Source organism: Henckelia pumila, chromosome 1 (genome assembly GCF_033568475.1).
Source record: "Henckelia pumila isolate YLH828 chromosome 1, ASM3356847v2, whole genome shotgun sequence".
In the NCBI taxonomy this organism is placed as follows: Eukaryota; Viridiplantae; Streptophyta; class Magnoliopsida; order Lamiales; family Gesneriaceae; genus Henckelia; species Henckelia pumila.
In genome coordinates this window covers 7,295,478-7,367,566 of record NC_133120.1, presented here as the reverse complement: position 1 = coordinate 7,367,566, position 72,089 = coordinate 7,295,478, and the positions used below count along the sequence as shown (strand labels likewise).

Genomic DNA, 72,089 nt, shown 5'->3' with positions numbered 1-72,089 from the left:
TTCTTTAAGTTGTATTCAGTTGCAAACTCTGTAAACGTTTGATTTGAATAAAGAATGTTTCTGATTTCTGTATTTGCATTCGGTACTTAAGATCTGATTTCGAGGACGAAATATCTTAAGTGGGGGAGAATGTAGTAGCCCGTGCCCTAATTGAGTAATTAAAGGATTAATGCTAATTAATTGAATTAGGCATCGGACGGATCGGAAGCTCCGAAGGCACGATCGGAAGCTCCGAACAGGATCGGAAGCTCCGATGAGCGATCGGAGGCACCGATGTTATTACGTCAGGCATGACGTGTGGTTGGATCGGAAGCTCCGATCACCCCTATCCGGAGTCATCAAGTGATATTTTGACACGTGGCAGATCAGGATCTTCGGAAGCTCCGATGGCAGGATCGGACGTTCCGATCGAGGTTCGGACGTTCCGATCAAGGATCGGAAGTTCCGATCGTTGTCTATAAATAGAAGGCCGAGACTTCACTTTCATTTGCCAATTCCGAGTTCTCCTTTCCTTTCTAGTCCTTTTGGAGCTGTTCTAGTCTTCTTAGGCTTGGTCCGGAGGTCGGAGAGGCGTTCGGTAGTCGTAGCGGAGTTGTGCCCAAGTTCTGGAGGCATCGACATCAAAGGGCTAACGACGGACGAAGGTATAGCTTTTGCTCCCTATAAATATTTAGGAGTATGCAATAGCTTAGTTAAGGCTTTTAGAGCACTTTAATGATAGTAGTATCATTTGGCAGTGTAGAGCAGACTTTAGGCGTGGACCTAGAGTTGGTAGAGCTTGCACTGTATTGAGGTACGAAAGTACTGTTCGAGATATCCTGACTGAGTATGCATGTATTATGTGACCGCATGATTTATATGCCATGATATTATGCTGCATTCATTTGCATCTTGCTGTATCTCCTTCGAGATGTCTGTAGTAGGGTTGTACCCTATCCTATTAGTGGATGGACTTCCATCGATTTGGGTCCGGCGTATCCACAGTTATCTCGGTATGGGAGCCACCTCCTGAAGCGACGGCACAACGTGATACATACCAGGGCCCGGTCTGTCTCTGTTATCTGATTCTTGACCTCGAGTCTATAGGGAGTTCACTTTGCATGCATGTATACTCATACTCTCGCACTGAGCGTTTTATGCTCACGTCTCGTACTCTGTATTTTCTGGACACCCTATTCCTTGGGGCAGGTTTGCGATTGGACGAGGAGGGTGGATCCAGGAGGGGCTAGTCAGTGGTTGGCCAGCTGGAGCTTCGTCTAGGCTTTATTACTGTTGTTTGGGTTTATACAGCTATTCGATTTGGTTGTATATTATTGGATAATTACAGATTCCTTTATTTGGGATTGTATAATGTTATTGGTTTCCGCAGCTTTATTCTGATATCTGTTTTATTAAGTTAATTGCATGCATAAGTTCTGTTTAGTAGGTGATCCGGGTAAGGGTCACTACAACATAAATTTCTCAAATTCAGCCACACACCAACACAACACAACTCCTAAGAACCAAACAACTAAAATAAAAACAAAACAAAAGCAAAAGAAACTAAACAAAAACAATAAAAGTCAGAACTGACACAACTCCCCCAAACTTAGTACATTCATTGTCCTCAAGGAATTAAAACAAGAAAGCGTGAAGGACATGTACCACAAACGACGACCGTCAGTGGTCGTCGCCATCAACAGCGGCATCATCATGGACGGACCTGAAGGGCCAAAAGTGGGCGGCCACTGTGGATATAGAGGAAATGGATGAGTCGAACTAGCAGCCTGTGGAAACTGATGTCTCAAAGCATATGTAAAATCCATCATGTAGTCCATAAAGACACCAGTAGTCCGCTGAAATGTCCGAAACTCTTGACGGTGCGCTCTCAATTCATCCTCCAGAAGAGCAACATGATCGGGCGCAACAGGGGGTGCTTGAGGTCGGGGTGCAGGGCCGCTTCGTGCAGCTGCTCGCTCATTAAAATCTCGCCTCTCAGCGCGAGTTCGGTGCTCAGAAGCCGGTATCAGACGAAAAGAAGTATGACAAGCAATAAGGGCAGTAGCTTTCATCAATTCTTTATTCTGGCCCCACTCAACTCCAGCCGCTTCACAAAGATCAGTGATAAGTGCAAGTAATGAAAACCCGCCAGTTGTCTTACCGGCCACCACACCCTGAATTGTTTCTTGAAAAATATGTCCCAAGTCGATTGCTTTGCTCTCCAAAATACAATAAACAAGAATCGCTCGTTCTCGTGTCACCTCATGCTCGTGGTCAGTCAGTTTAAGACGAGCACACACAAAGTTATACCACAGCTTAGCATCAGGAATTAGCTCGGTCTTCTTCAACTTAGAAGGCTAATGATCACGGCCCATGCGCCATTCCGCGCCCGGAACACAAATACGGCTCAGAATCGCCGCGTAATCCACTTCATTCGCTCGGTACTCCGCATACTCATCGTGAAACACTGGCGGAAGGTTGTTCAGGGTGTTAATAGTGTGAGCATCAAAAGGCACCAGCTGGCCTCGGACAAGCACTTTCAACTGCATGTGCTTTACTTTCAAGTTCGCATAAAATTCACGAACGACTAGGAAGACTGCATCCTAAGGTGGCTTAACAAAATTTAACCATTGACGCCCATTCACAGCCCTACCAATTGTATTCAAAAACTCATCGTTCCCAAATCCCGATGTCGTATCAAACCCACGCTCCGGTAATATCGTTTTGCCCAGACAATTTTGATAATGCTGTTCGACACTCTCATTCCAGAAACGCTGCGACTCAGGCTCCGGATTAGCATGAGAAGAGGATGCAAAAGATTTTTGTTTCTTATTTGGTGCCATGAATCAAACACTTAGTGTGCACCACAAGTCACGCAATAATTAACCAATTCACCACAATCACAACTTTCCCAAAATTAAATCTAATCCACAATCCACACACAACAACAACCGCTTCCGCAACAATCCAATAGAATTCACACTTCAAAGATCGATTAATCAATTAAAACTTCAAGACCCACAAATCGCACGAGCAGAATTTCGAAATACTCACCACCCAAAACACTTTTAGAAGTACCAAAAGAACGACTTACTCCAAATGAGTCCGAGAAGAGTAGATAATCAAAAGCTTCCCCAATGTACAATCCTCCAAAAATTAAATGAGGCGTGCCCTGGATAAAAGTGGTTCGACCGTCCCACGTCAAATAGATGATGAAAGAAATTAGATTGTGGGGGGTGGAGATGAATAGAAGAGGGGAAAAAATCGTGAGGAAAAAGGTGGACAAGAAATTAGGGAAAGGTGTTGTGAAAATTCCTCGCAAGTGTACGAGTGTCAAGTTTTAATATAGTGATAAAATCAAGTATCGATCCCTCAGGGAGTAAAATGAAAATAATAGTGCTTGTAATTAGAATAGTCCAAACTTTATCTAGAAAATCAATAATCAAGAATTTTGCAATTAAAATAAATAATCAGTTGATTTTAGATAGCACGCAAACAACTATCAGGAATAATCAATCAGAGAAAATGGTCTAGAGGTATAGATTTCACCTGGTTTCAACAACAATCAATCCTAATTAATTAATCTTCATGAATTTCAGTCAATTAATAGCCAAGAACACTTACGTGTATTATTCCCTCTCCCGAGTGCCGAATAAAATATATCAACTACAATTCAATTCCAATATCCCTATTAAGAATCTACTTGCAGTGATCAATTCAAAACTATGTTCTCTTTAAAAACTCTGTTAAAATTATAAGCTCTCCCGAGTCAGATAAACAGTTAACAGTGTATTTTCCAATGGTCCTATTCAAAATCTCCTCTCCCGAGTGCCAGATTTCAAATAAATATTAAAAATCAATTATTGATCAGATAATTGAAAAGACAATCAATTCTAGAAAAAAACAATTAATCTAGAAGAAATTCAATCCAATAAAATCAAGAATTCAAGAAAGTGTCTACACCAGGTTCCATCCGACCTCTAGACTCTAAAAATTAGTTCATAATAAAATTCTGAAAACAATAAATAATAAATCCAAACATGTTCAGAATTAAATAAAAGATAAAAACAAATCCGTCGTCGACGCCGTGTCCGGTCGATCAAACTTCGTCTTCTTTCTTCACGATGAAGCTTCCAAAATAAAATAAAAGTCACGATCAAATCTCTGATTCCTCAGTAATTGTTGTGGCGGCTCCCCCCTTAGTCTGATGAAAAAATGCCTTTTATATCGTCTCCCAAAGCCCACTCAAAAGCCCACAAAATATAGAAGTTTCCTTCCGAATAAAAATTTCCAAGTTCAGAATTTAGCGACGCGCGTCCGCTCCATAAATCATGCGCCCGCGCATAAGCCTCTGTTCTCAACCTTCTCACATTCCCAAGAACTTGAGCGATAGCTCTTCTTTGAGCGCTAATGGAAAGCGCTGATCTTTGGCCCAATAATATGGCCCAACACTATTCATCTTCTTTGTCTGTGCGTTTCTTTTCTTTTCTTTTCTTTTCTTCTTTCTCTTCTAAACTTCTTATTTTTCTCCTCAAAATTCCATAATTCACAAAATCTCCATAATTTCCTACAATCACAAAAACAACACAATACCCACATAAATCTGCTCGAAACAAATATTTAACAATTAAAATCATATATAAATTAAGTGTATAAAATACACTTATCAAATACCCCCAAACTTAGACTTTTGCTAGTCCCGAGCAAAACTATTAAATTCCAACAACTCATTCTATCAAACCCACAAAAATAGTCAAGAAATATTATGGAACAATGGCCTCAACAATGATTTCAAAAATATCAAATCCAATCATATCACACCCAACTAACACTTAAAAGTTTCAATCATAACAAAATAACCGCATAAACTCATAATCTCCGCAACTCAAGTTTAAAATACCATTCTCCAAATTCAATTCAAACATTCATAGATCATGAGGTCTTTTCAAGGTAGCAAGGGATCAAAAATAGGATAATTATCAAAAACGCTCACAATCAGGTAAATGCAACGAATAATAGTGTGTGCGTGTTTTGATCAAAATTCATAATCATTAAAAGCATCAATCAACAGTCCATATGCTAAATTCTCGCAACTCTTCTCCACTAGTATATTGGGCAACTGAGACTCGGTCAATAGGACTTATTCAGCTTATAGTGTAAGGCCTGGCTCACGGCTACAAATGAAAGATAAGAATTCAAAATAAGGAGTAATTTATCATTATCAAACTCAATTACGACTCCTTTTTTATTCACAATTTCACTTCTATTTCAATTCACTTCATTTCTCAACTTTTTCACAACTCTTCTTTTCAGAATTTTTTTTTTCATTCTTTCACAACTTTTTCAACCACATTTTTCAACTCTTTTTTTCTACTAACTTTTTTTTTTTCATCTTTTCAATTCATCCACCACACCAATCCTTTTTCTCACAAATAAAACTAGGAGCACAACATTTTAGCATTCAAATTACTCCCTTAAAGGTAGGAAATAGTGTATAGGCTATTCAGGTAGTCAATGTAGGACCTTGAAATAATGACGAATGGGGGTATAATCACACGTTTACACGCATGCCATTCGATTTTCAATAAAGCTCAAACAAGGTACTAGGGATAAAATAGTAATATGTAGCTTGAAAGGCTCAAACGAATTCAGAAAAATCGCCTAAATCATTCCTAATCTCAGTTTTGCCCGTATTTCGCCTCGAAGAGTGTTCGAACTAGTTCTAAACAAGTCTCAATCCACAATTAAATCATACAAATTCAATCAGTGCAGAAAAAGAATAATCATCAGCAGTTAAAGATGATTTTCACAACAAATTCAGAATTTTGTACCTCAATGTACTAATATACGTGTAGCTCAAATGGGCAACTAAGGATAAATTCAATGAAAATTAGGCCCAAAAATTTCAAACAATGCCTCAATCATATCTATGTCTGTATGTCTCAAAAATCAGATTCAAGCATTAATCACAGAGTATATAGGAAATTGTTCATCTAATTGGTTCCATTTTTTCAAAAAAATTTGTCAGATAGGTAGACAATCATGGATTTCAGTTATAGCACAAAAATATTTTCATCAGCCATGCATCCATTTCTTTCTCAAATCAATTCAACTCAACTCAACAAAAACAACAATTAAAAATTTTATCTATAAAGCACACAATAAAATTTAACTACTCAAATATCAACCAAACAACTAAATCACTAAATCAAAAACTAATTCTCCCCCCAAACTTAATGTAATCATTGTCCCTAATGATTAAAAACAATAAAAAGAACAAGGGACTCATACCTTCGACACCGAGCATCAGGACTCGGCGTCATCATCATCATCTCCATGGAACGAAGGTGCAGCAGCAGTAGTATCATCAGAAGACCACTGCGGAGGAGCTGGATAAGGCACAACAGTGGGCGGATAATTCTGGGCAAGAGCGGCAGTGAAGTCATGCATATATGTCATATGTGCTCGCATCATCTTCCACTGCTTCTTCATCTGAGAAAGCACGGCCGTAGAATCATCAAGAGTAGGATACTCAGTGGCCGGATGCGTCGGTAATGACATGGGTCCTTCCAAATGGGCAGGTGCTGGCTCAAAGTGTGGTAGTGGCTCCGAGGGTTGTGGTGGTTCAGCTGCATGTTCAGAAGTACTGGCTGCTTTCTTCTTCTTGTCTCGTCTCAATGCACCAGTAATTCTTATAGGACCTCGAATTGGAAGAATCTGCTCCGTATCATCCCACACAACACCGGCTAACCGGCAAAGTTAAGTAATCAAGGACGAGTGGGGTAAACTGATAGTCGAGGAACCCCTAACTGCAGCAATAATAGACTCCTGAATTACTCTCCCAGCATCAACGGATTTCCCTGTCACAATGCAGTACACCAGTCCAGCTCTAACCTTAGTCACATCGGATGTATGCCCAGATGGCAACATCCTGGCAGCCACAAACTCATGCCAATTATTCGCTTCTCGTCGAAGAAATATGGATGGAAATGTAACAACTTCATCCTTTGCATTCTTCTTCCATTCCGCCCCATCCTCACACAAGGTCTGAAGTACAATGTTATCTGGATATGACTGATTCTTGAATACCGCATACTCATCATCTGCAATGTCCAAATCTGGCATTTCATAAAGGCTGTTAATTGTACTCTTATCAAAAGGCACCAATTTCCCACGAACTCGAACTTTCAGATTCACTTCTTTGACCATCAAATTGGCATAAAACTCATGAATCAATGATATAACAGCATCTGGTGGACTCCTCACAAATGTCTCCCAACCTCTTCTCTTAGCTTCAATTAACGCCGGTGCACTATGCTCTCTCAAACTCATTCCTCTTTCTTTGTGCATCCCTCGCTCCATTACATCAAAACAATACTCCTCCGCTGTGGCATTCCAAAATCTATGTCTATCGTATGAAGCAGCAGAGGACGACGAAGAAATTGCTCCTTTTCCTTTGGTTTTCGGTGGCATTGTAACTCAATAATTCAACTCACTTCAAATCAAATGCCTCAAACAATGCAATAAACTCCCAACAATTCCAGCAACCAACGTTCAAATATAACCCAAACAATTCAACAAACACTTGGTAGGCACTAATACAATGATATAGAATTTCACTGCATCAAACGTACTCCACTCCACAGCTCAGACAACCCAATAGCCTCAAATCACAACATTTATCAAAAATCAAATGTAAGAGATAAAATTTCAGCTGTTGTACCGTTCACGAATACATTTTCCAAATTCTTCAATTTCCCCTTTCTCGACAAGCTGAGATGGAGCAAGACCAAGTCTGAGAATCTCTGCCTTGTAATTAAGATTACAATCCTTGAGGTGATGATATTTTGATTGAGATGATAATATTTTGTTGAGTAGAAGATTGATCGTGCAAGTGCGTGAGATTTAAAGGTGGACTCGAACGAGGAATCCTGATTTAAGTCTGGGAGGAAGACTCTGGAATGGGCTTTTAAACTCCTGAAGTAATGCGTGCGCGATAGCGCCTAAACATGCGCTATTTAATCGCGCGATAGCGCTTATGTGGCCGTGTAAAGTAGCGCGATAGCGCTTGATGATGGCGCTATAAAGGAGCGCGTTAGCGCCTGAATTGGAGGGGTGTAGGAGCGCGTTAGCGCTTGGTGAAGCGCGGTTGGAGAGCTTGGAGCGCGTTAGCGCTAAGTGAGGCGCTAATGGGTAGTGCGATGGCGCAAGGCGTAGCGATGTTCGTGTAGCTTCAGTGCGTAGAGTGGAGGCGGGCGCGCATAAGCCTCTGATTTCAACTCCCAAATCTTGAGCGGACGCCTCCAATCTTGGGCGAGCGCCCATAATGCGCTGCAAGAAGACCAAAATCCTGAAAAATAATTCAACAATTTTAAAATTAGGCCTCCAAAATTATCAACAATAATTCAAAAATCATAAAATTAACTAATGAGCAAAAAATAAAAAAAAAAAAAAATTAAAGCAGAAATTTAAATAAATAAAAAAATTAAAATAAATAAAAAAATAAAAAAAAAAATTTGGGTTGCCTCCCAAAAAGCGCTTGGTTTAGAGTCGCCAGCCCGACTCTCAAAGTAATAAGTCTTCCCTTTCTCTTTCACGCGCCAAATAAATTCCACGAACCGCCTTTTAAATTTTGCTTTTTTCGTGGCCTTCTTTGGTGGTTTTGGCGCTCTCTCATTCGATGAATCAACCGCAATGTCGGCTTTTGAACGACCCTCCAACTTCATAACCGGTTCAATTAAGCATAATTGTTCGATGGATGGATTAGGTGCTTTCGTAAATAAGTTGAAGATTACTCGTTCGCACTCCACACCCATTGACAACTCCCCTTTCATCACTTCAATTTTTTCATCCGCCGTGGCCAAGAATGGTCTTCCAAAAATGAGCGGAGCACCATGATCTGCTTCTATATCCAATACCACAAAATTCGCTGGGAAGATGAATTTATCCACCTTGACTAGAACATCTTCAACAATTCCTCGTGGATATTTAATGCTCCGATCCGCCAATTTCAATGAAATCTTAGTCGATTTCATGTCTCCCAACTCCAAGGCCTTGTACATAGATAATGGCATTAAATTAATACTGGCCCCTAAATCACAAAGTGCATTATTAAAATGAGAACCACCAATAGAACAAGAAATAGTAAAACTCCCTGGATCCTTAAGTTTCTGTGGCATCTTCTTTTGTAGCACCGCACTGCACTCTTCCGTCAGATTGACCACCTCGTTCTCTAGCAGCTTCTTCTTTTTTGACATCATCTCCTTGATGAACTTTGCATAATTTGGCATTTGCTCCAAAGCTTTAGCAAAGGGGATGTTGATGTGAATTTTCTTGAAAACCTCCAAGAATTTGGAGAACTGCTCGTCCGATGCTTTCTTTTTGAACCTCTGCGGGTAGGGAAGTGGAGGCTTATACATCGGTTTTGGCTCCTTCTCCTCAACTTTTTCCTCAAATTTCTTCTCTTCAACAGCAGGTTCTTGAATTCCAACTTCTTTTCCACTTCTCAACTATATGGAATTGCACTGCTCCTTGGGATTTACCTCAGTATTTCTAGGGAACTGGCCGCGGTTGTTGTCCTTTAGTGCGTTCGCCAACTGCCCTATGCTGGTTTCCATGGATTGCAACACAGCACCCATGTTGGTCATGTGCGTCTCCAAACTGTCAAGTCGAGACTCAGTTCTTGCCATCCTCTTACCTGATTCCTGCACAAAGGTACGAACCACATCCTCCAAAGACAACTTACCCTCACCCTTATTAGTATTGTTAGCATAAGAAAAATCTTCATGATTTCGAAAATTATGGTGAAAGGTATTGGAAATAGGATTACCTCTGTACGCTCCATAACCTCGGTAGCCATTTGGATTTATATAATTGACTTGCTCTATAGCCGGTGATCCTTCAACTCCATTTGAATCTGCAACATTAATTTTATTCAAAGAAGCTACCTGTGTAGTCAGTGCAGATATTTGAGCAGTGATGGACGTGAGAGGATCCACTGCATACACTCCAGCCGGCTTCTTTACTCCTATACGCTCAGATGACCATTGGAAACTATTGACCGTCATCTCCTCCAACATATCATAAGCCTGAACATGATCCTTTGCAAATATAGTACCTCCAGCCGCTGAGCCCACATTCATTCTCGTAGGCACATTCAGTCCATTGTAAAACCACTCAATCTGTTCCCAATATGCAAAATTGTGGTTAGGACAACGTCTTAATAATTCTTTATACCTTTCCCACGCCTCGTATAACTGTTCAGTGTCCATCTGCCGGAAGGTGCTGATCTCGATCTTCAGTTGGGTGGTTTTGGCAGGAGGAAAATATTTTGCAAGAAATTTTTCTGCCATCACCTCCCAAGTAGTGATGCTTCCAAGCGGCAGTGATTGCAACCAACTTCTGGCTTGATCCCTGAGAGAAAACGGAAACAAGCGTAAGCATATAGTATCCTCAGACACACCATTAATTTTTATTGTATCGGTTATCTCCAAAAAGGTGCATAGGTGTAGATAAGGATCGGCAGTGGCGCTCCCATTAAATTGGTTCTGTTGAACCATGTTGATCAATGCAGGCTTCAGCTCAAAATTGTTTGCATTGATAGTTCCTCGAGCGATTCCAGAATAGTGAGCCTGAATCGTCGGTCTGAAGTGATCTCTAATAGGCACTATGGGAGCTTGGTTTACTTCTTGTTCAGCCATTCTTTCAAGTTCTTCTTTTCTCTCTCTTCGCAAAGCACGTGCAGTGCGCTCGATTTCCGGATCAAAAAGTAAAGAATTAGAACTTTGAGATCGTCGCATAGACTGCAATTAAAAATAAGAAGAAATTAATTAGCAACTTAAAAAAATAAAAGAAAAAACTCTAAATTAAAATCTAGACTAATTGGCAACAAGACTAAAAAAATAATCAAATTTACTCCCCGGCAACGGCGCCAAAAACTTGTTGTGAAAATTCCTTGCAAGTGTACGAGTGTCAAGTTTTAATATAGTGATAAAATCAAGTATCGATCCCTCAGGGAGTAAAATGAAAATAATAGTGCTTGTAATTAGAATAGTCCAAACTTTATCTAGAAAATCAATAATCAAGAATTTTGCAATTAAAATAAATAATCAGTTGATTTTAGATAGCACGCAAACAACTTTCAGGAATAATCAATCAGAGAAAATGGTCTAGAGGTATAAATTTCACCTGGTTTCAACAACAATCAATCCTAATTAATTAATCTTCATGAATTTCAGTCAATTAATAGCCAAGAACACTTACGTGTATTATTCCCTCTCCCGAGTGCCGAATAAAATATATCAACTACAATTCAATTCCAATATCCCTATTAAGAATCTACTTGCAGTTATCAATTCAAAACTATGTTCTCTTTAAAAACTCTGTTAAAATTATAAGCTCTCCCGAGTCAGATAAACAGTTAACAGTGTATTTTCTAATGGTCCTATTCAAAATCTCCTCTCCCGAGTGCCAGATTTCAAATAAATATTACAAATCAATTATTGATCAGATAATTGAAAAGACAATCAATTCTAGAAAAAAAAATTAATCTAGAAGAAATTCAATCCAATAAAATCAAGAATTCAAGAAAGTGTCTACACCAGGTTCCATCCGACCTCTAGACTCTAAAAATTAGTTCATAATAAAATTCTGAAAACAATAAATAATAAATCCAAACATGTTCAGAATTAAATAAAAGATAAAAACAAATCCGTCGTCGACGCCGTGTCCGGTCGATCAAACTCCGTCTTCGTTCTTCACGATGAAGCTTCAAAAATAAAATAAAAGTCACGATCAAATCTCTGATTCCTCGGTAATTGTTGTGGCAGCTCCCCCCTTAGTCTGATGAAAAATTGCCTTTTATATCGTCTCCCAAAGACCACTCAAAAGCCCACAAAATATAGAAGTTTTCTTCCGAATAAAAATTTCCAAGTTCAGAATTTAGAGACGCGCGTCCGCTCCATAAATCATGCGCCCGCGCATAAGCCTCTGTTCTCAACCTTCTCACATTCCCAAGAACTTGAGCGATAGCTCTTCTTTGAGCGCTAATGGAAAGCGCTGATCTTTGGCCCAATAATATGGCCCAACACTATTCATCTTCTTTGTCTGTACGTTTCTTTTCTTTTCTTTTCTTTTCTTCTTTCTCTTCTAAACTTCTTATTTTTCTCCTCAAAATTCCATAATTCACAAAATCTCCATAATTTCCTACAATCACAAAAACAACACAATACCCACATAAATCTGCTCGAAACAAATATTTAACAATTAAAATCATATATAAATTAAGTGCATAAAATACACTTATCAAAAGGATTTGGGAGAAAGGAAAGAAAAGAGTAGGTTATATGGAAGAAATCAGTGTCGGGGCGGGTGCGCGTATGGTAAGGGCGGGCGCGCGAGTGGTAAGGGCGGGCGCGCCTTCATCTCGAAAAATTTGGCACAAATATGGTACAGGGAAGGCGCGGGCGCGCCGAAGGAGGGGCGGGTGCGCCTTGAGCTCGAAAAATTTCACTATTGTCATGCTAGAGCGGCGCGGGCGCGCTAATTAATAGAGCGGGCGCCCCTTCAGTTCGAGATTGGTATCCAAAATCCTGCAAAAATCATAGAAAAAACCAAATTATTTCCAAAACAACAAAATTAAAAGTAAAAACGAAAAAAAAAAAAAAATCAAAGACAAAAACTAAGAAATTTGGGTTGCCTCCCAAAAAACGCTTGGTTTAAAGTCATCAGCCCGACGTGCACCAGTCTTTAGTTGGGATCATCAAGCAATGCACTGGATGCGGGTATTACTTCGTTGCCAAAGTAGTGCTTGACTCTCTGCCCATTAACCTTGAAAGTTCTTCCATCTGTACACCGCAATTCAATGGCACCATGTGGATAAACTGTCTCTATGAGAAACGGCCCTGACCATCGCGATTTCAACTTCCCTGGAAATAATTTCAACCGAGAGTTAAATAGCAAAACTCTCTGAGCCTTTTCGAATTCCCTATCCACAATGATTTTATCATGCCACTTCTTTGTTTGCTCTTTGTAGATCTTGGCATTCTCATATCCTTCACTTCGGAATTCATCCAATTCATTCAACTGTAGTTTCCGCAACTATCCGGATGCTTCAAGATCCATGTTTAACTTCTTGATAGCCCAAAACGCCTTGTGCTCCAACGCCAACGGTAAATGACATGCCTTATCAAAAACCATCCTGTAGGGAGACATCCCAATGGGTGTTTTGAATGCAGTGCGGTAGGCCCAAATGGCGTCATCTAGCCTGATTGCCCAATCATTCCGATTTGTCTTAACCGTTTTCCCATGACTTGTTTTATTTCCCGGTTAGAGATCTCCGCCTGGCCATTGGTTTGAGGATGGTATGCACACGCGACCTTATGCCTGACACCATACTTAGTGAGCAAGGTATTAAAAATATTATTGCAGAAATGCGTACCTTCATCACTGATTATTGCTCGTGGAGTTCCAAACCGCGTGAAGATATTCTTTTGCAAAAATTTAACTACAACACGAGCGTCATTAGTCGAGGGGCAATGGCTTCCACCCATTTAGAAACGTAATCAACTGCTAATAAAATATAAGTGTACCCAAAAGAAGGGGAAAAGGGACCCATAAAATCAATACCCCACACATCAAATAATTCTACTTCTAAAATATTTGTGAGGGGTAATTCATGCCTTCTTGAAATATTTCTCGTTCTTTGACACTTATCACATGATTTCACCAAGGTATAACTATCTTTAAACAACGTAGGCCAATAAAAACCAGATTGTAGTACCTTAGCAGCAGTTCGGGTGGCTCCAAAATGTCCTCCATAGGGGGAGGAATGGCATTGTTCCAAAATTTCATTTGCCTCTTGCCCCGCCACAAATCTCCGAATCACTTGATCGGCACAACGTTTGAAAACATAGGGATCATCCCACAAGTAGAACTTAACATCATGGAAAAACTTCTTCTTTTGATGTCTATTCAACTCTGGAGGCATAGCACCACAAGACAAGAAATTCGCAATATCAGCAAACCATGGAATAAAGGAACTTACCTCAAAGATTTGTTCATCCGGAAACAATTCCTTTATGCTCTCCTCCTCCTTCACGTCTTCTAGCTCCAATCTTGACAAGTGATCAGCAACTTGATTTTTGCTACCCTTCTTGTCCTTGATTTCAAAATCAAACTCATGTAAAAGTAGAATCCACCTTATCAAGCGTGGCTTGGCATCCTTTTTGGCAAACAAGTAGCGAATTTCTGCATGGTCAGTATAAACAACTACTTTAGTACCAATTAAATATGGACAAAATTTATCAAAAGCAAAAACTACTGCAAGCATCTCTTTTTCGGTGGTAGTGTAGTTTTGCTGTGCGGCATCCATGGTGCGACTGGCGTAATATATAGCCCTGAAAATCTTATCTATCCTTTGGCCTAATACCGCGCCCAATGCATAGTCACTAGCATCGCACATAAGCTCAAAGGGCTCCTTCCAATCTGGTACAATCATGATGGGTGTTGTGGTCAATGCCGTCTTGATCTTTTCAAAGGCCTGCAAACAATCATCATCAAAAATGAATGTAGAATCTTTTTCAAGTAAATTATACAGGGGTTTTGTGATTTTAGAAAAATCCTTGATGAAACGCCGATAAAACCCTGCATGGCCTAAAAAACTTCTGATGCCCTTGATATTCTTCGGAGGAGGAAGCTTCTCAATTGCAACCACTTTGGCTCGATCCACCTCTAATCCATTGGATGACACTTTATGTCCAAGGACAATGCCCTCTTGAACCATAAAGTGACATTTTTCCCAATTAAGAACTAAATTCTTTTCTTGGAACCTCTGCAAAACAAGAGATAGATTATGCAAGCAATGATCAAAAGAGGAACCAGATACTGAAAAGTCATCCATAAACACTTCCATCACGTCCTCCACCATATCTGCAAAAATCGCCATCATACACCGCTGAAAAGTTGCAGGTGCATTACACAATCCAAACGACATCCTCCTGAAAGCAAACGTGCCATAGGGACACGTAAAAGTAGTCTTCTCCTGATCCTCCGGTGCTATGGCAATTTGATTATAAACTGAATACCCATCTAAGAAACAGTAATAGAAATAACCAGCAAGTCTATCAAGCATTTGATCAATGAAAGGAAGTGGAAAATGATCTTTACGAGTAGCTTTGTTCAACTTCCTATAATCTATACAAACTCTCCAGTCAGTTACTGTACGTGTGGAGATTAACTCATTATTCTCATTTTTAACCACAGTAATCCCACCTTTCTTAGGCACCACTTGAACAGGAGATACCCAACTACTGTCAGAAATAGCATAAATCACTCCCGCATTCAACAACTTTAAAACTTTTTTTTTAACTACCTCCTTCATAGCGGGATTTAATCGCCTCTGATGATCAACATAAGGGGTATAAGACTCTTCCATCAAAATTTTATGCATGCAAATTAGTGGACTAATACCCTTAATGTCCGAGATTGACCATCCTAAAGCAGTTTTAAAATTTCTCAGAACTCTCAGCAACTTATCTTTCTCTACAGCAGACAAATGAGCAGATATAATAACAGGACAAGTAGAATTTTCACCAAGGAATTCATAACATAGGTGCGCAGGCAATGCTTTCAGATCATGAGTTTCAGGGGATACCTCTGGTGCACTATTTTCCAATGTTTCAGATTCCTTAGAACTCACCATTTTTTCTTTCGGAGCATTGTCTAGGAATACTTTTTGTTCATGTAACTCCCAATCCTCTTCCTTATCAACCACCTCGTCCGCCACGAAACATCGTTCGAGCGGATCAGTACTTCCTGCACATGAAAAAGAGTTATGAGAATCAATAATTTCAATGCTCTTACATGTACTTACCTCATTTGGGCCCCTCATGGTGTGATAAATATTAAAAATCACCGCTTCACCACCAACTCGAAGTGTGAGTTCTCCCTTGTGGACATCGATCAATGCGCGTGCAGTAGCTAGAAAAGGTCTCCCAAAAATCAAGGGATTTTCTTCATCTTCATCCATGTCCAAAATCACGAAGTCTGCTGGAAATATGAACTTATCGATCTTTACCAAAACATCCTCCACAATACCCCGTGGGTATGTGATACTCCGATCAGCCAACTGTAATGTGATGGTGGTCGCCCTGACTTCTCCAAGCTCCAAAGTCCTGTAAACAGAAAAAGGCATTAAATTTATACTTGCTCCTAAATCACATATAACTCTATTTACCTTAGAACCACCAATAAAACAAGGGATAGTAAAACTCCCTGGATCCTTCAGCTTTTGTGGCAACTTTTTCTGCAGGATTGCGCTACATTCTTCTGTCAAATTCACCACTTCGTTGTCTTGCAATCTCCTCTTCTTAGACATTACATCTTTTATGAATTTTGCATAATTAGGCATTTGTTCCAAGGCATCTGCAAATGGAATATTGATGTGTATCTTCTTGAAGATATCTAGAAACTTGAAAAACTGTTCATCAAGTGTCTTCTTCTTAAACCGCTGTGGATAAGGAAGTTGTGGCTTGTACATCAGTTTAGATTCAGCTTCCTTCTTGGGCTCTTCAACCATAATTTCTTCAGTCACTGGTTCTTCACTTTCTTTGGATTTGCTCTGCTCTTTCTCTTCTAACTTCTTCTCACTTCTCAACTCAACTGCCTTGTCCCTGAGAGAAAAAAGAAACAAACGTAAGCGTATTGTATGCTCAGAAACACCATTTATTTTAACAGTATCAATAATCTCTAGAAAAGTGCGCAAGTGTAAGTGAGGATCAGATGTGGCAGTTCCATTGAATTTGTTCTGCTGAACCATGTTGATTAAGGCCGGCTTCAAATCAAAGTTGTTGGCATTTATTGTCCCTCTAGCGATTCCAGAATAGTGAGCCTGGATCGTTGGCCTGAAATGATCTCTAATTGGCACCAAAGGCAATTCATTGACATCTTCTTCAGCCATGTTTAATTGGTCTTCTCTCCTAGCTTTTCTCAAAGCTCTTCCAGTTCGTTCAATCTCTGGATCAAATAGCAAAGAATTCGCACTTTGAGATCTTCGCATAAACTGCAATTAAGAACAATAGCAATTTATTAGTACTTAAATCAAAATAAAGAAAACTCTAAATTAAAACTTCGACTAATTGCTAACAAGACTAAAAAAATAATCAAAATTACTCCCCGGCAACGGCGCCAAAAACTTCTTGTGAAATTTCCTCGCAAGAGTACGAGTGTCAAGTTTTAGTATAATGAAAGAGAGAGTGTCGATCCCACAGGGAGTAAAATGAAAATATTCAATACTTGTAATTAAAATAGTCTTAATTTTATCTAGAAAATCAAACATCGAGAATTTTGCAGAATAAATAAAATAAATAATGAGAAATTATCAAGCTCACACACACACAAATTTCGAGGAATTATCAATCAGAGAAAAATAGTCCAGAGGTTTTGATTTCACTTGGTCTCGACAATATTCAATCCTAATTAATCTATTTTATGAATTTCCTTCGATTAATATCCAAGAACACTTAGATTATTATATTCCCCTCTCCTGAGCAACAAATAGTGTGTATCAACTACAATTCGATTTCAATATCCCTATTAAAAATCTAGATGTAGTGATATGTGTAAAATGATGTTCCTTAAAGGTTCTATTAAAGCTATATACTCTCCCGAGCTATATAAACAATTAACAGTGTAATTCCTATTGATCCTACTCAAAATCCCCTCTCCCGAGCAACGATTCTAAATAATATAACAACTCAATTTATGGCCAGTAAATTAAGAACACATTCAATTCTAGAAACACAATTAATCTATAGAAATTTAATATATTAAAATCAAAGATTCATGAATATGTCTCAACCAAGATACGTCAACCTCTAGACTAAAAAAGTTTAGTTCATGCTCGAATTCAATAAAAACCAAATAATGTTTAATATCTCAAACATAATTCAACAATCAAAAGAAAATAAAAAGAAGAAACAAAGCCGTAGTCTTTCTTCCGTGTCCGGTCGAAAAGTCTTCGTCTTCGTTCCAAGCAATCTTCAATTATTCAACTCCAAAAACTCACAAAAGTGATCTCTAGAATATTGTGTGTATTGGCGGCCGATAGATCGTTTTATGACTCAGAAAAATCCCTTAAATTTGACCTAACAATCGTCCAAAATAATACCAAAGATATCCCCAAAGTTTCCATAAACAGTCGGACTCTAATATTCCAAACAGACGATGGCGCGGGCGCTCAGGGAACAGGGCGGGCGCGCCTCCAATTCGCAAAACAAACTTTTGAATATTCTTCAACGACGCGGGCGCGCCTAGGGTCAGCGCGGGCGCGCCCTCAGCTTGACTTTTCTTCTTGGGGTCTTCAATAACAGCGCGGGCGCGCCTATGAATGGGGCAGGCGCCCCTTTAGCTCAAACTCAGCCTTTTTCTTCTCTTTTCCAATCTTGAATTTCCTTGTAAACTTTCATCTTTTAAGCTTATTTCCACTTGAACACATCGAAGTCCATAACTTCCTACAAACACATAAACAACAACAATTTCACGCAATATCAACCAATAAATTTCCAAAAGTCAAGTAAAACCATATACAAATTAAGTGCACAAAATGCACTTATCAGCAATGAAAACAAGCTCCTGAAGCTTTGCGTCACCTTTCCATCGAATAATTCTTGCCACAGTGGTCACATTTGCCTTTCTTCCCAAAATGAAACACACCACCAAATCAAGAGAAAGAAGTAGAAGAAGAAAACTTCTTAAAGGACTCAGCACGGGGACCCAAAGAACTCGCGGGTCGAGAATATTAAAATGACTTATCTCGATTCACACACTGATCTCTGCTTGCCGAAACCGGTTCACTAAGCTCTCATAGGATGTGGGATCATCACACACCGTGACTCGATAAAAAATATCCTGGTTTAGTCCCTGCAAAAAATGATCATACTTTGCCTCAAAACTGGCGCCAATATGGTGACAATATGGAATGAGATCAATCAACTTCTGATGGTACTCATCCACAGACAAAGATCCCTGCTTCAGATTAAGCAATTCAATGTCCTTCGCCTCGCAAAGTGCTGGAGGAAAATACAGCTATCGGAACAATCTGCAGAAATCTTGCCACCAAACATGTACTTGCTCTTGAAGCCATGGTGCAGACGCGGACATCCAACACTTACGAGCGCGTCCCTCTAGCAGAAAAGTAGCAACCTCCATCTTTTGATCCTCAGAGAAATTTTAGCGACCCTACCTGGATCCACTACCTAATCAGATTTTAATCGTGCATGCATAAAAATTAATTAAAATCTTATCAGTGGAAAGTAATTAAAACAAATCCAGTCGACGGAATACAACCGACGATCTAAAATCTGCGAATAAATCTTGTTTATACAACCATATCGAAATAGGGAATCAAATCCCTAACCACTAGCACTCACTCTGCTGCTCTGGCACATGGTCTCACTCCTGCCTCGAACCGCCTGCACCATCGAGCCTAAGACCTGCCCCGCCACAAAGGTAACCAAGCCTACAATGTCCACGCTACAGCGTCTACAATGCAAAATACTCATGCATCACTATTTAAACTCTAAAGGCCTTAACTAAGCTAATAGATACTCTCTAATATTTTTAGGATTCCGAAGTTATACCTTCGTCCGTCGTCAACCCTTTGCTGTCGAATGTCCCACTACTTGGACACATCTCTGCTACGACCATTGGAACGCCTCGCCAACTCCCAAGGTACGTCTAAAGGATAGGAAATATCCAATATGGATTAAGAAGCTAGAGGAAAGAAGGGGAATTCAGTGCAAGATATGAGCTCTCAGCCCTCTATTTATAGAGAGAGATTGGACCGTCCGATCACACCATCGGAGCGTTCGATCACCATCAGACCGTCCGTTCTTGCTCCGATCTCTCATGTCCAACCACGTGTCCAAGACACTGTTCGGAGCGTTCGATCCTCACCAACGGAGCGTCCGATGTCACATCTAAGACGTCACTGCTTATGTCATCATGATGACATCACCCTGGACACCTATACAGACCAGATCGGAGAGTCCGATTCTGCCGACAGAGCGTCCATTCCATGCAATCGGACCGTCTGTTCTATGCCAATGGAGCGTTCGTTTGTTCCAATCACTTGGAATCCTTACGACCCTTTACGAGTGTTCTGAATCCATTTCCGAGCTCCTTAGACTCGTCTGGAGATCTTTTTATCATGTTTTACTTAATCTAAACATGATCACATGATTAATTATCACTTAATCATTAATTCTGGATACGGGTTACTACATTCTCCCATACTTAAGAAATTTCATCCTCGAAATTTAAGTCTGAGAAAAACACAGAATTAAAACAAATGTTCTTTATTGCAACTGAGCATTACAAGTACAACATTAATCCAAAGAAAGATACAAACATCAGAAAAACTCTAGACGCTCGTCGCGAATCTGGCTCTCTAGTTCCCAAGTCGCTTCCTTGGTCCCTCTGCGTTGCCACTGCACCATAACCAAGGGTATATGCTTATTACGAAGCACTTTCTCCTTCCTGTCAAGGATACTGAGAGGTCTTTCAACATAAAATAGATTATGCTCCAATTGCACCTCAGTCGGATGCAAAATATTCGACTCATCTGCCACGTATTGTCTCAGCAAAGACACATGGAAAACATCATGAATATCGGAAAGATAAGGTTCAAAAGCTAAACAATAGGCCACATCACCAATCTTCTCAAGAATCTCGAATGGACCTATGAATCTCGGCGACAACTTGCCCTTGAGGCCGAACCTCATCACCTTCCGAAAAGGTGAAACTCGCAAAAATACATTCTCCCCTGTCTCAAAATGCAATGGTCTGAGATGCGTATTAGCGTAGCTCCCCTGTCGATCCTGGGAAGCCTTAATCCTCTGTCGGATCAACTCTACAACATTGTTCATCTGCTGAATTAACCGTGGACCTTCAACCTGAAGCTCGCCAACCTCATCCCAAAACAAGGGTGTATGATAGCGGCGTCTATACAAAGCCTCAAATGGTGCCATGCCAATACTGCGATGGTAGCTGTTATTATAAGAAAACTCTACCAATGTCGAATGGTCATGCCATACTGGTCCAAAATCCATCACAATGGCTCGAAGCATATCCTCGAGTGTACGGATAGTCCTCTCCGTCTGTCCTTCAGTCTCTAGGTTGTAAGTTGTACTCAAACTCAAAGTAGTACCCAGAGCAAGCTGGAAGCTACCCCAAAACCTAGAGGTAAACCTCGGATCTATGTCACTCACAATGCTCATGGAATCTCATGCAAATGAACAACCTCTTGCACATACAGACGTGCCATCCAATCAAAAGTGAAATCTCGATTATAAGGAAGAAAATGAGCTGACTTCGACAATCGATCCACGATAACCCATATCGCATCACAATTCCTGGAAGACACGGGAAAGTGGTTGACAAAATCCATCGTCACATGCTCCCACTTCCACTCAAGAATCTCTAAGCTCTGAAGCAATCCTCCTGGTCATCGGAACTCTGTCTTGACTTGCTGAAGCACAAGTCATCGAGACACCAGAATCTCGTACGTAGATCCTTGTACATTTTCATATTGCCTGGATGAACAAAGATTCTACTATGGTGATCCTGCGACAAGATCTCCTCCCTCGGTGCGGCATCATCAGGAACTACCACATGGCCAGAAAGTCATAACATACCATCTGCCTGGAAATTGATACAAGATTTACTCTCATCTTGAGCTAATTGGGCTAATTTCTGAGTCTTTAGTCTGGAAATCGAACTACCGAATCCGTCCATCCTGCGACCTGCCCCGTGGAATAAGGTGTCCAAGATAATAACTAGGATTTGAGTGCTAACGCCAAGTACATAAACATGAGTAAACATATATATATATATATGATGCATGCAACATGATTACTGGTAAAGGGTCATCTGAAAATTAATGCTCAGTACCGGCGCCACATGAGTGCTGCCACCACACGGATCAACCTCTGGGTGCAACCACACTCGTCTAGTACACCAGAGTAGTCAGATATACATGTCCCCGCCGTCGCGGTACTCTCAGTGATAGACTATTGAGTATAGATCTGAGCGGCTCTATAATCAGGTATAACAAGGTATACGCTCAACGTATATATGCACATGACATATGAATATGGAAAGAGGTAAATCATATATCATGTCATATAATAATGCCAAGTAAATGCACATATAAACATGTATACTTGTTGGCAACCTCAGTCAATGTGTACGTACCTCTAGGCTAGTTCAAGTCTAATAGGATCCTAGGTTCCAAGCCTATATTCAAAAGTTCACCGTATCACTACACAAGTTCTATAAGCCTTAACTAAACTAATAAATAACATAAATAAATTCCCAGACCATACCTTCGTCTGTAGTAAGCCCTTTGGAGTCGCTAGTCCCAGATGACTATAACCATACCTTGGTTGTTCCAGAACCTTACTATAAACCGATAGGGCCCTCAGTGTATCGCTTACTATAGACTGAACACTCGGAATGTTTTCTTATCAAATTTAACATCCGAATGCCCCTATTTATAGGAAAATTCTGGTGCAGATCGGAAGCTCCATTGTGCAGAACGGAAGCTCCGTTCTTCGCATGCACGACACTTGTCAAAATCTGAAGCTTAGTCATAGGTGCATGTCATTAGAAGCTCCGATCTCCATCGGAAGCTCTGATCCTGCATCGAAAGTTCAATCTCTACCGAAAGCTCCGATCCCCTACCGGAAGTTCCGATTGCTTAAACACCCATTTAAGCCTATATTCGATATATAATTACTTAAATTGGGGTACGGGTTACTACAAGTTGTCATAAGACCTTCGTACTAGACACCACTCTATATAAAACTCCTTTCATTTTGTAGAAAGTCGGCATATCTCATTGGAATATCTCTGTACATTCAAACCACTGACATATGATGGAACACGTTTTCAGATCATTTAGATCTGATACCCGGAGCAGCGGAAGTTTAAAATTTTTTATTTTCTGATAAGAAACGATTCCATATCATGAGTATCAAATCCTTACGATTAAAATATACAAGTAAAATAATAATAACAATTATAATTTTATCTCTTCAAGCTATGGCTTGAACTATGGACTCCAACAGATTAAATCTGCTCTTGTTGTAAATCCCAGGAACCGATGACTCGCTCGATCAACTCCTGAATTAGGTCCACGAATAGAAAACTGAAACCCTCTAATTGATTGCACTAGAAATCAATAAGATGTTTATCGAAGAGATTTACAGATTTGATATGTCAATTCATAATGTAATTTTTGAAAAATCACAGACTGAATTCTCTCACAAAAAAGGGAGACAAAGTTCAAAAATTCTTCTTAGAATTAATCTAGGATTTTCGAAAACTGTAGATGTGTGTCTGTTTTTCGAAAATCCCATCAACTACTATATATAATTTCTGTACTGGACTAACTTATATGTCTAATAGAACACTAACACCTTAGGGCCCATTAGTCATAACTTAAGCCCAACAAGTCAAGCCTGTTATTATAGAATTTAATATAAAATTCATCATGATTCCGATTGATAAACTGATTTCACCAATGTGCACAGAAACCATTTCTGCACCTTTTAAAGTAAAAATATTTTTTTTTAATCTGAATTCAGTGATTTCCAAAAATGCCCATCTCTATGTTATTTTAGGAAACCTTACTCCCTTTGTTTTATTATAAGAAGTCCAACTTCTCTTTCGCCAAATTTAACTCTTTAAATTCAACTATCTCAACGGGGATAAGAAATCCATTACTTGTGTAACCCTCAATGGTTCAGGGATACAGCTAGCCGTGGGCTCACAACTCCTTGTGACTCGGAACAAAAATTTCCGACTTACCCATCGAATCATGGTAAGAGCGCCTAGCAACATCCCCCCATGATTCCCTAGGTATCACTGATAGTGCCTACAAGAACCAATAGGTTTTGGTTAGCGTACAGTACAGTCCCTTCATCCATATATCCCGATCGAATCAACAACCATTGGTACATCGAGAGTCGTTCGAGATTCGATAACTATGCAATGCATCCTGAAGATCAAATAGTGACATCGCATGTGCTACTAGGAAACCAAGTAACCTAAAGCACATCATGTACTCTGGCCAGAGATTTGTCACACTAATATCTCCTCAGATCGCATAAGATATCCACACTCGCAAGCGTGTGGTGAATCCTTGACAACAAAGCATTGACTCCTATATGTGTCATAATTGTACCCAATCTCGACACCTAATGACCCTCATAGAGTCGGTAAACGAGTCAAAGTACAATACTAACATATAGAGTCTCCATGATGTTTCAAGTAGTAAGGACTAATGGTGTACAACCAAAACACCGGACTTATCCACTCAATTAATGATAACCACTTGGAAAGTTCGAATAAGGTAGTTCGATCATCCATCATATGAATATCTATTTGCATGCTTCGAACATCTCTATGTTCTATACTAATGAAACATGGTACTAGACATCGCTAATTCTAGTCTCAATCTCGAGCAATCCTTATACTTATTAGCGGACGGCTCAATTGACTAGGAACTGTTTAGAATATACAGTGATTATAAGATGTGTTTCATGATATTCATTCAATTCTACTATCACATCTTACATGCACTCTAGTATATTCAAGGTCTTTATCTAAACATCTTATAGTACGTCACAACATAATAATATGATAAAAGATAAAGTAAATGCCAATATAAAAGTGTAAATTATATTAAACAAAGATTGTTTACACATAGAGTCACAAAAACCCTTAGCCACAAGTTGGCTAACCGGGGACCCACTCTTTCAATCTCCCACTTGCCTTAAAGCCAACTAGTCATACTACGTAGTCTCATTGCTTCGCGATGTTTGTCAAATAATGGTCCTGACAAGGGCTTAGTAAGTGGATCATCGATATTGTCTGCAGAGGCCACTCTCTCGACAGTGATGTCTCATCATTCCACGATCTCCCGGATAATGTGGTATTTTCTCAGTATGTGTTTGGATCTTTGATGAGACCTTAGTTCCTTTGCCTGAGCAATGACACCAGTTTTGTCACAGTACACCGGGACTGGACCAACAGCTTCAGGAATGACCCCCAACTCTTGGACGAAATTCCTCATCCAAACGGCCTCTTTAGTAGCAGCTGATGCTGCAATGTATTCTGCCTCTGTGGTGGAATCCGCTGTGGTGTCCTGCTTGAAACTTTTCCAAGAGATAGCACCGCCATTGAGCATGAATACAAATCCAGAGGTTGATTTCGAGTCATCCACGTCGCTTTGGAAGCTAGAGTCGGTATAGCCTTCCAATTTCAATTCTCTTCCCCCATAAACCATGAATACATTCTTAGTACTTCTTAAGTACTTAAGAATATCCTTCACAGTTTTCCAATGCATTTGACCGGGATTGGCTTGATATCTGCTCGTGACACTCAGAGCATAGGCCACATCCGGTCTGGTAGATATCATCCCATACATGATACTTCCTATGGCTGACGCATATGGTACGTGTGTCATTTTCTCTATCTCTTCGTCAGTCTTGGGAGACATAGACATGGATAGAGAAACTCCATGGCACATAGGTAGATGTCCTCTCTTGGATTCATCCATAGAAAACCTTTTCAATATGGTGTCGATGTAGGTTGCTTGAGTAAGTCCTATCATTCTCTTAGATCTATCTCTATAGATCTGTATGCCTAGAATATAGGACGCCTCACCTAAGTCCTTCATCGAGAATCTACCTGATAATCATATCTTTGTTGACTGTAACATCCCTACATCATTTCCAATGAGTAGGATGTCATCAACATAAAGCACTAAGAATATCACAGCATCCTTAACCACTTTCTTGTATACGCACGGTTCCTCCGGGTTCTTGATGAAACCAAAGTCCATTATTGTTTCATCAAATTTCTGGTTCCAACTTCTTGATGCCTGTTTGAGACCATAAATTGATCTCTGAAGCTTGCATACCTTATGCTCGCTTCCCATGGATGTGAATCCCTTGGGCTGCATCATATAGATCTCTTCCTTAATGTTTCCATTAAGAAATGCAGTCTTCACATCCATTTGCCATATCTCATAGTCATACCAAGCTGCTATAGCAATAAGGATTCTTATGGACTTGAACATTGCGACTGGTGAAAAAATTTCATCATAGTCAACACCTTGTCTTTGAGTATAACCTTTTGCTACCAATCGTGCCTTGTAGGTTAGTACCTTACCATAAGACCCAAGTTTTCTTTTCTAGATCCATTTACATCATATAGGAACAATTTCATGGGGAGGATCTACTAAAGACCAAACTTGGTTTGTATGCATCGAGTCTATTTCCGACTGCATAGCTTCAAGCCATAAGTTCGAATCAGCATCAGAAATTGCTTCCTTGAAGTTTCTTGGATCACATCCAATGTCGGGTTCACTTTGATCCCCTTCAAGAAGCAGACCATATCGAATATGAGGTCTAGAAGTCCTCTCGGATCTTCTAGGATGTGGCATGTCATTTATTGGTTCCAGAGGTGCGGGATCGCTATTTTGTATCTCGGGTTCTTCTCGTATTTCTTCGAGTTCCATCATCTTGCCTTTCTTATCAAGTAAGAATTCCTTCTCCATGAAGGTGGCATTCCTTGAAACAAACACTTTTGTTTCAGTAGGATGATAGAAATAATATCCGATTGAATTCTTCGGATACCATACAAAATAACATAAGGTGGATCGACTATCCAACTTATCTCCCACTTTCTGCTTCACGTAAGCAGGACATCCCCAAATCCTCATGTACGAATACTTAGGAGTTTTGCCAGTCCATAATTCATATGGAGTTTTGTTCACTGCTTTAGTGTGGATATTGTTTAACAACAATACTGTCGTTTCAAGTGCATACCCCAAAACGAAGGTGGGAGCTCAGTGAAGCTCATCATAGATCAAACCCTGTCCAACAAAGTTCGATTGTGACGCTTCGAAACGCCATTTAGCTGAGGTGTCATAGGAGGAGTCCACTGAGAGATAATCTCATTCTCTTTTAGATAGTCCAAAAACTCGGTACTTAAGTATTCTCCACCTCGATCTAATCGAAGTGCTTTAATACTCCTACCTTGTTTGTTTTCTACTTCAACCTTGAATTCTTTGAACTTTTCAAATGATTCAGACTTATATTTCATCAAATATAAATACCCGTACCTAGAATAATTATCAGTAAAGGTAATGAAGTAGGTGTGACCATATTTAGTACCAATACTAAATGGGCCGCAAACATCTGTTTGGATCAAATCCAACAGATTTTGACTTCGCTAAGGTTTTCCTTTGAAAGGAGTTTTAGTCATTTTTCCTTTTAGGCAAGACTCATAAGTTGGTAAAGAGTTAATATCAGATATATCAAACATGCCATCTCCCACTAGCTTTGTAACGCCCCGTTTTTATCTTAAATGAGTTTATTTGAGTTAATCAGAGATTACAGAGTTTTTGAGCCGGTTTGTTTTCGATCAGGGTCCTTTTTGCAAATTTTGGAAATTTCAGGGACTAAAATGGAAATATTGATTTTTATATATTATCTACACTTAGAAATCGATTGGGAAATCTTCATCTTCCTCCCCAAATCGTGAAGCACCATTGAAGCTTGGGGAAACGCCTTTCAATCTTTTCCAATCTCGGTTTCCGGTCGATCCGTCCGTTAGAAATTATTTCTGAAGACAGATTATCGATCACGGCAACGAGAACTTCGTTATATCGTAAGTTCTCCTTCGATCCAACGCATTCTAGTTTTTGGATTTTGTTAGAATCATTCTAGATTCGAGTATGTTGTTCTCTACAGTGTTCTGGTCGTTTATTATCTGTCGGTTTTGAAATAGAGCGACGTTCGGAATTGTTATGATTTTTGGAAGCCATTTTCGAAAATGTGGTTTTGAGATTTGTTGGAATTGCCTTGATATGGGTGTATTGGCTTTGATATGAGTTGTTATCGCTATTGAACTGATGTCTGCGTTGTCGGTTTGTTCAGTTATAGCCGTTATGCCGCCGGTTTGAGTTTTAGAAATTTGAACCGTTTTTGGGTTGTTGGACTTTTGCTTGAGTTGAACTGTAGTAGCCCGTAACCAAAATCAGTAATTAAAGGATTAATGCTAATTAATTAAATTGGGTATCGGACGGATCGGAAGCTCCGAAGGCACGATTGGAAGCTCCGAACAGGATCGGAAGCTCCGATGAGCGATCGGAGGCACCGATGATATTACGTCAGGCATGACGTGTGGATTTGATCGGAAGCTCCGATCAGGATCGGAAGCTCCGATCACCCCTATCCGAAGTCATCTAGTGATATTTTGACACGTGGCAGATCAGGATCTTCGGAAGCTCCGATGGCAGGATCGGACGTTCCGATCGAGGTTCGGACGTTCCGATCAAGGATCGGAAGTTCCGATCGTTGTCTATAAATAGAAGGCCGAGGCTTCACATTCATTTGCCAATTCCGAGTTCTCCTTTCCATTCTAGTCCTTTTGGAGCTGTTCTGGTCCTTTTAGGCTTGGTCCGGAGGTCGGCGAGGCGTTCGGTAGTCGTAGCGGAGTTGTGCCCAAGTTCTGGAGGCATCGACATCAAAGGGCTAACGACGGACGAAGGTATAGCTTTTGCTTCCTATAAATATTTAGGAGTATGCAATAGCTTAGTTAAGGCTTTTAGAGCACTTTAATGATAGTAGTATCATTTGGCAGTGTAGAGCAGACTATAGGCGTGGACCTAGAGTTGGTAAAGCTTGCTCTGTTTTGAGGTACGAAAGTACTGTTCGAGATATCCTGACTGAGTATGCATGTATTATGTGACTGCATGATTTATATGCCATGATATTATGCTGCATTCATTTGCATCCTGCTGTATCTCTTTCGAGATGTCAGTTAGTAGGGTTGTACCCTATCCTTTTAGTGGATGGACTTCCATCGATTTGGGTCCGGCGTATCCACGGTTATCTCGGTATGGGAGCCACCTCCTGAAGCGACGGCACAGCGTGCTACATACCAGGGCCCGGTCTGTCTCTGTTATCTGATCCTTGACCTTGAGTCTATAGGGAGTTCACTTCGCATGCATGTATACTCATACTCTCGTACTGAGAGTTTTATGCTCACGTCTCGTACTCTGTATTTTCTGGACACCCTATTCCATGGGGCAGGTTTGCAATTGGATGAGGAGGGTGGATCCAGGAGGGGCTAGTCAGTGGTTGGCCAGCTGGAGCTTCGCTTAGGTTTTATTACTGTTGTGTTGGGTTTTTACAGCTATTCGATTTGGTTGTAAATTATTGTATAAAATTACAGATTTCTTTTCTTGGGATTGTATAACGTTTATGGTTTCCGCAGTTTTATTCTGATATCTATTTAATTAAGTTAATTGCATGTATAAGTTCTGTTTAGTAGGTGATCCGGGTAAGGGTCACTACATTTATGGTATCAGAGCATGCAAAAGAATTCTTGGGATTTAGTCTCATCATGAGGTATTTTTGTAGATGGCAAATCATGACGACCGGAGTTCTCATGGCAGTATTGGTGGGCGTTGGGGTGATGCCGACCGGGAGCCTCGTCGAGAACGGCGTCATCGTCATCATGACGACGAGCGTTTCACTGTGCGTCGATTCTTAGCTATGGGTCCTAAGCCCTTAGTTGGAGGTGAGTCTCCGAAAGATGCGGAGAACTGGTTAGACCGCATGGAGACGACTTTTCAGACTTTCCAATGCACCGAGGAGCAGAAGGTGGAGACCCTTGGCTATCTTCTGGATGGGCGTGCGCGCAGGTGGTGGAGGTTTACTTCTGCACCTTTTGTTGCGGCAAGAGGAGTGGCCACCTGGGCCGAGTTCCGCACAGCTTTCCAAAAGCGGTATTTTCCTCCTGCACTCCGATAGTCGAAGGCAGGCGAGCTACTGAGTCTGCGACAGGGAGCCATGTCTATTGATGAGTATCAGCAGAAGTTCTTTGATCTGCTATCCTATTGCCCCGAGATTGCTGATAGCTCAGAGATGAAGTATAATCTATTCCTTCAGGGCCTTAACCTTGAGATCCATGATCGTGTGGCGGTTGGCGACGACATGTCCTACGAAGGTTTGGTGAGCCGTTGTCACCAGGCGGAGGACAGCATTCGGCGGAACAGGTCTTTCCCTCAGTCGAGGCCTGCTAGTTCTTTGGGTCCCCATGCCCAAACTTTCAAGAAGTCTGGATCTTCTTCTTCCTCTGGTTCTGGAGGTGTTGTCCGTTATGGTAACAAGGACAAGTGTGATCACTGTGGGAAGAACCATCCATCCGACAAGTGCCGTAGAGCTTCTGGAGCTTGTTTCCGTTGTGGAGAGACTGGTCATATCCTGAGGGATTGTCCACTGTCTGGGGGAGGCGGTTCTGGATCTGGTTCTGGATCGGGTTCTCAGGCCACCGTACAGCAGAGGTCGCAGGGACAGTCTGCTGGGAGTTCTCATTTGAGGACACGAGCTTCTGGCCAGGTGTTTGCCCTGAGACATGATCAGGCTGTGGAGGAGAATGCAAAAGTTATCGCAGGTACATTTCTGCTTTATGGTATACCTGCTCTTGTACTTATTGACACTGGTGCATCTCATTCCTTCATTTCTGCACGTTTTGTTAAGAGGCATAAGTTACCATGCATTGCACTAGACGTAGTGATGTCGATTTCTACTCCGACGGGCCAATCTGCTTTGGCTAAGCGTCTAGTGATGGGTTGCCCTTTAGAGTTCGAAGGGAATATTCTGTTAACGAATCTCATGGTCCTGGCGATGGACGATCTCTAGAGTCTGGCAGGAAAGGCTACCTTATCTATGCAGTTGATTTGTCCGCTGAGAGTATTGGGATAGAAAGCATTCCTGTTGTGGATGAATTTCCAGATGTGTTTCCTGATGAGATTCCGGGTTTTCCTCCTGCTAGGGAAGTCGAGTTTGGCATAGAGTTGATGCCGGGTACTTCGCCTATTTCTAGAGCACCGTATCGTCTGGCTCCGTCAGAGATGCGTGAGTTGAAGAATCAGCTACAGGATCTTTTGGACAAGGGCTACATTCGTCCTAGTGTATCTCCTTGGGGAGCTCCTGTTCTCTTCGTGAAGAAGAAGGATGGGTCGATGCGGCTGTGCATTGACTATCGGCAGCTGAACCGAGTCACTGTGAAGAACAAGTATCCCTTGCCTCGTATTGATGATTTGTTCGACCAGCTGCAGGGTACGTCAGTTTACTCCAAGATTGATTTGAGATCTGGGTATCATCAGTTGAGAGTCCGTGATCAGGACGTAGCCAAGACTGCATTCCGTACTCTCTATGGGCATTACGAGTTCCTAGTGATGCCATTTGGTTTGACTAATGCGCCAGCTATATTCATGGATCTGATGAACCGTGTCTTCAGGGAATATTTGGACAAGTTTGTCGTGGTCTTCATTGACGACATCTTGGTGTATTCGCGTAATACGGAAGAGAATGTTTCTCACTTGCGGTTGGTACTGCAGACTCTTCGAGATGAGCATTTGTACGCTAAGCTGACTAAGTGTGAGTTCTGGATGGAATGAGTGGTCTTTCTTGGCCATATCATATCCAGGGAGGGGATTTCTGTTGATCCAAGCAAGATTGAAGCGGTACTTAATTGGTCGCGTCCGACGACAGTTGCTGAGATCCGTAGTTTTTTGGGTCTAGCAGGGTATTATCGTCGCTTCATTCTGAACTTCTCTCAGTTAGCTCAACCGTTGACGCAGCTTACCCGCAAGGGTGTGGATTTTGAGTGGTCCTCCGAGTGTGAGGAGAATTTCTGTAAGTTTCGACGGCGGTTTACTTATGCGCCGGTGTTGGCATTACCGTCAGGATCTGGAGGGTATGTGGTATACACTGATGCTTCTCTTCAGGGGTTAGGTTGTGTCCTGACTCAGAATGGGCATGTGATCGCATACTCTTCTAGACAGCTGAAGCTTCACGAGGACAACTACCCAGTCCATGATTTGGAATTGGCAGCCATTGTGTTCGCTTTAAAGATCTGGCGTCATTATCTGTATGGCGAGAAATTTGAGATCTTCACTGACCATAAAAGTCTCAAGTATTTGTTCACTCAGGCGGAGTTGAACATGAGGCAGAGACGTTGGATGGACTTGCTTAAGGACTATGATTGCGAGATTAAGTACCATCCGGGAGCCGCTAATCTCACCGCTGATGCTTTGAGTCGCAAGGTGCGACTATCCGCACTTCAGACTTGTTCGATGTCTAGTGCGATCAGTGACTGTTGCACTTCAGGTTATACCTTCAAGCATAAAAAAGGTATGCAGAGTATCCAGATGTTTGCGATATTATCTGAGCCAGCCTTGTATTCACGGATCCGAGATGCTCAGATGTCTGATTCGAAGACCCAGCGTTTAGCTCGTCTAGCTAACGAGGGTAGCTCGTCTGGATTTCATTATCAGTCAGATGGCTTTCTGTGTTTGTCTGGCAGGCTTGTGATTCCTCAGGATGAAGAGTTGCAAGAGGAGATTTTGTCTCAGGCGCATCGCACTAAGTTGAGTATTCATCCTGGGAGCAACAAGATGTACAAGGATCTACGTACTCGTTTCTGGTGGAAGGGAATGAAACGCAGTGTTTTTCAGTTTGTTTCGAGATGTTTGGTGTGTCAACAGGTCAAGGCAGAGCACCGACAACCTGGAGGATTGCTTCACAGTCTGCCTATTCCTGAATGGAAATGGGAGTTTATCACTATGGACTTTGTGACCCATTTGCCGGTATCCCCGAAGAACTGTGATGCTATCTAGGTTGTGGTGGACCGACTCACCAAGTCAGCGCATTTCATTGCCTATAGCCGAGAGTACTCTGTGGATCGCATGGCACGGATGTACATTCAGGAGATCGTCCGACTTCATGGAGTGCCTGTGAGCATTGTCAGCGATCGGGACCCCAGGTTTACTTCTAGATTCTGGGGGAGTGTTCAGCGTGCGATGGGTACTACTCTCAGTTTGAGCACTGCCTATCATCCGGAGACTGATGGTCAGTCGGAGCGCACTATCCGTACTTTGGAGGATATGCTTAGAGCGTGCTTCATGGATTTTGGTTCAGCCTGGCAGGATCATTTGCCGTTGATCGAGTTCGCTTACAACAACAGCTATCATACTAGTATTGGGATGGCACCTTTTGAGGCGTTGTACGGACGACGTTTTCGTACTCCACTCTTCTGGGAAGAAGTGGGGGAGAGACAGGCTGAGGGACCGGAGTTTATCCAACAGGCGATAGACATTGTTGATCAAATCAAGAAACGGATTAAGACTGCACAGGATCGTCAGGCCAGCTATGCAAATATCAAGATAGGCCTTTACAGTTCGAGGTCGGGGAGAAAGTGTTTCTGAGAGTGTCACCTTTCCGCAATATTATCAGATTTGGCCTTAAGGGCAAGTTGTCTCCCAGATTTATCGGTCCGTTTGAGATTTGGAAAGCATTGGCGATTTGGCTTATCGACTAGCTTTGCCACCGCATCTATCCAGTATTCACGACGTGTTCCACGTATCTCTGTTGCGACGGTATGTGGCGGATGAATCTCATATTCTGCAGTGGTCTGAGGTTCAGGTAGACAAGGATTTGACTTATGTTGAGAAACCTCTTCGTATCCTGGATTATAAGGATAAGGTTTTACGGAACAAATTCATTCCTTTGGTTTTAGTACAGTGGCAGCGCCGAGGCACTGAGGAAGCTACTTGGGAGCTTGAGGACAGGATGCGTAAAGACCACCCTGAGTTGTTTTGATTTCATTCTTTAAGTTGTATTTAGTTGCAAACTCTGTAAACATTTGATTTGAATAAAGAATGTTTCTGATTTCTGTTTTTGCATTCGGTACTTAAGATCTGATTTCGAGGACGAAATATCTTAAGTGGGGGAGAATGTAGTAGCCCGTAACCAAAATCAATAATTAAAGGATTAATGCTAATTAATTAAATTGGGTATCGGACGGATCGGAAGCTCCGAAGGCACGATTGGAAGCTCCGAACAGGATCGGAAGCTCCGATGAGCGATCGGAGGCACCGATGATATTACGTCAGGCATGACGTGTGGATTTGATCGGAAGCTCCGATCAGGATCGGAAGCTCCGATCACCCCTATCCGAAGTCATCTAGTGATATTTTGACACGTGGCAGATCAGGATCTTCGGAAGCTCCGATGGCAGGATCGGACGTTCCGATCGAGGTTCGGACGTTCCGATCAAGGATCGGAAGTTCCGATCGTTGTCTATAAATAGAAGGCCGAGGCTTCACTTTCATTTGCCAATTCCGAGTTCCCCTTTCCATTCTAGTCCTTTTGGAGCTGTTCTGGTCCTTTTAGGCTTGGTCCGGAGGTCGGAGAGGCGTTCGGTAGTCGTAGCGGAGTTGTGCCCAAGTTCTGGAGGCATCGACATCAAAGAGCTAACGACGGACGAAGGTATAGCTTTTGCTTCCTATAAATATTTAGGAGTATGCAATAGCTTAGTTAAGGCTTTTAGAGCACTTTAATGATAGTAGTATCATTTGGCAGTGTAGAGCAGACTATAGGCGTGGACCTAGAGTTGGTAGAGCTTGCTCTGTTTTGAGGTACGAAAGTACTGTTCGAGATATCCTGACTGAGTATGCATGTATTATGTGACTGCATGATTTATATGCCATGATATTATGCTGCATTCATTTGCATCTTGCTGTATCTCTTTCGAGATGTCTGTTAGTAGGGTTGTATCCTATCCTGTTAGTGGATGGACTTCCATTGATTTGGGTCCGGCGTATCCACGGTTATCTTGGTATGGGAGCCACCTCCTGAAGCGACGGCACAGCGTGCTACATACCAGGGCCCGGTCTGTCTCTGTTATCTGATCCTTGACCTCGAGTCTATCGGGAGTTCACTTTGCATGCATGTATACTCATACTCTCGTACTGAGCGTTTTATGCTCACGTCTCATACTCTGTATTTTTTGGACACCCTATTCCATGGGGCAGGTTTGCGATTGGACGAGGAGGGTGGATCCAGGAGGGGCTAGTCAGTGGTTGGCCAGCTGGAGCTTCGCTTAGGTTTTATTACTGTTGTGTTGGGTTTTTACAGCTATTCGATTTGGTTGTAAATTATTGGATAAAATTACAGATTTCTTTTCTTGGGATTGTATAACGTTTATGGTTTCCGCAGTTTTATTCTGATATCTGTTTAATTAAGTTAATTGCATGCATAAGTTCTGTTTAGAAGGTGATCCGGGTAAGGGTCACTACATGAACTTTGTTGTCGATCTCTTTTTGTCTCCATACATATTCGTTTGGAGTTTGTGAAGCCAGTGTTAATCAGCCTTTTGATCGTCAAGAGATTGGACGAAGAACAGTAAAGAGATTCGCCTTGAACCGTTGTTGTTGTTTAGATTGTATAGCTTTTGATACAATCTTTTATTGTAGCTTAGCCAGAGTTGGAGCTACTGCATTGAAAGGTAAAAGCAGTCATCGTAGCGGGATAGCATACTCGGGACTGTTGGTTTTTGAGTTTCCCTTTTTAAATCACATATTGCATCGATACTTGTTCTAGCATGTGGAACTTGTATTTGGTTGATTGATTGAGTTTTGTTATGTGGCTTATGTTTATGTTTCTGTTATGCATTCATCTTGAGCCTACTTTGATTTCAGCGGGCAGAACCGCCCTTTTTGTTTAGACGTTTGGAAACTATGATTGAGTGGCCTAGGTTGTAGTATTTCACCTAGTGCTAGCATACTCATTATGGTTGCTCAAAGTCTAGAGGAGTGGGATACGTGGCACCACCTCGATTGGGAGAGTCGGTGAGTCGTTACGTGATCTCATCCTCGGGATCCCAAAAGCAGAGCAAAACTCCCTTGTTTATCAGAATTGATATCCTGGTTTTAAAGACATGCATATCATTAGCTTCGACTTGAATATGTTGTTTGATAGCATGTTGTATATTCATTACTTGTTATGTTTTTTTTATTGGGAATGTCATTCTCACCGGTTTATCCGGCTGTTGCTTTGTTTTGTATGTGTACTTGGCAACAGGTGGGGCAGGACCAAGTCAGCAAAGGCCTGGTGAGCAACAAGAGGGAGAGCTAGTAGTGAGACTCGGTTTAGAAGTCGTGTCAGCATGTCTACCTAGTTGTATTTGAACATGTTTAGATATCGAACTTCGTTATGTTATTGTATTGTTTATGCGAGCTGTGTTGAAAGTTTGTCATTACAAATCCAATACTTTTGAGCGGTTGTGTAACCCTAGAATTTCATGTATTAGTTGGAGAACTTGTGATTGTAATGCATGATAAAATGTTGTTGGTTTTGGACTCAAGTTCTAGCATGATTTCTGCTGTTTTTGCTCTGTTTCTGTCACCGCTCGATCCGCAAGATCTTGCGGATCAAGCGAGGGAAAGCTTTTCTGTCCTCTGTTTAAAATTTTTGGTGGCTCGCTCGATCTGCAAGATATTGCGGATCGAGCGAGGGCTGAGTTTTTCGGGCAGTAACTTTGGCAAAGTTGCTCGCTCGATCCGCAAGATCATGCGGATCGAGCGAGGCACTGTTTCAAAAAAAAAAATCTTATTGCTTTTAACCTTTGGTTATTGTATGCCTTATTGTTGTTTAATCCCGAGATTAGTTGTTTGGAATCGAGGTCTCAAATTAAGTGGTATCAGAGAGTTAAGATTCTTGGTCGAACTAGAGTGAGCGGGTAGATCGAGTCTGCGTGTATTGGCTCCTCGCATGTGTTTGAATTATTTTAACTGTGTACTTAATTTCATGCGAGCATGCTTTATTATTGAGAATTATTGAATTACATGGTTATGTGATTTAATTTATAAAGCATGATCTACTTGAGATATAACTGTTTCTGTTATCGACTGGTATCCGGTATTCCAAGCGGTTGTAAGGGCACTGATTGTAGCGATTGAGATATCTCATGTCCTAACCTTTGATTATCAGATGGGTCCTCGTCGAGTGATAAACAGAAACACACCGCCAGTTATCCTGCAACTGAGCAAGCTAGCACTGAAGTTGATCAGTTGGATGCTTCAGCAACGCCTATGGAAACCTTGTTGAAGAGGTTTCAGTCTTTCAAACCGCTGTTGTTGTTAGGTTCAGAAAATTCAGTTGACTGTGAAAGTTGGTTGGATGATATTGATCAGCTGTTTGATTCCATTGATTACACAGATGACCGCAGAATCAGGTTAGTCATTCATCAGCTATGTGGGGTTGCTAAGAGCTGGTGCATCATGACAAAGAAAGCAATAGAGAATAGAGGTACGGAAGTTACTTGGACTCTTTTTAAATCTGAATTCTATAAGCGGTTTTTCCCTATCTCGTACCGTAAGGACAAGGGAGCAGAATTTGCCAATTTGAGACAAGGGAATCTGAACATCGAAGAGTACGTTGCCAAGTTTGATAGTCTGTTGTGTTTTGCACCAATAATTGTCGGAGATGAAGAAGCTAAGGCATATCACTTCATAAATGGCTTGAATCCTGACATCTTCACTTTGGTGAACACTGCTAGGCCACACAACTTTGCGGATGCCATGAATCACGCAAAGGGAGCAGAAGCAGGCTTGTGGAGTCAAAGAGGTAATCAGGTGGCACCTCAGCAGCAGAGGCAGTATCAGAACCAACCGTCTCAGTATCAGAATCAACCATCTCAGCATCAGTACCAGCAGTAGAGGTATGAAGGTGGTAACAGTGGGGGAAACAGAAAGGATCAGTACAAAGCGAGAGGTAAACAGTTCAAAAGACAGGGGAACAGTTCTTCTAGTTCCAGTGGCTCCAAACAGTTTGGTTCAGGGCAGAGTTTTGGATCATCAACCTTGTACTGCATCAAGTGTGGAGGAAGGCACTCACCGGATCAGTGTGTGGGAGTCTTTGGTAATTGTAATACATTTCAGCAACCGGGACACTTCTCTAAGGTGTGCCCTCAACGTAACAGAGATAGAGCTCAGAGTGGGAGTTCGTCTAGACCTGCAGTTCAGCCGGAGAGGCAGTCGTCTGCAGTGCACTCTTTCCAACCTCAGCAGCAGCAGAACAGACAGGGAGGTAGTACCAGTGCAAATCAGCCTCCGAGACAGCAAGCACGAGTCTTTGCTCTGATAGAGGATCAGGCTCAAGCAGCACCTGACGATGTTATAGCAGGTAACTGTTCGATTTTCGGTTATTCTGCTCATGTCTTGATAGATACAGGTGCTTCCCATTCTTTTATCTCTGAGAAATTTGTATTATTGCATGCTTTGCCAACTGAATTGTTGCCTACAGTAGTAGCTGTTACTTCACCTTTGGGTGGAGGAATTGTTTCTGTCAGATTAGTCAGGAACTGTGAACTGTGTTTTGAAGGAAATTTGTTAGAATTCGATTGTATTGTACTTGGACTGTCAGATTTTGATTGTATTGTCGGGATAGATGCTTTAACCAAGTACAGGGCGACAGTCGATTATTTTCTGAAAGTTGTCAGGTTCAGACCTGAAATGGCAGACGAGTGGAAATTCTTTGGTAAGGGTTCTCGATCTAGAATTCCTTTAATTTCAGTGTTATCTATGACTCGTTTGCTGCAGAAAGGTGCAGAAGGATTTTTGGTGTATGTAGTGGATGTACTGAAATCTAGCCCAGCGTTGGTATATTTACCAGTGGTTAGAGAATTTGCGGATGTATTCCCGGAAGATGTTCCTGGATTGCCGCCTATTCAAGAAGTCGAATTCAGTATTGACTTAGTGCCAGGTACTCAACCTATTTCAAAAGCTCCTTATCGTATGACACTTGTTGAATTGAGAGAGTTGAAGGAGCAGCTTGAGGATTTGATTGCCAAGGGATACATCAGACCTAGTGTATCGCCTTGGGGTGCTCCTGTTATATTTGTGCGGAAGAAGGATGGTTCTATGCGGCTCTGTATCGACTACCGCCAATTGAATCAGGCTACAGTTAAGAACAGGTATCCTTTACCCCGAATAGATGACCTTTTTTATCAGCTGCAGGGTTCTTCTGTCTACTCTAAGATTGATCTGAGGTCAGGTTATCACCAGTTAAGAGTGCGAGAGGAAGACGTTCCTAAGACCGCATTCAAGATGAGGTATGGTCACTTTGAGTTTATAGTCATGCCATTCTTTTTTACTAACGCTCCAGCAGTTTTTATGGGTTTGATAAACCGTATCTTTCAACATTATTTAGATGAGTTCGTCATTATCTTTATCGATGATATTCTTATCTACTCGAAGAACCGTACTGACCATGCAGAGCACTTGAGGACCGTACTGCAGATTTTGCGAGTTGAGCATTTGTTTGCCAAGCTGTTTAAGTGTAAATTCTGGTTAGATCGAGTTGTCTTTCTCGGTCATATTATTTCTGAGGATGGGATTTCTGTCAATCCCAGCAAAATCGAAGCGCTAATGAATTGACCTAGACCTACATCAGTACCTGAGATCCGAAGCTTCATGGGTTTAGCTGGTTATTATCGTCGTTTCATCGAGGGTTTCTCGTCTATTGCTAAGCCAATTACCCAGCTGACTCAGAAGAATGCGCCTTTTTTTTGGACTTCAGATTGTGAGGCTAGCTTTGTTGATCTAAAGAGGAGACTGACCAGTGCTCCGATTCTTTCTATTCCGAAGGGTACTGGAGGTTTCACTGTCTATTGTGATGCTTCTAACGGAGGCTTGGGTTTTGTTCTTATGCAGCATATGCATGTGATAGCGTATGCATTGAGACAGCTGAAACCGCACGAGACCCGTTATCCGGTTCACGATCTTGAACTAGCTGCGATCGTCTTTGCACTGAAGATCTGGCGTCACTATCTTTATGGTGAGTCTTTTGAGATCTTTTCTGACCATAAGAGCCTCAAGTACTTATTTTCGCAGGCAGAGCTGAATATGAGACAGAGAAGATGGTTAGATCTGTTGAAAGATTTTGACTGCGAAATAAAGTATTATCCCGGGAAGTCGAATGCAGTTGCAGATGCCTTGAGCCGAAAGCTTTGTTCTTTATCTCTTTCTACTATTGGTGTTTCTCAGTTGATCGATGATTGTTGCACTTCTGGTTTAGAGTTTGAAACAGATAGGGAGACTATCAGAGTGTTTGCTATTCAAGCCGAACCGGAGTTGTTTGTTGCAATCAGAGAAGCACAGAAGTCTGAGCCGAGCATTCAGGTTTCAGTAGAGAAAGTCAGATCTGGGCATCAGTATGAATTCCAGGTTAGAGATGAAGTCTTGTTTGTGAATAACCATCTTGTTGTGACAGATATTGCGGAGTTGAGACAGCGTATTCTCCGAGAGGCTCATTGCATTTGGTTCAGTATTCATCCTGGAGGTCTTAAGATGTACAACGATCTTAAGAGTCAGTTCTGGTGGTAGAGAATGAAGAGCGACGTAGCAAAGTTTGTATCTCGGTGTTTGAACTGCCAGCAAGTAAAAGCAGAGCGGAAGCGACCAGGAGGTCTTTTGCACAGCCTAACTGTTCCTGAATGGAAATGGGATCACATTTCTATTGATTTTGTCATGAAGCTACCACGATCTGTTCGAGGATGCGATGCTATTTGGGTAGTGATCGACCGATTGACGAAGTCTGCTTGTTTTATTCCGTACAGGATGACGTATCGTTATGATCAGATGTCTGAGTTGTATATTAACAATGTTGTGAGATTGCATGGTGTGCCGAAGTCGATCGTTTCAGACAGAGATCCTAGATTCACTTCGCACTTCTGGCATAGTCTTCAAGAGGCACTTGGTACTCGATTGCATCTGAGTACAGCTTATCATCCTCAGACAGATGGACAGTCAGAGCGGACTATCCAGACGTTAGAGGATATGCTGCGAGCAGTGGTGCTAGACTTTGGCACTAGTTGGCAGGATTCTTTGCCTCTTGTCGAGTTTTCTTACAACAACAGCTTCCAAGCGAGTATCGGCATGGCGCCTTTTGAGGATTTGTACGGCAAGAAGTGCCGATCTCCGCTGTTTTGGGATGATTTGTCCGAGTCACCAGATTTGGGGCCGGAAATGCTTCGAGATATGGCAGAGCAGGTTAAGATCATTCAGACCAGAATGAAGTCAGCTCAAGATAGACAGGCAAAGTATGCGAATGTCAGACGTAGACCTCTGAGTTTCGAGCAGGGAGACCATGTTTTTCTTAAGATTTCTCCGTTCAGAGGCACTGTCAGATTCGGTAAGAGAGGGAAGTTATCTCCAAGATTCATCGGTCCGTACGAAATTTTCGAGAATATAGGCGATCATGCCTACAGACTTGCACTTCCTCCGTCTTTATCTGGTATTCACGACGTTTTTCATGTCTCTATGATGCGAAAGTATCACCCAGATCCTTCTCATATCCTTTAGCCTGACGAAGCCGAGTTAGACAAGACTCTGAGCTACTTTGAGCGACCGATTCAGATCCTTGATCGGAAGGAGAAACAACTCAGAACCAAGTTGATTCCGTTAGTGAAAGTTCAGTGGAGCCATCACGAAGTCGAGGAAGCGACTTGGGAGACAGAGTTTGACATGAGACAGCGTTTTCTAGAGTTATTCGGATGACGTGAGTTCTTCTTACTGTCTTTAGTTCTTTATTCTATCTTATGAGTTGTGGTTCTCGTTGATTTCGAGGACGAAATCTCTTCTTAGTTGGGGAGAATTGTAACGCCCCGTTTTTATCTTAAATGAGTTTATTTGAGTTAATCAGAGATTACAGAGTTCTCGAGCCGGTTTGTTTTTTATCAGGGTCATTTTTGCAAATTTTGGAAATTTTAGGGACTAAAATGCAAATATTGATTTTTATATATTATCTACACTTAGAAATTGATTGGGAAATCGTCATCTTCCTCCCCAAACCGTGAAGCACCATTGAAGCTTGGGGAAACGCCTTTCAAGCTTTTCCAATTTCGGTTTTCGGTCGATCCGTCCGTTATAAATTATTTCTGAAGACAGATTATCGATCACGGCAACGAGAACTTCGTTATATCGTAAGTTCTCCTTCGATCCGATGCATTCTAGTTTTTGGATGTTGTTAGAATCATTCTAGATTCGAGTATGTTGTTCTCTACAGTGTTCTGATCGTTTATTATCTGTCGGTTTTGAAATATAGCGACGTTCGGAATTGTTATGATTTTTGGAAGCCATTTTCAAAAATGTGGTTTTGAGATTTGTTGGAATTGCCTTGATATGGGTGTATTGGCTTTGATATGAGTTGTTATCGCTATTCAACTGCTGTCTGCGTTGTCGGTTTGTTCAGTTATAGCCGTTATGCCGCCGGTTTGAGTTTTAGAGATTTGAACCGTTTTTGGGTTGTTGGACTTTTGCTTGAGTTGAACGTTGTTGTCGATCTCTTTTTGTCTCCGTACAAATTCGTTTGGAGTTTGTGAACCGTTGTTGTTGTTTAGATTGTATAGCTTTTGATACAATCTTTTGTTGTAGCTTAGCCAGAGTTGGAGCTACTGCATTGAAAAGTAAAAGCAGTCATCGTAGCGGGATAGCATACTCGGGACTGTTGGTTCTCGAGTTTCCCTTTTTAAATCACATATTGCATCGATACTTGTTTTAGCATGTGGAACTTGTATTTGGTTGATTGATTGAGTTTTGTTATGTAGCTTATGTTTATGTTTCTGTTATGCATTCATCTTGAGCCTACTTTGATTTCAGCGGGCAGAACCGCCCTTTTTGTTTAGACGTTTGGAAACTATGATTGAGTGGCCTAGGTTGTAGTATTTTGCCTAGTGCTAGCATACTCATTATGGTTGCTCAAAGTTTAGAGGAGTGGGATACGTGGCACCACCTCGATTGGGAGAGTCGGTGAGTCGTTACGTGATCTCATTCTCGAGATCCCAAAGCAGAGCAGTACTCCCTTGTTTATCAGAATTGATATCCTGGTTTTAAAGACATGCATATCATTAGCTTCGACTTGAATATGTTGTTTGATAGCATGTTGTATATTCATTACTTGTTATGTTGTTTTTACTGGGAATGTCATTCTCACCGGTTTATCCGGCTGTTGCTTTGTTTTGTATGTGTACTTGGCAACAGGTGGGGCAGGACCAAGTCAGCGAAGACATGGTTAGCAACAAGAGGGAGAGCTAGTAGTGAGACTCGGTTTAGAAGTCGTGTTAGCATGTATACCTAGTTGTATTTGAACATGTTTAGATATCGAACTTCGTTATGTTATTGTATTGTTTATGCGAGCTGTGTTGAAAGTTTGTCGTTACAAATCCAATACTTTTGAGCGGTTGTGTAACCCTAGAATTTCATGTATTAGTTGGAGAACTTGTGATTGTAATGCATGATAAAATGTTGTTGGTTTTGGTCTCAAGTTCTAGCATGATTTCTGCTGCTTTTGCTCTGTTTCTGTCACCGCTCGATCCGCAAGATCTTGCGGATCGAGCGAGGGCAAGCTGTTCTGTCCTCTGTTTAAAATTTTTGGTGGCTCGCTCGATCTGCAAGATATTGCGGATCGAGCGAGGGCTGAGTTTTTCGGGCAGTAACTTTGGCAAAGTTGCTCGCTCGATCCGCAAGATCATGCGGATCGAGCGAGGCACTGTTTCAAAAAAAAAAAAATCTTATTGCTTTTAACCTTTGGTTATTGTATGCCTTATTGTTGTTTAATCCCAAGACTAGCATGCCAAAGGTTTGCCGGGTTTTGACTATCATTTTTTCTTTTATTTTTGTTGCCGGTTTATCAACATAATTAATTGGTACGTATTTTAATTTTAAGTTATATAGATCGTTTTCAAGTTGTCTACATCCAATCAAACATTCATTTTTGTAAATATTGCAAATCTCATTCACAAAATTGCAAGAAAAACCATCTCTATCAAGCATAAAAACAGAAATAATGTTTTTAACCAAATCTGGCACAAATAAAACATCTTTAAAAAATAACTTAAAACCATTCTGCAAAACTAAATAAACATCTTCCACAGCTTTGGCTTCAACTCTAGAATTCCGAGCCTCAACTGGGTCTCACCCATCCTAAGCTTACGACTTCTTGTCATCATCTACAACTCTTTGCAAATGTGAGATCCACATCTGGTATCCTATACCCAAGAAGTAGTAGTAAGTGATACATTTAAATCAATATAAAATATATCCTTTGCAGTTCGTAACTGCTCGATATATTCTTTGCTGTTGCGCTTCCAGTAACCGGGTTTCTTGCAGTGATGGCAAACTTCTTTAGACTTGTCCAGCTTTGCATGTAACATTTGGCCTTGAGATCATGGTCCACCATTTCTCTAGTTCGGCCAACCTTTCCGAAGTTACATCAGCTGGGGCTGTTTTCGGAGGAGCCTTTTCTAGCACGTACAAAATTCTCTCCGAACTCAGGACAATCTTAACTTACGAAACCAATCCGTATAGTGAGAATAGAAACATGTGGATTACTCGAATTCATCATAATGAAATACTGAGATGAAAGCAGATAATTATCAGTGATTGCTTAATTAATTTACTAAGACATAAAATAAGACGAGATTAATTTTATGAATTACACTCCCATTATTTTAACGATTTCACCACCCTCTAGTGAAAACGAGAAACTGGTTTCCTTAGTGGGATCATGGAGTCCAATTGACAAATCATAGTCCCGAATAATATCAGCCAACCATAATTTTCAAAAGGTAGAGCCAAATTGCTTCCAAAGCAAACCCCATGTATTTTACCTCATGTCCAATAAGGGCCCAATAATGTGACGCCGTTTATTGTGACATGTCAAGATGACCCATCAATATTAAGTTGTGATGGACGGTCGCCATGTGGATCCCCAATAATATGAGCCAATCCGATGGGAGTTCCACCCAACTTACAACGTGTGTTGATCCAATGTACAGCTTTTCGACGAACGGACCCCCCCAATAATATGAGCCGGACCATGCCCGCGGGTAGCATCTCATACATTGATCGTTGATGGAAGGTAGGAACATTTAAACAATATTTAAATTTCCTTTTGTTAATCTTGATATCAATTTTAAATCATATTTAAAATGAGGGATTATCCGGTATCATAAGTCATATCGTTTCGACTTTTTCGGGAAAACCGGTTTTCAGCCACCGGTTCATGTACAAGATACTATCATTACTGCCTGGATAATTAGACATCCAACCCGTAATCGCAACGACCCGATTGCAAGAGCGGAGCTCTACCAACTGAGCTATATCCCCCCGAGCCAAGTGGAGCATGCATGAAGCTGTAGTCAGATGCTTCTTCTATTCTTATTTTTTTCTTATCCTTTTCCCTGGCGCAGCTGGGCCATCCTGGACTTGAACCAGCTGAGACCTCGCCCGTGAAGTAAATCATCGCACCTATGGTCCAACCAATTGGGAGAGAATCAATAGATTCCTTTTTGGGAGCGATACATTCGGGAATAAGGAACATCTACTATATCGCTTTCCCCATATTGCATAGCTTGGTTCTCCATTTAGTAAGTGGCCCGAACATAGGGAAACAACACTAGTTAAATTAATTCAATCTTTTAGCTTTATAATCTTCAATTTCAATCTTAGGTTTGTTAAATATTTTGGGATTTGTTACTTCAAGATGTACTTAATCTGTTGCATAATATATATATATTGAACTAAATTTTGGTCTACATCTTTAATTAATTTCTATCGGGTGCTAGATAATATTGTGTACGTCAAGGGACTTAAATATAGTGTTTGATGTGAGACCTATAGGGAAAATTATCCTATACGTTTGTCTCCAATTCTGAGTTTGGTAATCTATGTTGTTAATTTTAGTCTTAATCTGTTGTCTTCGTTTTTATTAATTTTATTTATTTTTCCGACATGACGCTGATATGATAAATGTAACGCCCATGTAGCTGCTGACGTCTGTATGCATTGTCACATTAATATTTCTGATAAGCTAAATAATTTTCAAAAATGGAAAGACATGTAATTAAGATTGAAATTTGATAACATATCTAGGCAAATAGACAGACATATATATAGCTGACCAAAAATGCAGTTTTCCCAAATGCGGTATTAGTTAACATATATACTCAATAAACTTTGCCTTTTTCTCGTCTATTTAATACAACAATATTAGAAAATCTCAGTCGATCTTTTTTCTCACTATGCTCTCACACAAAAATACATATTGTCCCATGTCCCATCTCTACATCACCATCAACATGTTCAATTCCTAGCTAGCTAGTCAAACTCTTCTTCGAAACTACACTCCCCCCCATGTCCCTAAGCACTTGATATTTCATAAAAAGAAAAACAAAACCCATGGAGAAATCCTGTTTCTGCAGCAGAATGAAGCACCGAAGCATCTCGACGAGTAGCAAAACGCGAGAAATAAACGGCCACAAATTCAAGAATCCATGGAGCTTTTGCAATGACTGCCTAGGAGAATATCAAGCTCAAGATTTAGGTGCTACGGCCAAGCTAGTTTCATAGACTCCAAGATTTTATTCTTGTAGCTTTTGCAAAAAGGAATTCAGATCAGCTCAAGCTCTAGGAGGCCACATGAATGTTCACAGAAGAGATAGAGCAAGGATGAGGCAGTCTCCACCAATGATATGCAATTATGGCCAAAATGGTTGCCAGTTTTGCTTGCAAAACCATAATCTTGAACCGAACCCTAGCATTAACCCAAACCCTATTTGTGGCTTTGGGTTTATGTCGTCCTCAACGCCGTATTTATCACCTCATTTCCAGTCCCACTTGGTTGCTCCAGCTGTTTCTGCTGCCATCCCAGTCCGGGATCTTCGGCCCAACGCGGAAGAAACGTTTGGAGTCGAGAAGTTTGATCCATTTGTGCACCAAAACGGATGGCTAGTTGTCAAGAACGCGGAATTCGTAAGGTTGGACTTGCAGATTGGTTTGATGAGTACTAGTCATTCCAAGGAGGATTTGGATTTGGAGCTAAGACTTGGATATGCTTAGATTCACTCTCCAAAGTTTTATCCAGTTTCCTCTCCCATTCCTCTTCTGTATTAATCTAAATTCTTCGATATATCGTCTATTATTACAAGCTTTTGGAAACAAAAAATTGAATTCCTAGCTATATATATATATATTTAGTGTTAGTGTTTCATGAATATATCCCTAGCTATATATATATATATATATATATTTAGTGTTAGTTTTTTTGTTTCTGTGAGTTCCTATAATTCGTAGTGATTATATCTTTATCCACTTACCACCTTACACATGCTTTGCATTTTGTGTTTTCTATAATTATAACACAATATTTTATCCAAACATCGTCTATATATGGGGTCATATATTTTGAATTTTTTGAAAAAAAATTATTTGAATAATTAAATGTCCAATAAGCTAGCAACATTCAAATTCTTTTTTAAAAAAATTTAAACGGTGAAATAATCGATTTTAAGTTATGTTTGATTATTAATTTGGTGGGATTTTCCCAAAATTTGATGGAATTTGCATGTTCCCAACAACATCCCGGTGAGAAATGGAATGATGACCTTTCCTTAAATGGAATTAGTAATTGCTTGACACATTCCATCATAAATAGAATGATTTTTTTGAAGCGAAAAAATTAAACCGATGTTTTATGTTTCCATCATAATATTTCAAGACTTGGCTCGACTCTCAAATGAGCATATGCATAATACGATTTCGAACCGAGGCGAAGCAAGGATTTTATATTAAGATGAGCGAAATATAATTTTTGCTCTTGTTATTTATACTTTTTTTTTAAAAAACTTTTGGTCATGTTAAAATGAGAAACTTTTTTTTATCCATTAACCTATCCATATTTTGGTTTTGGTCCCTTAATTTTTCAAAATTTTGTTTTGGTACACTAACTTTTAATTTTCAGTGATGTAGGTCTGACTGCACACGTGTCATCTAGACATTGGCACACGTCAGAATTTTTCAGGTGATGTGTGCCAATGTCTAGCTGACATGTATGCGCAGTTGGACCAAAATCACTGAAAATTAAAAGTTAATGTACCAAAATCAAATTTTGAAAAGTTAATAGACCAAAACAAAAACATGGACAAGTTAATGGAAAAAAAATTATTTCTCCAATTGAATTTTTATTTTCAGTCTTGTAACTTGCATTATTTTATTTTTTTCATTTTAGTCATGTAACTTGTATGTTGTATTTATTATCGATCCTTTAACTTGTATTGGCTTTCATTTTTGGTCCTTTTATTACCAACCAACACGATAGGCTCCAATTGAAAAAATATCAAAAATGAAATTAACATACAAGTTAAAGTACCAAAAATGAAAATTTACCGTAATATGATCAAAAATTGAAAAAAAAAAAGAAAAAAAGAAACATACTAGAGTTACATGACTTAAAATACAAATTAATCATTAACATGACCATATAAGTGAGAAAAGTACAAATAACAGTACCAAAAATATATTTTTTTCAAAATAATTTATTCCTAGATTAAGGATTGTTTTATACACACGAGGGACAATTCCATCCATTTGTTGATTATTATCGAAATCGTGACAAATATTAGTCATTTAAATTAGTTATTGTGTAAAGTTAGGTTAATTCAACATGTGTTTTGGGTCGATCATGACTATTAGATGTATGGTAAAAGTAATGCTCGAGTATGAACTCATGGTGAGATCATAGATGGAAGAAAAAAATGGTTTCAATTGATGTAACAATCCCAATTACATTAGCTATTTTTTTAACAATAAACTTGTAATATTATTAAAGAGTAGAAAAAAAACGTTCAGGATTACAAGTGTAGCACCTAAAATCCAATCTATTAAATCGCATGCATTAAATAAATATTAGGATTATTATTTTTAGGTTTAATTGATTTAAAATCTTTATTTTAATTATGTGCTATTAAAATATTTTATTATTTATTCAAATGATTTTTTTTACTGACTATTTAATTAATGTTTTTAATTATTTAAGTTTATTTGTCTAAATGCTTTTATTATGCGATTTAATTGTTTTAAATATTTTAAAGGTTTAAGCTTGCATATATAAATGATTTTAATTTTAATTGTTTAGTTTATTCTTTTAAATGATTTTAATTGTTTAGTTTATCATTTTAAATGATTTTAACTGTTTAGTTATTTGTTTAAATATTTTCAAATGTCCAACTTATTTATTTTAAATAATTTAAGTTCAGCGGTTAGTTATTTTAAATGTCTAGCTTATTTTTTTTTATTTTTTTTAAATCCTTTTTAATTGTCCAAATCATTTTAAAGATTTTTATTACCGCTTGTGTATTTATTTAATTTGCTTTTAAACGTTTGTCTAGTTTATTTAAAATTATTTTAATCGCTCTTCTTGGTATTTATATATTTACTCGACGCCGTGACATCAAAATATTTAAAGTGTTTAAATTCTTGAATTTTTAAGCTTGTGCATTTTAATTAATGCAATTAAATAAATAGGCCCAAAGTTTCTAGTTTGAATAGCGCTTTTAAAGGTGAGTAGCACTTTTCCCATTTCACACACACACTCACATTTTATATGCTTATATCTGTGCATACACACACCTACACACTCAAACTTAATACATAACCTTAACCCCTAAAATTTCACTCCCATCTCACGCCTCTCTCATTTCTCATCCCTCTCAACATCGGCTTCCTCATATTCTAGCATTTTCGATCGCCGCCGTCGATTGCCACCACCCTTGCCGACCGGAGCTCGCCTTTGGAAGATTTTCCTAGCTGCTGGTTTGAGTTTCCAGCCTTGTTTCTCGATTTTTTTTCGCTTGCTGTGAGACCCCGTTTCTAATCTTCTATTCTCAAATAATTATACAAAATCGAACACGAAGAGCCGCGTAAAATCGAATAACAATTTTTTTTAAACAAAAGGATTTCCTCGCGCCCGCGCGAGCTTTCTCCTCGCGTGCGCAGGCAAAAGGTCCAGAGGCTCACGGAAGTGCTCGCGCCCGCGCGAGGGGAATGCTCGTGCGCTCGCGGGCAAGACTTCCAGAGCCCCTCCAAGCTAGCCACGCACGCGCGAGGTCCAGCCTCGCCCGCGCGCAGGCCAAACGGACAGAAACCCGGAAACACTGAAGAAAACAACCAAGAGCATTTCCGATCAATTCTAAACTCAAGAACACATATATATATCAACATTTAGAACATACAATATTCTAAGTTCTGCCCAAAAAAATACAATAACAAGTTCGACAATGGGGTTCGTTTGACTAATCAAAATAATACAAGTTCAAGGACATAACCCTACGACGCACTGTGTCTCACTTCTATCACTCCCAACTCGATCTAGTCATGCAGATTGTGACTCGATCCTGCCCCACCTGCCGTCAAGTACACATACAAACAAAACGACAGCCGGATAATCCGGTGAGAATATAATTCCCAGTAAAAGAGACAAATAAAGAAATTTCAAATAATATAACAATTCATGCTATATAAAAAACGAGCCAATTAATTCAAAAAGGCATATCAGCTATCAACTCGAAATGCATTAAAATGCAATGCATGACTTCAAAACTCGGGATTATCTAATCGGATAATCGAATATCAATCAGTACTCGGTTGGGATCCCAGGGTCAAGTTTTCACGAACAACTCACCGACACACCCATTCGGGGTGGATGTCGCTCAACTCAGACCCCTAGACTTCAGAGCAACTATAAGAAGCATTGTAGCAATTGGAAAAACTCAAAATCCAAGGCCACTTCAATATAGCTCCCTAAATCGTCTAAATTCAAAACGAATCGAATCTTCGGCTCAAGATGTATGCAAATGAAACTAAACTCATTCCATTTGAAATCAAATAATTTGAAAAGCATACGAGTATGTGATTTCTTTCGGGCACTCGAATTAATTCAAATTCGAGTTAATCGTCCCGTTCATTCAATCGTCGTCTTTTTACCTTTTCAAGTTCGTCGAGAATTCAAGTCTGAAAATAACAACAAACTCAATCAATAATCAATCGAATCAAAACAAATCAAAGCAAAGAAACTCAATCAATATACCGTCTTCAATTCTCAAATCGGTTCAAACTCCCAAGTTCGTTCCAAACCCGAATCGTCAACTAAATCTGAAAATGTTGAACATACGGATTCGATATCAATTCAAAAACTCAACAATCCGGAAATCAAACCGAAACAAACGACCGATAATCCAAAACTCGATTTCGATGGCATAACGACTATAAACGGTCAAACCATAATTTACCAACATCAACAAACAACTCAAACCATCTCACATCATATTCCAATCCATCAAAAACAACCAAATCTAACCACAATATTAAAACCCATTTTCGAAATTAAGCCCCAAAAATCATATAAAATCCAAACTTTGTCCTTTTTCTGAACCGACTTCCAATACACGATCTATGCTAGCTCAAGAACATCATACTCGAAGATGATCAAATTCTGATAACCCAACAAAAATCAATGTTCGTGGATCGTAGAAAAACTTACGTCAGAATGAAGCCCTCGTTGTGGTGATCATGAATATGTCTTCAATTCAAAATTCTAACGGACGGATCGTGCGAATCGGACGGAAGAAAAGCTTGGAGAATCGTTGGCCATGGTTTCTCAGCTTTAGGCGTGAGGGAGAGGGGAAGGAGAAAGAGAGAGGAGTGGAGAGTGATGGTGAGAGGTAGATATTATATATAACAAATAATATAATAATCTCCCTTGACTAGTCAACCGGTTTAATTGCAATTCGGTCCCTGAATCTCCAAATTAAATCAATTCAATCCCGGCTCAAATAATCTCCAACAATTCCAAATTAAATAATAATCAATTCTGCTAATCTCGAAATAATTAATTTCAGGACCTTACAATTCTCCCCCTCTAAAAATCGATTTCGTCCTCGAAAGCAAAGCAGTTTCATCTCAGAAAACAAGATACAGTTCGAAGACTGCTAGAATGATTCTTCTCTCAAAATATATCTGAAATCTCCGTTTTGATCAAACTCTGCTTCTTGCACCATTTCTTCAAATCCGTATCGGCTCAACTACACAAACTCATCTGAATCGGTTCCGCTAAGGAGCTGTTACTAAGTTCGGTCAACTCTGAATCGGTCGTCTCAAACAAAACTGGCGACTCATCAATTTTTGTCTCGACATCTAAGAAAATCAGTGAACTTGGAAACAAAAGACAATAATCACGTCGAGAATACCTGATGAATACGGAAGATCAAGGTAGTGGAAAACAAAGAGAACCGAAGGAGTAAAAGTCGGTAGGCGAGGTCGCCTATCTCCTCTAGAATCTCAAAAGAACTCGAGAGTTCATCGAGACAGTTCTCTCTCTTATCAAAACTGCCACAACCTCTAAAAGGAGTAATCTTCTGAATTACTCGGCCTCACTAAACATCAGCACTGAGATCTGTGTCGGAATTCGAATACTTCGTTCATCCTTCCTCTCAAGTTGTCTTTATCCTAGATAGGAATTCTCCATCCGTCTATCGAACCTCGAATCAAAACTGATCCCAAGTCAGGGAACTCAGAAAATCACCCCATTTCAATTGGGATTCTCATTTCTTCTCGTACAACTAATTTACAACAGATGATATCAAAATACTCTTCTGATAACCGTTGTACAGAAACCTCGCCAAGAAGGAAAATCCATTCATCTAGTGCAAAAATCAAGCACTAAAGCTCCTCATATCCTCTTAACGTTTATATCGCTAATTCTTGGCTGTCCGTCGTTCTGAGAATAATAAACTGAACTCATTTATATCCGATAACAAAAGTCTCTCAAAGACTGAGTTCAAGAGGAGACTTAACTCAAAATCTTATTCGGAAAGGACAGACTTTGACAAGTCAACTATCTGAAAATTCTCCTGACAACAATCTCATTCATATTGTCGTGTCTGAAATCTATTCTGTACGGACACAGAAGCAGACTATAGTTATACTTCGATTATAATCATATAGCATCTCCAAATCAGACAGTTCTGTACCTTCGTGACCACATGCCGAATGCTCCCAATTCTATTCTGCACGGATAAAACCACGACAGAGCAAAACAATCTGAAATTCTTTCTGACCAACTTCTCAACATCGGGTCGAGTCAGGACTTCATTCCGTACGGAATACAAAAGCAGATTTCTGCAATCGGTCTAATAAAGTTCAGCTGGCTTCCAGACTGATCGATAGCTTTAGAAAGGTATTCGTCAAAAAGAAATTTTCTTTTCATTCTGACAATGAACTGTACCACAGATAGCCGGTTCCTTCTCTCAATCAGCTATCAACTATGGACAGACTTAGCAATTACGAAATCATACTTCGGACATCATTCTTATCTATCCCTACAAAGGTCGGTTTCTCAATCCTCTGAATATCTTTCGGTCGTCTGAAAGAATACTGAAGAACCGCAAAGTGCCAATCTCAAGATACTCGGTCTCTATCAAAATCTCCTGCACAACACACAAATACTCACAACTGATATATAGTCACTGTTCTGAAATTCAATCTATGCCCAGTTCTGACTCTTCTTCACTAAATTCTCCAATTCGAATATGTTTTCTGCGCTATTTCCATCTTCTAAATCAATTCTGGTTCAGTTCGGATAAAAGAATTCTGATAAACTTCATATCTGTTCCAGACTCCAAATCAGAAGTGCAACACTCATCGGTCGACGAAGTCAAGGATAGTAGATAAAATAAGAACAGACTCATCGGCTCAAAGAGAATAACGACAATAGATAAAAATAATAATAGATAATTCTGCTCAAACCTCAATCATTGCATCGTGTCACTTTGGATCATACTGGAATTCACCATCAGAATCTTCATCATATCCAATATGTACCTCAATCTCAAAATCAGTTCGTTTGCGAAACTCATACACTGACTTCTCAGTTCAACAAAAAGACTTCAAAAATTTCACTGGAGATAAAGATGTCCGATCTAACAGAAATAAGATCACTGTCAATTCAATATCACGAAAAGGATGTTGATCCTCGAACTGCTCCATCTGCTACCATGACTGAGCTATCACAGATTTCTTCTGAATAAGAATACCTCCAGAATCTAGATAAGAAAATTCAATGCACTGAAGATCATCAGTACAGAGGAAAACAAGAAATACTGGAGCTTGGATCGATCTCTTCTTCATGTCCAATAAACTGATCTCATAAGATTCGATTCAGGTACAAGTGCATTCTCTAGAGTTAGATGAGAAATCGGCTCCACGACGATAAGAATTTCTTGAAAATCTGATATAGAATTCAAAATATTCGATTCTCAGGTACAAATGTAGGACTGGCCTTAAATCAAGCGACTTCGGTCTTGCAACAATCACAGAAATTCCAGCTCTAGAATTAATATGATTGAAGAAAGGACATCTCGATACAATCAAAATTCAGACTTCAATAGCATAGCATGCAATGTCTCGGCACATAATTCTGTAAGACCTTTCTTCAATACTCTGTAAGATCAGTACTATTTTTCGAAAAGAAAACAAAAAGATCGATGAGGATTTCTAATTCCATCTAAATATCTCTGATATATTCAGTTCAAAAGATCTACAATACTGTAGACGAGTTTCTCTTCAAACGGTACGACTATACTCCAAAGAAGTCATACCTCGATCCAAGTCCAGTCTTCAATATTACTTTCCATCAAACTCTCAGCTGATGATGTTTGATCTCAAGTCATGAAAACTCGAATGTATATATGTATGTGCCCTATTTCGAATATTGACTCCAAGATTTTGATGCATTCTTGCTTGAAAAATCATGGCATAATCATTGGTTGATAAGGCTTTAAATAAATTTTAACTTGGAATGTTGGAAGCATGTATGCCTTGTATTTCGAAATTTTCAGAAATTTTTCCAGCTTGATTGGTTTGAAAATATTGTATGCTTGTGTGTTGATTTGGATGGTGATGTAGGAGCTACCATGGATGATATGTAGTTCACATGGAAGCAACTAGGATGACTTAGAGATGGTTTGTGAGATGGGGTTGAAGTGCATTAAAAAATTATGGATTTTGGGGCTCGGTTTTAGTTTCTTGGTTGAGCTAGGTTTGAGCTGGATTATGGGAGTTTTAAGAGGCTTTTGGGTGAGTTCAAATGTTGTTTGATGCTAGCTAGGATAGAGGTTGGAGTTTGTAGACAAACACCCATGTGTTTTGGTTGAGATTGAAAATAAGGTATGTGCAGATTTTTGAAGCTAAGGGGCTGCTGTCCGGAAATCATTTTTGAAACAAGGGTTAAACGCAGAATTTGGATAAGGGCTTGGGTCTGGAACTTGTCCTAGATGAAACGACCCTAACTCTCTAAATATAAATAAATATGCGAAAATTTTTTATTTTTTTTACAATTACTAAGTAAAAATATGTACATACATGCCCATACATATATGCACAGAATAAATAGATTTAAAAATAAATAACTTAAATAAAAATGCAACCTTTAATAAATTAAATATCTGAGTCAAACATTTAATAAAATACTGACATAAGCAAAATAAATAAAATTTGCATGCACTGAAAATATTTAAATAAAATGAGTAATAATATCCACCCCTGAAGATAAATAAAATGTATGACATGATAAAAATATTCAAAACATGACGTAGAATTTGTAGTAGCCCGTACCCTAATTGAGTAATTAAAGGATTAATGCTAATTAATTAAATTGGGTATCGGACGGATCGGAAGCTCTGAGGGCACGATCGGAAGCTCCGAACAGGATCGGAAGCTCCGATGAGCGATCGGAGTCACCGATGATATTACGTCAGGCTTGACGTGTGGTTGGATCGGAAGCTCCGATCATCCATATCCGGAATCAACAAGTGATATTTTGACATGTGGCAGATCAGAATCTTCGGAAGCTCCGATGGCAGGATCGAACGTTCCGATCGAGGTTCGGATGTTACGATCGGGGATCGGAAGTTCCGATCGTTGTCTATAAATAGAAGGCCGAGGCTTCACTTTCATTTGCCAATTCCGAGTTTTCCTTTCTATTCTAGTCTTCTTAGGCTTGGCCCGGAGGTCGGCAAGGCGTTCGGTAGTCGTAGCGGAGTTGTGCCCAAGTTCTGGAGGCATCGACATCAAAGGGCTAACGAAGGACGAAGGTATAGCTTTTGCTTCCTATAAATATTTAGTAGTATGCAATAGCTTAGTTAAGGCTTTTAGAGCACTTTAATGATAGTAGTATCATTTGGCAGTGTAGAGCAGACTATAGGCGTGGACCTAGAGTTGGTAGAGCTTGCACTGTTTTGAGGTACGGAAGTACTGTTCGAGATATCCTGACTGAGTATGCATGTATTATGTGACTGCATTATTTATATGCCATGATATTATGCTGCATTCATTTGCATCTTGTTGTATCTCTTTCGAGATGTCTGTAGTAGGGTTGTACCCTATCCTGTTAGTGGATGGACTTCCATCGATTTGGGTCCGGCGTATCCACGGTTATCTCGGTATGGGAGCCACCTCCTGAAGCGACGGCATAGCGTGCTACATACCAGGGCCCGGTCTGTCTCTGTTATCTGATCCTTGACCTCGAGTCTATAGGGAGTTTACTTTGCATGCATGTATACTCATACTCTCGTACTGAGCGTTTTATGCTCACGTCTCGTACTCTATATTTTCTGGACACCCTATTCCATGGGGCAAGTTTGCGATTGGACGAGGAGGGTGGATCCAGGAGGGGCTAGTCAGTGGTTGGCCAGCTGGAGCTTCGCTTAGGTTTTATTACTATTGTTTGGGTTGATACAGCTATTCGATTTGGTTGTATATTATTTGGATAAATTACATATTCCTTTACTTGGGATTGTATAATATTTATGGTTTCCGCAGTTTTATTCTGATATCTGTTTAATTAAGTAAATTGCATGTCTAAGTTCTGTTTAGTAGGTGATCCAGGTAAGGGTCACTACATTTATGGTATCAGAGCATGCAAAAGAATTCTTGGGATTTAGTCTCATCATGAGGTATTTTTGTATATGGCAAATCGTGACGACCGAAGTTCTCATGGCAGTGTTGGTGGGCGTTGGGGTGATGCCGACCGGGAGCCTCATCGAGAACGGCGTCATCGTCATCATGACGACGAGCGTTTCACTGTGCGTCGATTCTTAGCTATGGGTCCTAAGCCCTTAGTTGGAGGTGAGTCTCCGAAGGATGCGGAGAACTGGTTAGACCGCATGGAGACGACTTTTCAGACTTTCCAATGCACCGAGGAGCAGAAGGTGGAGACCCTTGGATATCTTCTGGATGGGCGTGCGCGCAGGTGGTGGAGGTTTACTTCTGCACCTTTTGTTCCGGCGAGAGGAGTGGCCACCTGGGCCGAGTTCCGCACAGCTTTCCAAAAGCGGTATTTTCCTCCGGCACTCCGTCAGTCGAAGGCAGGCGAGCTACTGAGTCTGCGACAGGGAGCCATGTCTATCGATGAGTATCAGCAGAGGTTCTTTAATCTGCTATCCTATTGCCCCGAGATTGCTGATAGCTCAGAGATGAAGTATAATCTGTTCCTTCAGGGCCTTAACCCTGAGATCCATGACCGTGTGGCGGTTGGCGACGACATGTCCTACGAGGGTTTGGTGAGCCATTGTCACCAGGCGGAGGATAGCATTCGGCGGAACAGGTCTTTCCCTCAGTCGAGGCCTACTAGTTTTTGGGTCCCCGTGCCCAAACATTCAAGAAGTCTGGATCTTCTTCTTCCTCTGGTTCTGGAGGTGTTGTCCATTACGGTAAGAAGGACAAGTGTGATCACTGTGGGAAGAACCATCCATCCGACAAGTGCCATAGAGCTCCTGGAGCTTGTTTCCATTGTGGAGAGACTGGTCATATCCGGAGGGATTGTCCACTGTCTGGGGGAGGCGGTTCTGGTTCTGGTTCAGGATCGGGTTCTCAGGCCACCGTACAGCAGAGGTCGCAGGGACAGTCTGCTGGGAGTTCTCGTTTGAGGCCACGAGCTTCTGGCCAGGTGTTTGCCCTGAGACATGATCAGGCAGTGGAGGAGAATGAGAAATTCATCGCAGGTACATTTCTGCTTTTTGGTATACCTGCTCTTGTACTTATTGACACTGGTGCATCTCATTCCTTCATTTCTGCACGTTTTTTTAAGAGGCATAAGTTACCATGCATTTCACTAGACGTAGTGATGTCTATTTCTACTCCGACGGGCCAATATGCTTTGGCTAAGCGTCTAGTGATGGGTTGCCCTTTAGAGTTCGAAGGAAACATTCTGTTAGCGAATCTCATGGTCCTGGTGATGGACGACTTTGATTGCATTCTGGGAATAGATATGTTGACTACCTATCGAGCTTCAGTGGACTGCTATCAGAGATTAGTACGCTTTCATCCGGAGGGGAGTGAGAGTTGGTTTTTCTATGGTGAGGGAGCGCGACCCCTGATGCCTTTGGTATCAGCTTTGAGAGCCTGTGGAGCTCTAGAGTCTGGCGGGAAAGGCTACCTTATCTATGCAGTTGATTTCTCCGCTGAGAGTATTGGGATAGAGAGCATTCCTGTTGTGGATGAATTTCCAAATGTATTTCCTGATGAGATTCTGGGTTTTCCTCCTGCTAGGGAAGTCGAGTTCGGCATAGAGTTGATGCCGGGTACTTCGCCTATTTCTAGAGCACCGTATCGTCTGGCTCCGTCAGAGATGCGTGAGTTGAAGAATCAGCTACAGGATCTTTTGGACAAGGGGTACATTCGTCCTAGTGTATCTCCTTGGGGAGCTCCTGTTCTCTTCGTGAAGAAGAAGGATGGGTCGATGCGGCTGTGCATTGACTATCGGCAGCTAAATCGAGTCACTGTGAAGAAAAAGTATCAGTTGCCTTGTATTGATGATTTGTTCGACCAGCTGCAGGGCACGTCAGTTTACTCCAAGATTGACTTGAGATCTGGGTATCATCAGTTGAGAGTCCGTGATTAGGACGTAGCCAAGACTGCATTCCGTACTCGCTATGGACATTACGAGTTCCTAGTGATGCCATTTGGTTTGACTAATGCGCCGGCTATATTCATGGATTTGATGAACCGTGTCTTCAGGGAGTATTTGGACAAGTTTGTCGTGGTCTTCATTGACGACATCTTGGTGTATTCACGTAATACGGAAGAGCATGTTTCTCACTTGCGGTTGGTACTACAGATTCTTCGAGATGAGCAGTTGTACGCCAAGCTGAGAAAGTGAGAGTTCTGGATGGATAGAGTGGTCTTTCTTCGCCATATCATATCCAGGGAGGGGATTTCTGTTGATCCAAGCAAGATTGAAGCGGTACTTAATTGGTCGCATCCGACGACAGTTGCTCAGATCCGTAGTTTTCTGGGTCTAGCAGGGTATTATCGTCGCTTCATTCTGAACTTCTCTCAGCTAGCTCGACCTTTGACGCAGCTTACCCGCAAGGGTGTGGATTTCGAGTGGTCCTCCGAGTGCGAGGAGAGTTTCTGTGAGCTTCGACGGCGGTTGACTTCTGCGCCGGTGTTGGCATTACCGTCAGGATCTGGAGGGTATGTAGTTTACACGGATGCTTCTCTTTAGGGGTTAGGTTGTGTCCTGACTCAGAATGGGCATGTGATCGCATACGCTTCTAGACAGCTGAAGCTTCACGAGGACAACTATCCAGTCCATGATTTGGAGTTAGCAGCCATTGTGTTCGCTTTGAAGTTCTGGCGTCATTATCTGTATGGCGAGAAATTTGAGATCTTCACCGACCATAAGAGTCTCAATTATTTGTTCACTCAGGCGGAGTTTAACATGAGGCAGAGACGTTGGATGGACTTGCTTAAGGACTATGATTGCGAAATTAAGTACCATCCGGGAGCTGCTAATCTCACCGCTGATGCCTTGAGTCGCAAGGTGCGACTATCCGCACTTCAGATTTGTTCGATGTCTAGTGCGATCAGTGACTGTTGTACTTCAGGTTATACCTTCAAGCATAAGAAAGGTATGCAGAGTATCCAGATGTTTGCGATATTATCTGAGCCAGCCTTGTATTCGCGGATCCGAGATGCTCAGATGTCTGATTCGAAGACCCAGTGTTTAGCTCGTCTAGCTAACGAGGGTAGCTCGTCTGGATTTCATTATCAGACAGATGGCTTTCTGTGTTTGTCTGGTAGGCTTGTGATTCCGAAGGATGAAGAGTTGCGAGAGGAGATTTTGTCTCAGGCACATCGCACTAAGTTGAGTATTCATCCTGGGAGCAACAAGATGTACAAGGATCTACGTACTCGTTTCTGGTGGAAGGGAATGAAACGCAGTGTTTATCAGTTTGTTTCGAGATGTTTGGTGTGTCAATAGGTCAAGGCAGAGCACCGACGACCTAGAGGATTGCTTCACAGTCTGCCTATTCCTGAATGGAAATGGGAGTTTATCACAATGGACTTTGTGACCCATTTGCCGGTATCCCCGAGGAACTGTGATGCTATCTGGGTTGTGGTAGACCGACTCACCAAGTCAGCGCATTTCATTGCCTATAGCCGAGAGTACTCTGTGGATCGCATGGCACGGATGTACATTCAGGAGATCGTCCGACTTCATGGAGTGCCTGTGAGCATTGTCAGCGATCGGGACCCCAGGTTTACTTCTAGATTCTGGGGGAGTGTTCAGCGTGCGATGGGTACTACTCTCAGTTTGAGTATTGCCTATCATCCGGAGACTGATGGTCAGTCAGAGCGCACTATCCGTACTTTAGAGGATATTCTTAGAGCGTGCGTCATGGATTTTGGTTCAGCCTGGCAGGATCATTTGCCGTTGATCGAGTTCGCTTACAACAATAGCTATCATACTAGTATTGGGATGGCACCTTTTGAGGCGTTGTACGGGCGACGTTGTCGTACTCCACTCTTCTGGGAAGAAGTGGGGGAGAGACAGGCTGAGGGACCGGAGTTTATCCAGCAGGCGTTAGACATTTTTGAGCAAATCAAGAAACGGATTAAGACTGCACAGGATCGTTAGGCCAGCTATGCTAATATCAAGCGTAGGCCTTTGCAGTTCGACGTCGGGGAGAAAGTGTTTCTGAGAGTGTCACCTTTCCGCAAGATTCTCAGATTTGGCCTTAAGGGCAAGTTGTCTCCCAGGTTTATCGGTCCGTTTGAGATCTTGGAGAGCATTGGCGATTTGGCTTATCGACTAGCTTTGTCACCGCATCTATCCAGTATTCACGAAGTGTTCCATGTATCTCTGTTGCGAAGGTATGTGGCGGATGAATCTCATATTCTGCAGCGGTCGAAGGTTCAGGTAGACAAGGATTTGACTTATGTTGAGAAACCTCTTCGTATCCTAGATTATAAGCATAAGGTTTTTGTTCAGTGGCAGCGCCGAGGCACTGAGGAAGCTACTTGGGAGCTTGAGGACAGGATGCGTTAAGACCATCCTGAGTTGTTTTGATTTCATTATTTAAGTTGTATTCAGTTGCAAACTCTGTAAACGTTTGATTTGAAGAATGTTTATGATTTCTGTATTTTCATTCGGTATTTAAGATCTGATTTCGAGGACGAAATATCTTAAGTGGGGGAGAATGTAGTAGCTCGTACCCTAATTGAGTAATTAAAGGATTAATGCTAATTAATTAAATTGGGTATCGGACGGATCGGAAGCTCCGAAGGCACGATCGGAAGCTCCGAACAGGATCGGAAGCTCCGATGAGCGATCGGAGTCACCGATGATATTACGTCAGGCATGACGTGTGGTTGGATCGGAAGCTCCGATCAGGATCGGAAGCTCCGATCACCCCTATCCGGAATCAACAAGTGATATTTTGACACGTGGCAGATCAGGATCTTCGGAAGCTCCGATGGCAGGATCGGACGTTCCGATCGAGGTTCGGACGTTTCGATTGGGGATCGGAAGTTCCGATCGTTGTCTATAAATAGAAGGCCGAGGTTTCACTTTCATTTTCCAATTCCAAGTTTTCCTTTCTATTCTAGTCTTCTTAGGCTTGGCCTGGAGGTCGGCAAGGCGTTCGGTAGTCGTAGCGGAGTTGTGCCCAAGTTCTGGAGGCATCGACATCAAAGGGCTAACGACGGACGAAGGTATAGCTTTTGCTTCCTATAAATATTTAGGAGTATGCAATAGCTTAGTTAAGGCTTTTAGAGCACTTTAATGATAGTAGTATCATTTGGCAGTGTAGAGCAGACTATAGGCGTGGACCTAGAGTTGGTAGAGCTTGCACTATTTTGAGGTACGGAAGTACTGTTCGAGATATCCTTACTGAGTATGCATGTATTATGTGACTGCATTATTTATATGACATGATATTATGCTGCATTCATTTGCATCTTGCTGTATCTCTTTCGAAATGTCTGTAGTAGGGTTGTACCCTATCCTGTTAGTGGATGGACTTCCATCGATTTGGGTCCGGCGTATCCACGGTTATCTCGGTATGGGAGCCACCTCCTGAAGCGACGGCACAGCGTGCTACATACCAGGGCCCGGTCTGTCTCTGTTATCTGATCCTTGACCTCGAGTCTATAGGGAGTTCACTTTGCATGCATGTATACTCATACTCTCGTACTGAACGTTTTATGCACACGTCTCGTACTCTGTATTTTCTGGACACCCTATTCCATGGGGCAGGTTTGCGATTGGACGAGGAGGGTGGATCCAGGAGGGGCTAGTCAGTGGTTGGCCAGCTGGAGCTTCGCTTAGGTTTTATTACTGTTGTTTGGGTTGATACAGCTATTCGATTTGGTTCTATATTATTTGGATAAATTACAGATTCCTTTACTTGGGATTGTATAATATTTATGGTTTCCGCAGTTTTATTCTGATATCTGTTTAATTAAGTTAATTGCGTGTCTAAGTTCTGTTTAGTAGGTGATCCAGGTAAGGGTCACTACAGACTCAGACAACGGTCACGGGGTTACTGCATATCCGCTCATAGGTTCTTGCCGCCGGTGGGTACTACGTCCTCCTCTACGTACTCACCTGCACCATATCAGTGTAGTGAGCCTAGAGGCCCAACATGCTAACATAACAAGGGTTTAAAATAATTTAAATCACTTTAATACTAATACATAACATATACATGAATGAGCATGCTTAAAAATATCATGAACATAACATAAACTTAAATTAAACTTGAATATCATAATAATACATAAACATTGTTGAGCAAAGTATTTTCTAACATCGAAAGGTCGTCTCCATAGTGTAACCATAAATACATTAAATACTGATCAGCATGGTAAACCAACGTACGTGGCGGTGACGGATCACCTCTTAAATTGGCAGTAAACTGCCCTTCAATAGTTCACATATGGGGACGAATCCCCCTTAAATTGTCACACTACTTCAACTTCCAACATAAAATTATTTTCTTTTGCTCAACCTTAAACATTAAATCATGCATAAAAATTATTTCATGAATGCATGTACTTAAATAAAATGTGTGTCCTTCATATATATTTAATTTAATTTCATACTAACATATAAATATTAGAAATAACTTCCATGCATAAAAATAATTAAATATATATTCAGGACACATGCAATTTCTTATGGGTTGTACTGAACTGCTGGCCCTAATACTCAAGCCCAATTTCTTAAATTATGGCCCATTAACACTGAAACTGACCCATTAACATACCTAAGCCCATTAACACCTTTCTAAGCCCAATAAATCAATTAAAGCCCATTAGCACATACTTGGCCCAATAACAACTTAATCTGGCCCAATGGGCCTAAAAGCCCAAAGACTGGCCCAATAACTTCCATGGGGTCCCAAGCCCATAAAGATTATTAGGCTAAATTAAAATAATTATTCAAGCCCATTAATAAACTTAAATGTAGCCCATTAATTTAATTAATCTAATTAGCCCAATTAAAACACATTAACTTAATAATTAACTTAAAAATAAAATACCCGAGTCCGACTAACTTAACCCGAACCCAGACCCAACTAACATAACCCATGACTTTCCAGACCCGACCCGGACACAACAACCCGACCCGGACCACCACAAAACCCTACAACCCGTCGCCCCTCCCTTGTTTTTTCTCGGCCGCGAGCAGCAGCCCTTCTAGGGCTGCTGCCGCCCTGCTCCGGCCGCCCCTGGCCAGAGCTCCTCCGCCCAAACGTAGCTCACGTCTGGGCGGTCCTAACCTGGTCCCTAAACCCGAGCCATGCAGCCCAGTCCCTAACCAACCCGAGCCCTTTCCGTGAACCCTAAACTGTGCGCACAAGGACCAATTCTTGCACCAGCCCTTACCTGGGCTCGTTTGGCTCGAACCACTCAAGCCACTCGAGTCTAAACCACCCTCACACAGCCTAGGGACCTTTGGCCAGCAGCTAGATGCACCCATGGCTAAAAAAACGTGAGCATGCTTCCACAAAACATGAATAAAGCACATAATCAAAGCCAACTCGATTTTTCTGAAAACATTTCTTGAATAAATCTGATGATCACACACACACACGCATAAACACTGATATGGCGAAAAAATTCGAAAGGAAACATGCCTTGCACCGTAGGTTGAAGTAGAACGATTCCGAAACGACGGGGCGACGACAACTTGACTTGGAGCTTCAAAAAAGTGGCTATGGAGTCCTAGGGGGTGATGGCCGATGAAGAAGATGATGAAGATGGTGGGGTGGCAGCTGAGTGATGGTAGTGGGGTGTGGGGTTGGGTAGGTTAGATTAATCTAGGTTTTTAAAATAAATAATTAAAATTAGTTAGATAGATAATATAATTTAATTAGATAGGTAATATACATAAAATATAAAATTTTAAACTCTTAAAAATACAAAATAATCTAATATAAAAACATAAATCCCGAAATATAAAATTAAGGAATTTTAAAGATAATAAAAAGTCAATATTTTGGCTTATTTTGAATAAAAACGGACTCCTAAAAATATATAAAATTAAATACTGATAATTTTGAGGAAATAAAACTCAAAATAATATTTTTGGGCTCTAAAAATGCTCATGAAATAAATTGGATAGAAAGTTGTCATCTCGTCCGTCCACGGTCCCGTCTACGCGATAAAATAATTTAAATACTAAAAATCATAAAAATCTCAAATTATTGGTTAAATGCTTGAAAATAAATCTTAAAACATGCACAAATAATTCACATCATAATTTAACCCATAAATCTAAAATTTTAAATAAATAAATTTCCTAATTATGCATGCGAATTTACGTATTAAAATACCGGATGTTACAATTCTCCCCCTTTTAAATTGGATTTCGTCCTCGAAATTAAAGTACTTACCCGAACAACTCCGGGTAGCGAGTCCTCATGTCTGCCTCGGTCTTCCAAGTAGCTTCCTCCTCCAAGTGATTCAGCCACTGGACTCTGACCATCGGTATGACTCGCGTCCTAAGTCTCCGCTCCGCCCTAGCCAAGATCCGCGCTGGCCTCTCCTCATAAACTAGATCAGGTGGCATCTGCAAGGGCTCGAAATCCAACACATGCGACGGGTTAGAGACATATCTCCGAAGCATGGATACATGGAAAACGTTGTGCACTGCTGCAAGCCCTGGCGGTAGAGCTAAACGGTAGGCCAACGTGCCAACTCTCTCCAAGATCTCGAATGACCCTATATATCTAGGGTTAAGCTTACCTCTCCGGCCAAAACGTACCACTCCCTTCATAGGTGACACTCTCAAAAACACGTGATCACCTACTGCGAACTCCAAATCTCGTCGTCGAGTATCTGCTTAACTCTTCTGACGACTCTAAGCAGTCCTCATTCAATCCCGAATCTGAGTCACAATGTCAGCTGTCTGCTGCACGATCTCAGGACCAAGTAAAATCCTCTCACCAACCTTATCCCAATGCACAGGAGATCTGCATCTCCTCCCGTACAATGCTGCATAAGGAGCCAAACCTATAGACGACTGAAAACTATTGTTATAGGTAAACTCCACTAATGGCAGTCTAGTCTCCCACGAGCCCTGAAAGTCGATGACACAAGCTCTCAGTAGATCCTCGAGAACTTGGATCACTCTCTCAGACTGACCATCTTTCTGGGGATGGAACGCTGTACTGAACAAAAGTCTAGTCCCCAATGCAGTGTGCAAACTCTTCCAAAACGCAGACGTAAATCTCGGATCTCTGTCTGATACTATCGACACTGGTATGCCATGCAGTCTAACAATCTCCTTGATGTAAAGCTCTGCATACTGTGTCAACGAGTAAGTAGTCCTCACCGGCAAGAAATGAGCTGACTTGGTGAGTCTATCCACGATCACCCAAATAGCTGTGCAACCTCTGGCACTCCTCGGTAAACCAACTACAAAGTCTATCGTAATGTTCTCCCATTTCCATTCCGGAATAGGAAGAGGTCTAAGAAGTCCTGCTGGACGCTGATGCTCAGCCTTGACCTGCTGACAAGTCAAGCACTCTGACACAACTCTCCCGATGTCTCTCTTCATCCCGGGCCACCAATACAATAGCTGCAAATCTCGGTACATCTTCGTACTTCCGGGGAGAATGGAGTACGGAGATGTGTGAGCCTCTGCTAGAATATCAGCTCTCAACTGATCGACGTTCGGTACCCACATCCTACCACGGTATTGAACAATGCCATCCACAACTGTATATAGAAGACCACCCTTGGCCTCATCTCTCTGTCTCCAATGATGCAACTCCTCATCAGTAGACTGTCTCTCTCTGATCTAATCCCGTAAAATCGGCTGCACCGTCAACACTGACAAGCTCGGTGCATGACCACTCGAGTAAAACTCCAAATCAAACCTCTGAATCTCACTCTGCAGTGGTAACTGCACTGACAAACACGATACCACTGACGACTTCCGACTCAAAGCATCGGCCACTACATTAGCTTTACTCGGATGCTAGCTAATATCACAGTCGTAATCCTTAACCAACTCCAACCATCTCCGTTGCCTCATGTTCAACTCTTTCTGAGTGAAAAAGTACTTGAGGCTCTTGTGATCAGTGAAAATCTTTCACTTCTCGCCATACAGATAGTGCCTCCAGATTTTCAAAGCGAAGATCACTGCTGCTAACTCCAAGTCATGTGTCGGGTAGTTCTGCTCATGAATCTTCAACTGCCTCGACGCATAAGCAATAACCTTACCACAATGCATAGGTACTGCGCCTAAACCTAGCTTATACGCGTCAGTGTACACCACTAACTCCTCGTGTGGTACTATCATCGCTAAAACCGGTGCATTAGTGAGTGCTTCCTTCAGCTGATCGAAGCTCTTCTGACTGTATGAACTCCAAATAAACTTTGAGTTCTTCTTGGTTAAGGAAGTCAAGGGTACTGCAATAGAGGAAAAACCCTTGATGAACTTCCTATAATATCCTGCCAAACCCAAGAAACTGCGAATCTCCGAAGCATTCCTCGGAATACCCCATTTCTGCACTGCCTCAACCTTCGACTGATCCAATGCAATCCCATCTCTCGAAATAATGTGGCCAAGAAATGCCACCTGCTCGAGCCAAAACTTGCACTTGCTGAACTTGGCATACAAACGATGCTCCCTCAAAGTCTGCAAGTCTGTCTGTAGATGCTGCCTATGCTCCTCAACGCTCCTGGAGTAGATCAAGATATCATCAATGAAGACTATGATGAACTGATCAAGATACGGCTGAAATACCCGATTCATGAGATCCATGAAAACCGCTGGAGTATTGGTCATCCCAAATGGCATCACTAAGAACTCGTAATGCCCATAACGTGTCCGGAAAGCAGTCTTGGACACATCTGCATCTCTAACTCGCAGCTGATGATAACCAGATCGCAGGTCGATCTTGGAGAACACTGAAGCTCCCTGCAACTGATCAAATAAGTCCTCTATTCTCGGCAGTGGGCACTTATTCTTCACTGTGACCCTGTTGAGCTCTCGATAATCGATGCACAGTCTCATACTGCCATCCTTCTTCTTCATAAATAACACTGGAGCTCCCCATGGAGAAAAGCTAGGATGAACAAAGCCTTTCTCTAATAACTCCTGTATCTGCTCCTTCAACTCTTTCATCTCGGTAGAAGCAAGTCTGTATGGTGCCTTAGAGATAGGCACGATGTCTGGCACTAAGTCGATGCTGAACTCCACATCTCTCACTGGTGGAATTCCTGCAACATCCTCCGGAAATACGTCCGAAAAGTCACGAACCACCTCTATCTCTGATAATGATCTGCTAGATGGTCCTGAGGCTGTGACAATACTTACTAGAAAACCTTGGCAACCCCATTTCAACAGCTTCCTCGCTTGAATAAGAGATATCACCTGAGGAATATCACTGCTCTGAGATGCATGAAAGGTAAACGGGTCGCCTTCTGATGGTTTCACTGACACTGATCTCCGACGAAAGTCAATCGAAGCTCCATTGACTATCAACCAGTCCATACCCAATATCAAATCAAATCCACTCAACGGAAAAACCACCACATCTGCGCGAATGGAGTGCCCCTGAAGCTCCAACTCCAGTTCTCGAATGAAACTAGAGGTTAAAATAATCTGTCCTGACGGCATAGTGACATCATAACCACTGCCAACAATCTCAGGTGTGATGTCTATCTGTCTGATAAACTCCAGGGAGATAAACGAATGCGTAGCCCTTGAATCTAGCAACGCAAACGTGGAGTTGCCTCCAACTAGAATTCTCCCTGCACGCAGAAGAATCCCAACAACTTCATACTACTACTAAACTTTCCCCCAAAGATGAACTAATAGCCCTTAATTCTAATCATAAGTAAAACATGCTTCTTATTCTAACATGCGGATAGGTAACCCAAATAACAAATTATTCCACAAAGAGAAATTGAAACTCTTAACCAAAGGAAGAAATCATAAAATACTAGGGGTAAGATATACCGGTGATCAAGGAGGTGTCTGGGTCTGCCTCCTCTGCCTGCATAACGAACACTCTACCAGCAGTGTTCTTCTACCTCGGGCAATTAGCTATCTGGTGCCCTGGCTCTCTACAGTGGACACAAACTCCTGCTCCCAGAAGACAAGGTCCCGAATGCATCTTCTGACACTTCGGGCAAGTAGGAAAACCTCCAGTATTAGGGGCCCCGCCCCTCGGCTGCTGTGGCCTCTTCTGCTGGTTCGGGCCCTTAGACGGCCCAGTATACTGCTTCTTCGCAGGAGGCTGCGAAGATGGTCGCTGAAATCCAGACTTAATCTATCTCTTTCCCTGCTGCTCTCGTTGTATCTCTCTCCTACCCTCCTCTGACCTCAGTGCTCTACTAACTGCCGCCTCATATGTAGCCACGTCCATCATACGTACGTCATGCTTGATATCCGCCTTCAGTCCCTCCACAAACTGCCTCATCTTCTCTAGTAGACTGTCTGAAATCAGAGGCACAAAATGACAGCCCCTCTCGAACTGTCTCAAATACTCAACCACTGACCTGTCCCCCTGTCGGAGACTCATAAACTCCCGGATCATGCGACTGCGCACATCCTCCGTGCAATACTTGGCGTAGAAGATACGCCTAAACTCCGCCCAAGTCAATGTAGGAAGATGTACTCCCCTGGCAGCACCCTCCCACCAAAGAGCTGCATCTCCCTTCATCATATAAGTCGCACAGTTCACCCTGTCCACGTCAGTAATCCCCATGTATGCAAAGATGGACTCAAAAGAGCGAATCCACCCCTCAGCCACCAATGGATCGGTGGTACCAGTGAACTCCTTCGGTCCCTTCTTCTGGAACCGCTCAGCTACATCCTCCTCGTGGGACAGTCTAGGACGTGAAGCCTGCTGCTCCAATAGAGCAGTAATCCCTGCCATCATATTAGCATTGGCCTGCTCCAATGCTGCAAGAGGGTTCTGCGGAGGTGGAGGTGGAGGTGGAGGTGGAGATTCCCCACGTCTGTTCATAGGTCTCGGAGGCATTCTGCACCACCACATATTTCTTTACGTAAATCGCCATGCATAAATAAGTGTTTTAACATTAATGCTAACTTAAATTCTTAAAAGTAAATCATGTTATAAACACTTAAAACTTACAGACCGGTAGCGTGGATTTCTGAGCTCGCATAGCAGTAATGACCCCTCCAAGGACCGTGCTTTGATACCAACTGAAACGACTATAACTCTCTAAATATAAATAAATATGTGGAAATATTTTTTTTTTTTTACAATTACTAAGTAAAAATATGTACATACATGCCCATACATATATGCACAGAATAAATAGATTTAAAAATAAATAATTTAAATAAAAATGCAACCTTTAATAAATTAAATATCTGAGTCAAACATTTAATAAAATACTGACATAAGCAAAATAAATAAAATTTGCATGCACTGAAAATATTTAAATAAAATGAGTAATAATATTCACCACTGAAGATAAATAAAATGTATGACATGATAAAAATATTCAAAACATGGCGTAGACTCAGACAACGGTCACGGGGTTACTGCATGTCCGCTCATAGGTCCTCGCCGCCGGTGGGTACTACGTCCTCCTCTACGTACTCTCCTGCACCATATCAGTGTAGTGAGCCTAGAGGCCCAACATGCTAACATAACAAGGGTTTAAAATAATTTAAATCACTTTAATACTAATACATAACATATACATGAATGAGCATGCTTAAAAATATCATGAACATAACATAAACTTAAATTAAACTTGAATATCATAATAATACATAAACATTGTTGAGTAAATTATTTTCTAACATCGAAAGGTCGTCTCCATAATGTAACCATACATACATTAAATACTGATCAGCGTGGTAAACCAACGTACGTGGCGGTGACGGATCACCTCTTAAATTGGCAGTAAACTGCCCTTCAATAGTTCACATATGGGGACGAATCCCCCTTAAATTGTCACATTACCTCAACTTCCAACATAAAATTATTTTCTTTTGCTCAACCTTAAACATTAAATCATGCATAAAAATTATTTCATGAATGCATGTACTTAAATAAAATGTGTGTCCTTCATATATATTTAATTTAATTTCATACTAACATATAAATATTAGAAATAACTTCCATGCATAAAAATAATTAAATATATATTCAGCACACATGCAATTTCTCATGGGTTGTACTGAACTGCTGGCCCTAACACTCAAGCCCAATTTCTTAAATTCTGGCCCATTAACACTGAGACTGGCCCATTAACATACATAAGCCCATTAACACCTTTCTAAGCCCAATAAATCAATTAAAGCCCATTAGCACATACTTAATCTGGCCCAATGGGCCTAAAAGCCCAAAGACTGACCCAATAACTTCCATGTGCTCCCAAGCCCATAAAAATTATTAGGCTAACTTAAAATAATTATTCAAGCCCATTAATAAACTTAAATGTAGCCCATTAATTTAATTAATCTAATTAGCCAATTAAAACACTTTAACTTAATAATTAACTTAAAAATAAAATACCCGAGCCCGACTAACTTAACCCGGACTCGGACCCAACTAACATAACCCATGACTTTCCAGACCCGACCCGGACACAACAACCCGACCCGGACCACCCCAAAACCCTACAAACCGTCGCCCCTCCCTTGTTTCTTCTCGGCCACGAGCAGCAGCCCTTCTAGGGCTGCTGCCACCCTGCTCTGGCTGCCCCCGGCCGGAGCTCCGCCGCCCAGACGTAGCCCACGTCTGGGCGGTCCTAACCTGGTCCCTGAACCCGAGCCATGAAGCTCAGTCCCTAGCCAACCCAAGCCCTTTCCGTGAACCCTAAACTGTGCGCACAAGGACCAATCCTTGCACCAGCCCTTACCTGGGCTCGTTTGGCTCGAACCACTCGAGCCACTCGAGTCCAGACCACCCTCACACAGCCTAGGGACCCTTGGCCAGCAGCTAGACGCACCCATGGCTAAAAAAATGTGAGCATGCTTCCACAAAACATGAATAAAGCACATAATCAAAGCCAACTCGATTTTTCTGAAAACATTTCTTGAATAAATCTGATGATCACACACACACACGCATAAACACTGATATGGCGAAAAAATTCGAAAGGAAACATGCCTTGCACCGTAGGTTGAAGAGAAGTAGGCGCGTAGAACGATTTCGGGACGACGGGGCGACGACAACTTGACTTGGAGCTTAAAAAACGTGGCTATGGAGTCCTAGGGGGTGATGGCCGATGAAGAAGATGATGAAGATGGTGGGGTGGCGGCTGAGTGATGGTAGTGGGGTGTGGGGTTGGGTAGGTTAGATTAATCTAGGTTTTTAAAATAAATAATTAAAATTAGTTAGATAGATAATATAATTTAATTAGATAGGTAATATACATAAAATATAAAATTTTAAACTCTTAAAAATACAAAATAATCTAATATAAAAACATAAATCCCGAAATATAAAATTAAGGGAATTTTAAAGATAATAAAAAGTCAATATTTTGGCTTATTTTGAATAAA

At 41.1% G+C, this 72,089-nt stretch overlaps 2 protein-coding genes across 2 annotated transcripts; one reads left to right on the top strand and one right to left on the bottom strand.

Moving 5' to 3' along the window:
- Positions 1–20,387: 20,387 nt before the first annotated feature.
- LOC140894553 (uncharacterized) lies at positions 20,388–21,005 on the bottom strand. Its single transcript, XM_073303099.1, has 2 exons — positions 20,763–21,005; positions 20,388–20,693 (listed from the first exon to the last, which is right to left on the bottom strand). The coding sequence occupies exons 1-2, from the start codon at positions 21,003–21,005 to the stop codon at positions 20,388–20,390; spliced, it is 549 nt and encodes a 182-aa protein (XP_073159200.1).
- Positions 21,006–45,790: 24,785 nt separating this feature from the next.
- LOC140894547 (transcriptional regulator SUPERMAN-like) lies at positions 45,791–46,801 on the top strand. Its single transcript, XM_073303086.1, has 2 exons — positions 45,791–45,802; positions 46,313–46,801. Exons 1-2 carry the CDS (start codon positions 45,791–45,793, stop codon positions 46,799–46,801), a joined length of 501 nt encoding a protein of 166 aa, XP_073159187.1.
- The last annotated feature ends 25,288 nt before the right edge of the window (positions 46,802–72,089 follow it).

What these genes read in the sequence shown, in the direction of transcription:
- LOC140894553 (XM_073303099.1), bottom strand. Translation starts at nt 21,005, where the DNA reads ATGGCACCATTTGAGGCTTTGTATAGACGCCGCTATCATACACCCTTG. An exon ending in GAGTTTCACCTTTTCGGAAG is followed by an intron (nt 20,694 to 20,762) that starts GTGATGAGGTTC and finishes ATTCTTGAGAAG; the next exon opens with ATTGGTGATGTGGCCTATTG.